A 72,089-nucleotide genomic window follows, 5' to 3' on the forward strand; every position below is an offset into this window, starting at 1 on the left:
ACTACAACCGGCATATAGACTTGAAGTAGGAATTACTTGACTACTTGTGCATTTATACTCGAATGCTTCTACTCATATCTACTCTTAGTTCATCTTAATCTCACGTTGTTTAATTTGATTGACACGCCACCTTGACTTTATAGAATAATGTCGAATGCACATATGAATCAGGGTAATATAATTTCCGGGATTTTATTACGGTGACTCATATGAACGTTCCGACATTATGGCATAAAGAATTCAAGGCGAGTCGAGGAAAAACTTCTCTTTATCTTTATTCTATATCACGGTTAGTATTATTGAGAATACTAATCAATGATATTCTTGTGTCTTGAAGGAACAATGGCTCCTCGTCGTGTACGCCGCAATGAAACTCCCGAACAAGCTCTCGAACGGATGATAGCCACCGCCGTAGATGCGGCCATGGCCGGTCACTCATCCAACAACAATAATAATAACAACCACAACAACAACAACAACAACAACAACAACAACAACAATGGAGCCGGAAACTCAAACGAGGGATGCTCCTATAAAGCTTTCATGGGGTGCAAACCTCACACTTTTGATGGAACCGGGGGACCGGTCGTGCTCACCCGATGGTTTGAGCAAACGGAAGCCGTCTTTAGCATAAGCGGTTGTCGGGACCAAGACAAGGTCAAATACTCCACTCACACTTTCTCCGGAATTGCTCTAACATGGTGGAACACCTATGTTCAATCGGTGGGTACCGATGAAGCTCATGCCCTCTCTTGGGCCGATCTAAAGGAAAAGATGATTGTTGAATATTTTCCGCGCGAAGAAACCCGAAAGCTTGAGGAAGAACTAAGAGCTTTGAAAGCGGTCGGAAACGATCTTAAAGCTTATAATCAACGCTTCGCCGAACTATCCTTGATGTGTCCTAATCTTGTTAACCCCGAATCTCAAAGGATTGAGCTCTACATGCTCGGTCTTCCAAAAAGCATCAAACAAGGGGTGATGTCATCCAAACCCACTACTCATCAAGCCGCTATGAACATGGCTCGCCAACTAATTGAAACGGTTGACGAAATCGTAGTTCCGGCACCTAAGGCTGAGGATAAATCGGGCGGCAACAAAAGAAAGTGGGAACCCTCCCAATCAAGCAACAACAACTTTGCTAAGAAGCCTTACACCTCCGACGGCAAGAGGGGTTATGCCGGGAACCTACCCCTTTGCAACAAATGCAACAAACATCACTTTGGCGAATGTAGTAAGTTAATTTGCCACCGGTGCCAAGGAGTTGGTCATAAGGCCAACGATTGTAAAAGTGCCACTCCCGTCGCTCGAAAGTGGCCCAATGCACCAAAGACGGGCACTTGTTACGAATGTGGCCAAACGGGTCATTATAGAAATGCATGCCCAAAGAAGAAAGATAACCCCAATACGCGCGGCCGAGCTTTCAACATAAACACCGAGGAAGCCCGGGATGACACTGAACTAGTCACGGGTACGTTTCTTCTCAACAATTCTTATGTCTCTTGCTTATTCGATTCAGGTGCCGATAAATGCTTTGTATCCAAGACTTTGACTCATTCTTTTAGCACTCCACCTCTTCCATTAGATACCACTTATACCATTGAAGTGGCTAACGGGAAACTATTAAGTGCCGACACATATTACCGGGGGTGTACGATAAACATTTTGGGTAAGGAATTTGAAATTGACTTGATACCCATGGAACTAGGAAGCTTTGATGTAATAATCGGTATGAATTGGTTAGTCAAAATGAAATCTCACATTCTTTGTGATCTTAACGCAATCCGAATTCCTATCGAGAATAGTGAACCTTTGATCGTCTATGGCGATAAGAGTTGCACCGGACTCAACCTCGTTTTGTGTATTAAAGTTAGAAAACTACTCCGTAAGGGTTGTTTTGCGATCCTTGCTCACGTTAAGAAAGTCGAGTCCGATGAGAAGCACATCGATGATGTGCTAATTGTTAGTGACTATTCCGATGTATTTCCCGACGAATTGCCGGGTCTTCCGCCTCATCGACCGGTTGAATTCCAAATCGATCTTATTCCGGGAGCCGCACCCGTAGCACGTGCACCATATAGACTCGCTCCATCTGAAATGCAAGAATTGCAAAGTCAAATCCAAGAGTTACTTGACCGTGGTTTCATTCAACCTAGCCATTCACCATGGGGCGCTCCGATTTTATTCGTCAAGAAGAAAGACGGATCCCTGCGAATGTGCATTGATTATCGTGAACTAAACAAATTGACGGTTAAGAACCGATATCCCCTTCCTCGCATCGATGATCTCTTTGATCAACTACAAGGTTCTCGTGTATATTCAAAAATCGATCTCCGTTCGGGTTATCATCAATTAAGGGTTAAGGGGGAAGATGTCTCCAAAACCGCTTTCCGGACTCGTTACGGTAGTTATGAATTCCTTGTCATGCCATTTGGTCTCACTAACGCACCGGCGGTGTTCATGGATCTTATGAACCGCGTGTGCAAACCGTATCTCGATAAATTCGTTATTGTGTTCATCGGTGATATATTGATCTATTCTAAAAATGAAGAAGAGCACGAACAACATCTCCGACTTGTGCTTGAACTCTTGAGACAAGAACGACTTTATGCCAAATTCTCCAAGTGTGAATTTTGGTTAAAGGAAGTTCAATTTCTTGGTCATGTTGTAAGTGACCAAGGTATTAAAGTCGATCCAACGAAAATCGAAGCCATTAGCAAATGGGAGACTCCTACTACTCCTACTCACATTCGTCAATTCTTGGGTCTCGCCGGGTACTATCGTAGATTCATCGAAAATTTCTCTTTGGTTGCACGTCCTCTAACCGCATTGACTCACAAGGGAAAGAAATTCATTTGGGCGACCGAACATGAATCCGCATTCCAAATCTTGAAAACGAAGCTAACCACCGCTCCTATATTGTCACTTCCCGAAGGCAATGATGACTTTGTTGTATATTGCGATGCCTCAAAACATGGTTTTGGGTGTGTATTGATGCAACGAACGAAAGTCATTGCTTATGCTTCTCGACAACTCAAAATTCATGAACGAAACTATACGACACATGATCTCGAACTCGGAGCCGTTGTCTTTGCACTTAAAATGTGGAGACACTATCTTTATGGAACCAAGAGTACTATCTTCACCGATCACAAAAGCCTTCAACACATTTTCGATCAAAAGCAACTAAACATGAGACAACGAAGGTGGATTGAAACCTTAAACGATTACGATTGCGAGCTTCGTTACCATCCCGGGAAGGCAAATGTAGTAGCCGATGCCTTAAGTCGAAAAGAAAGAGCGGTGCCTCTTCGTGTCCGAGCCTTAAACATCACCATCCACACAAACCTTAATAGCCAAATTCGGGTAGCCCAAGATGAGGCTCTCAAGGATGAAAACCTTTCACACGAGCTCTTGAACATTCTCGTCTCTCGATTCGAAATTAGGGAGACCGGACTCCGATATTACGCCGGAAGGATTTGGGTGCCTAGTTATGGGGACCTACGAAGCCTTATTTTAGATGAAGCCCATAAGTCACGATACTCGATTCACCCCGGTGCCAATAAGATGTACCACGACCTTAAACAACTATATTGGTGGCCGAACATCAAAAGGGACGTAGCTACTTATGTTTCCAAGTGTTTGACATGTTCCAAAGTCAAAGCCGAACACCAAAGACCGTCCGGACTACTTCAACAACCCGAGATCCCGCAATGGAAGTGGGAAGGGATAACGATGGATTTTATCACCAAGCTACCAAAAACGACGGGCGGTTATGATACCATTTGGGTTATTGTTGACCGTCTCACCAAATCCGCACACTTCCTTGCCATAAAAGAAACGGACAAAATGGAGAAACTTGCACAACTTTACATTAAGGAGATCGTAGCCCGACACGGTGTACCTTTATCGATTATCTCCGACCGAGATGGCCGTTTCGTTTCTAGATTTTGGCGTACATTGCAAGAAGCGTTGGGAACGCGTTTAGACATGAGCACCGCATATCATCCTCAAACCGATGGACAAAGTGAATGTACAATTCAAACCTTAGAGGACATGTTACGAGCTTGCGTGGTTGATTTCGGAAAAGCTTGGGACAAGCACTTACCTCTCGCCTAGTTCTCTTACAACAATAGTTATCACGCGAGTATTAAAGCCGCACCTTTTAAAGCGCTATATGGCCGCAAATGTCGTTCACCTCTTTGTTGGGCCGAGGTAGGCGACGTGCAAATCACCGGACCCGAACTCATTCACGAAACCACCGAGAAAATCGTTCAAATCCGAGATAGGCTTAGGACGGCCCGAAGTCGTCAAAAGTGCTATACCGACAAAAGACGCAACGATCTTGAATTTCAAGTCGGTGACCGAGTAATGTTAAAAGTCGCACCTTGGAAGGGTGTAATCCGTTTTGGGAAACACGGGAAGCTAAATCCGCGGTATATTGGTCCTTTCGAAATCTTGGAGCGTATTGGAACCGTTGCTTATCGTTTAGATCTTCCGCCTCAATTGAACTCCGTTCATCCTACCTTCCATGTATCTAACTTGAAAAAGTGTCTTGCCGAACCCGATATCGTCATCCCTCTCGAAGAACTTACTATTGATGACAAACTTCATTTTGTGGAGGAACCGGTTGAAATTGTGGACACCTCCGTCAAGACATTGAAACAAAGCCGAATCCCGATTGTCAAGGTTCGTTGGAATGCCAAAAGAGGACCCGAGTTTACTTGGGAAAGACAAGATCAAATGCAAAGGAAGTATCCTCATCTATTCGTGAATTCGGAAACGCAAGATCTCGAGGAAGAAACAACGACTACTACGCCTACTTAAATTTCGGGACGAAATTTCTTTTAAGGAGTAGGTAATGTAACATCCCGCCTTTTTCCATTTACTTTTCCGTTATACTAATATAAAGTCCGTTATATGTTTATAACATCTCCCGTTGATACGCGTTTTAAATTATCTCGTTTAGGTAATTCCCGCACCCGAACGAAAGTTGAGGGACTAAACTTGACAAGGGATCAAACCCTTGACTAGGTCAAAGGGTCAAACCCCTTTCACCCATTCATTATCATCTCCATCTCTCTCTCTTTCTCTCTAGCAAGAACACACACCCATTTACCAAATTCATTCAATCATCATCTAAATTCGATCTAGGAGGCTTACAACAAAATAAACTACATATTTGTGATCCTCTCTTCATCCTCTTCATTTTGGTACCAACTTCATCTCATTTGGGTAACTTTCTAAAATCACTAGATTTTGTGTTCTTGATGTTTTTAACTTATAAAAGTGTTAATTAGTGTCTATGGCTCAAGTCTAACATGAATATATGATTTATATGCTCGATCTCGTTGTTTTAGTGTAACTAGCATGAACTTGAATTTTGGTGTGTTGTTCTTGAATTTTGGATGATCATATGTTGTTAGATCTTGAAAGTTGATGTTTTAATTGTGTTACTAGCATCACTAGCTTCAATTTGATGTGTAGGTTGCCTTAGAAAACTTCATAAACTTGATTATTGATTTTGGTGAATTTGGGTTAGGGTTTGATGAACTTGAAATGGACTTTTGATGCATTGAATGCCATGGATTATTATTGGTAAGTGTTTAGTTGGATTGTATGCTTGATTACCTTCGAAACGGCATATCATTCATGTAAATTGGTTGCCCGAATCATTGAATTGCATTTATGAACTTGTATGCGGTTAATGTTAAGCATTAGATGCGGTTTTGGTTGTTGTAATAGGTAGATTGATTGATGAAATGTGTTTAGTTGTTTTCCTCGTCAAATTACCTTCCCAACGGTATAAGATACTTGTCTTGATTGTTTGCGGATCATAAATGGTGATTGTTTGAAGTTAGGTTCGTGCATAAAACTTAAAAACTGCCAGAATTCTCTGCACAGGTAATGGCGCGGCGCGCCATATACCCGCGCGGCGCGCCATTTTGGTCTGTCCAACTTGGTCAATTTTTGAATAATGTTTGCTATGCTACGCACCTCCGATTCACATGTAACTTGTCCTAACATGCTCATACATGATTAAAAACCTCAGAAAAATAGTTCGGGACACGACCCGAACGTGTTGACTTTTTCGTTGACTTTGACCGACCAAGGTTTGACTTTTTGTCAAACTTAACCAAATGATTATGCCACCTTCCTAACTTGTTTATATACTTGTATCTTGCATGAAACTTGACAATTTGATTTCACATGCTAAATAATCGAGTCGTAACGAGCCATAGGACTAATTGAACATCTTTGACCTATCGTGTTTACCGTTATTGATACAAACCTATTGTTTAGGTCAAGACTAGCATTGTTCTTTGCACACGTTTACTTGTCGAAGTACTTTACTACTCGTGCACTCAAGGTGAGATCATAGTCCCACTTTTACTCTTTTTGAACTTACATTTGGGATGAGAAAACATAAACATTTCTTTACTAAGTGAACACAAGTACAGGAAAACAAACATTCTACATACGAGTTTAGAACAAAATCCTCAATTCGATTATCATTAGTTACACTTGCCGGGTGTAAGCGAGAACTTATGTTGTATGGATCCATATGGGTTTGACAAACCCTCATTCAAACGGTTCGCTACCGTTTACGAATGAAATATATTTTCGAGAAACAGTGTATGTTCTAGCACTAAGTGATGGGGTTCAATGGAAGGAAATGTTAAGCATTGATAATTGGGTGCTCGTGAAACAAACTTTTGGAATGTATTACTATTATTTCATTGATGCAAATCTTGTGGTTCACTTGTACTTACTTACTTAAACCTATGATTTCACCAACGTTTTCGTTGACAGATTTCTATGTTTTTCTCAGGTCCTTGAACGATACATGATACATGCTTCCGCTCATTATTTTGATACTTGCATTGGATATCGAGTATATATGCATACATGGAGCTTCTTTTGGATACTTTAAATTGTGTCGCATAAGTCTCATTTGTACTTAAAACTTTGTATCGTAACTTGTGGTGGAACTATTCTTGTAAACGTGAACAACCTTTACATTTGAAATGAATGCGACATATCTTTTGGTCAAACGTTGTTTTAAAGACTTATGACCACGTAACGGGACCTAAGTAGACGGCTCCGTCAATGACGATTTGGTCGGGTCGCTACACAGGTCGTATGGGTCAGACACAGAAACAGTAGAACAGTAGGGTCAGTAGGTTCCGGTGGTTCTTGGTGCTCGATGCTTATCATGGTTCTCATCCTTGATGCATATAGCTTTAAGTGTACAACTCGTTGATGTGTTTGCATCATTTTCACCAAGGTTTGACCATCATAACCCATGTGTAAGTCTAAGACATGAAGCACAACTCACTTAAGTGTTGCAAGTGTTTTGATGAACTAAAGTTACATCAAAGTCTTAGGTCTAACACATACATGAACTTTAAAACTAATAATAAGTTATAAACTTGAAAGTGAACTTATGAAATCAAGATCTTAAGTTGTAGAACATAGTTCTTAGTTTGATCTTGATGATCTAAGACTCAAAAGTCTAGATCTAACATAAGTGTACAAAGTTATAATTAAAGAAAACTTACTTACATGTTCTTGAACTTTTAAAGTTAACTTTTAGTTCAAGATTAATGAGATCAATGTTAACTAGTAACACTTGACCAACAAGAACATAAATCATGAAATTAAAGTGCAAGTAAATAAGCTAGGTAAACAAGTTAATAAGTTCATGGGTTGCATACTTTAAAGATCCAAACCAAAGTTTGATCTTTAAGAAAGTAAACTTTAAAGTTTACTAACATGAATTACAAGTATGATTTACAACACATGAACCTTAAATCTTTTGAAACAATAAAAGTAGAATCATAAACTAGTAAGTTTATGTTCTTGAGTGTTCTTGTAATTACAAGATAAAATGAAGAATCAAACTAGAAAGTTTGGTTCTTGAAAACTAGGAAGTAACAAACAACAACTACAAGTAAGTAACAATTAATCAAATGCAAGTAACATTAAACAAAAGAATGATGATGATGAAGGTTTTGGTTCGGTTTTAGAAGGAAAGAAAAGATAGAATTATTTGTTCAAGTTACTTACAAAAATGAGAGAAAAAGAGAGAAAGGTTGCAAGTAATTTAGGTGTGTGTAAATGAGAGAGTAAATGAGAATGAAGTAATGAAAAATTGAAACAAAAACTCCCTCTACAAAGGGGATGGCCGACTGTTTGAATGGGGGAGGGAGGAAGGAGATTACTCACAAGGTCTTTGCATGTATGTGTCATAAAAGTTGGTTAATAAGTTGCCTAGCATGGGGAAGATGTGTAACTAGATTCCATGTATCCTAAACTAACTAGTTATAACATAAGGTGATACTTACATGTCTTAGAGGGCTAATTAATCCATAAAAGAGGTAGGGTGGGCTTGTAAGGTCCAATAATACTAAAGAAAGCCCAAGTTCAAGTGATTAACAAATTAAGTCCAACAAAAGCCCAAGTAACTAACTAGAAACCTTAGTTAATTAAAATGATTAATAAAACTTAATCATGAATGTAAATAATATTCTAAAATATTATTCGTGAAAGTTTCGTGTGTCACAAAGACGTTTCGGGCATTTAAAAATCAAGTACGGTTAATCATGGTAACAAGTAAATGTAATAACATACATTCGTATAATCACACGTATTAATAATAACAATTATTAATAAATAACGTTGGAAAAACCAGGGTCGTTACAGGGTGAAACAAACAATATTAGCTCGTGAAATTATTGAAGTAGCATGATCAGAAATAAAAGTAAGCTCTGAAATACGATCATTCATACCGCAACTCATTAAATGATCTCTTAGGTTGCCCAAAAACCATGACCAAACCTCTTTGGTCTTGCCTTCACTAATTCCATAAGCCAATGGCAAAATTTCATTATTGCCATCCATCGCAACGACAACTAAATTTATCCTCGAGTACCCTGCCTTCAAATGCGCACCATCGACGATAATTACCGGGCGACAATGTTGAACAAATGATCAAACCTGCATGTTAAAAAAGGTAATAAGTGTTAAATTATAATAAGTTAAATTATAAGTTAATAAGTTAAATTGATTATCGATACTTACAACTACGCCAAGGGAATAGTAACACATCAAAAATATATCTTCTTTGTCGGTGACCAAATTACTTACGCTTCCCGGGTTGTGGATCCTAATGTTATATAGGTAAAGGGGAAGCATTCGGAACGAGTCTTCACCACTGCCACGAAGCATCTGTAATGTATGAAATTTGGCCCTCCATGCTTGATTGTAAGATATGTTGACACCGAACCGGTTGCCTATATCCGCACGTATATCGTTTGCTTTATATTCCCGGTTTGCATACTTGAACGAATCCACAAGCAAACTACCCAACAACTTTTTGGTTGCATGTTTATTGTTTCCCATAATTAGTGTGCGTGAGCATGTGTGTACGCCATGCAATTTTTTTACCATAAAGTTTTCAGGAAAGGACCCTTCATGTTTCTCCTTTCGGTTTTAGCTATAGTTGCACACAAAATCAACACTACCAAACTCGATATCATTTCGAATTCACAATTCTTGACAAAAGGAGACACATTGGTCTCAGAAACTAGAGTCTTTGAACTTGGGTTTTTTCGGCCAGATAACTCAGAGAATAGATATATCGGTATTTGGTACAAATAATTCTCAGTTAGAACACCGGTTTGGGTTGCCAACAGAAACCACCCACTCCCCAGAGTATCGCCGGTTGTATTAAAAAGTGTGGATCCAGGAATTCTCGGCATTTTTAACAATAACACCATGATTTGGTCATCCAACGCAACGATGACATCACCAAATGCAACATCAAAGCTTCATGACACAGGAAATCTAATGTTGATGGATCAACAGGGGAAGATGATGTGGCAGAGTTTTGATTTTCTGACCGATACTCTTCTATATAACATAAAGATAGGGAAAGACTACGCGAGGGGGATCGATTGGCATCTAACCTCATGGAGAAATAGTCAAGATCCATCTGTAGGTGAATTCACCTGGGAGGCTGACACCGACGGTTATCTAGAAAACAAACTAAAACAAGGTTCAATGGTCAACTATCGGAGTGGGCCATGGAGAAACTACCGTGTTACTGGGTCAAAATTTAGCCCAAACTTGACTCTGGTATACAGTGTAATTATAACTGATAACGAGATGTCTTTTAGGTTTTACATTGAAAACAGTCCCATCATATTCAGGCTCACCTTGAATTCTTCTGGAGAGCTACAAGATTGGGTATGGTTAGAAGCTTTTAAAAATTGGACGCTCAACATAGCATTACCGACAGACATATGTGACACGTATAACATTTGTAGAGCGTATGGAACCTGCAGCTTAGATACGAGTCCGAGCCCGAGGCGACAGTTGTGTGATTGCTTGGATAAGAAAAGATTTGTGCCCAGAAACCAAAAGGGTTGGGAAACAACAGATTTTTTAGCTGGTTGTGTTAGACGAACACCGTTAGATTGCATAAACGGAACATATGGCTTTATTAAGTACTCTAATTTTAATTTTCCAGACACAGAAGGTACCTGGTTTAACATGAGCATGACTTTAGAGGAATGTAAAGCAAAATGCTTAAAGAATTGTACTTGTATGGCTTTTGCATTACCCGACGACACTTTAGGAGAAAAAGGGTGCGTGCATTGGTTTAAAGAACTTATAGACATGCGTGAGTCTCCTACAAATGGTCAAGATAATTTTATAAGAATGGCTTCATCTGAGTTAGGTAAAATTACAAATCAACATATTACATTAATATTACATGATTTTAAACTAACATCATTTCTATGCTATGCTAACATCTTACAGTTGCTTTATCGACTTCCAAAAAGAAAGATGGAGTAGACATGAAAGTCATCTTAAGTGTAATCTTTACCGGGGTCCTTTTCATAGGTTTGATCTCTATATGCTTGTGGTATGCACGGAAAAAAAGGAATAATGAGCAATCAATGGACGGAGGAAATGAAGAAATACCATTGTTTAGCTTTACTACAATATCTACTGCAACTGCCAGTTTTTCAACCGATAATATTCTTGGAGAGGGTGGATTTGGAGTTGTTTATAAGATAACAAATAGTAACATTGTAATAACAAGAAAATGAATATACAAACTTGTTTATGTTATGATACTAAAAGTTAAAAAATATGTGGCTGACAATTTAATAATTCATAAGAATGCATATGAATAGAACTTTGCATAGTAAAATTTGTAATATAAATATATCATCTGTGTTAGCCTTGTAAGATACACTGATATAGAAAATTTTATTCTTCTCTCTTTTATCTCTGCTCATATATATTTATAAGAAGGCAGCTATAAAGGTAGTTATAAGCCTACTGAATTATAACACGTTATCAGCACGAAGTGCTCCGTATAATCAAGGTTTATCTAAGCAAGCACAAGTCACTAATCAAGATAAGAAATTCTTTAACGATATCTTCTATTATTTATTAGTAAGGTAAATATTATTATCATCATAACTGACATTTATATTTATGTTATATATGGTCGGTTATACAGCCTGAATTATATTTCTGTAATCTAACTATTATTAACTTCACTAACATTTATATTTATGTTATATATGGTCGGTTATACCGCCTGAATTATATTTCTATAATCTAACTATTATTAACTTCACTAACATTTATATCTATGTTATATATGGTCGGTTATACCGCCTGAATTATATTTCTGTAATCTAACTCTTATTAACTTCACTAACATTTATATTTATGTTATCTAACATTTATGATTACTTATGCAATTAATCATTATTTATTTCATGCATACTAACGTTTATTCTTAAATTTATTATTTATGCATAATATGTTTATTCTCTTAATCTTCGTATTTATACTAAACATATTTATACTAAATGTATTTTATAGTAATCAAATTTATACTAATAAAATTCTTTTATTAAAATTATTATTAATATAACGAGTACATAACAGTCGTTAACGTCAACTAACGACGTTACAACGACTATATTTTTCAAATATAAAATAAACATCTCCGTTTTTCACATTTTTACAAATCAATCTTCATTTTCTCAGATTACCACTCACAAAAAATTTTTGTAAAGATGATTCACACAAGAATGATTTTTTCTATTGTATTGGTCATATTAACTATCATCATTGTTGCTAATATACCACCCGGTGAACCTGTATTCTATCCTGCCCTTGTAGTTTTATTATTTGTAATCATACCATTATTCTGTTGTTTGCTACTTATGAATTTAAAATGATTCTAATTTCATGTTGTTAAAAATTGATTATGATTATAATTTATGTTGTTCATCTTTCTGAAAATAGAAAATGTCAAACTTATCAAAGCTTGAGTTTGATGCCCTAGATGTATCGGGAACAAACTACACATCATGGGTCATGGATGTAGAAATAAATCTTGAATCACTGGGTATTCTGGAAACTTTAAAAGAAAACAATACTTGTTCTGATCAAGATAAATTAAAATCAATTGTCGCAAACATATTGATATCACCTTAAAACATATGTATCTCACTATCAAAGATCCACATGTTTTATGGGAAAGTATCAAGAGTAGATTTGATAATCAAAAGGAAATATTACTCCCAGCTGCGAGGGAAGAATGGAGAAATCTAAGGTTCCAAGATTTTAAAAAGGTAAGTGAATACAGCTCGGCCATATTCAAGATCCGTTCAAAGCTTCAATTCTGTGGTCAAGAAATAAGTGATGCTGATATGATGGAGAAAACTTTCTCCACAATGCATTCTGCAAACCTAACTATACAAGAAAATTTAAGATTGAAGAATTACAAAACTTTTTCCAAACTTCAAACTTATCTCTTAGTTGCAGAAGTGAATAAAGAATTACTGATGAAGAATCAAGAATCTCGTCCTACGAGTGCGCTAGAATTCCCTAAAGCTAATGCTATTAACAATAATAATAGAAAAAGAAATGCACCTGGACGAAGACGTGGGCGAGGTCGTGGTCATATTAGCCAAAACCATCATCATGGAAATTACCATAACAATAATAAAAATCATAACTATGTTCGAAATCACCCTTATGGTAATGGTCGTGGTGGTGGTCGTGGTCGTAATGGTTACGGTGGTCATGGTCGTGGACAAAGGAATAATAATCCACAAAATTATAAATTTCAACTACCGTACAATCTCACAAATCATAATGTTGAAGGAAGCTCTTCAAAGAATATTGAAGATTCTTGTTATCGATGTGGTAAAATTGGACACTGGTCTAAGAACTGTCGAACAAATCAATATTATGTTAATCAATATCAAGAATCCCTAAAGGAAAAAGGAAAAGAGGCAAACCTTGTCGATGATCTTGATACAAAAATCACTGAGCCAACAAGTGACTACTTTAATGAATAAATTTTCTATTATATGTCCATATCAAATAAATGGATGTAGATTTACGATCTATACCATATCTACTTTACTATATGTTTCCTTATTATGTACTTTCGTTTATAACATATTTTGAATGTAATATATTGATGAATTATGTACTCATTATTTGTTTCTCATATTTTGAAGTTCATGATGTACACTACTGGAGTGCAAAATCAGTCAAATGGTGGGGATCTTTGTATTGCAGACAGTGGTACCACACACACTATACTCAAATCTAAAAAATATTTCACTAATTTTAAAGTAACAGAAGGAACGGTACATACTATATCAGGTCCTGCGGATTTAATAAAATGAATGGGAAAGGCAAAATTCATGTTACCAAATGGTACAAATTTTCTGATAAAAAATGCCTTATTTTCTCCCATGTCAAAGAGAAATTTGTTAAGCTTCTCTGACATATACCAAAATGGATATGATTATCAGTCAGTGACTACAGAAAATGATAAATACTTAAGTATCACTGACAAGAAGCATGTGATTGAAAAACTACCAAGACTTAGTTCTGGTTTACATTATACATATATAAATGTACCAGAGGCACACATGGTAGTTAATGAAAAGGCATGTGATCCTGTAATGATCAATCTGTGGCATGAAAGATTAGGCCACCCAGGATCAACAATGATGAAAAGAATAATTCAAAATACACATGGACATCCATTGATGGATCAAAAGATCCCTCATGATGCACTTATCCCATGTACATCATGCTCACTTGGAAAATTGATAATAAGACCATTACCTCTTAAGGTTGAAAAAGAATCACCATTGTTTCTTGAAAGAATTTAAGGTGATATATGTGGACCAATTCATCCACCATGTGGACCATTTAGATATTTCATGGTCCTAATAGACGCATCTAGTAGATGGTCTCATGTGTGTCTATTATCAAGTCGAAACATGGCATTTGCAAAATTTCTTGCTCAAATTATTAAATTGAGAGCACATTTCCCTGATTATACTATTAAAAGGGTGAGATTGGATAATGCTGGTGAGTTTACATCTCAAGCATTTAATGATTTTTGCATGTCTATTGAGATTGTTGTTGAACATCATGTTGCCCATGTGCATACACAAAATGGTTTAGCCGAATCAGTAATCAAACGATTGCAATTAATAGCTAGACCATTGATAATGAGAACAAAACTTCCAGTATCTGTATGGGGTCATACAATTTTACATGCTGCATCATTAATTCGCATTAGACCAAGTGCAAGTCATACATATTCTCCCTTGCAACTTGCTTTTGGCCATCAGCAAAATATTTCCCACCTTAGAACATTTGGTTGTGCGGTATATGTTCCTATCGCACCACCACAATGCACTAAAGTAGGTCCTCAAAGAAGGATGGGAATATATGTTGGATATGAAACATCTTCAATCATAAGATATATTGAACCCATGACGGGTGATGTTTTTACAGCACGTTTTGCTGATTGTCACTTTAATGAAACATTGTTCCCTAGATTAGGGGGAGAAATAAAAAATAAAGAAAATGATGTTTCATGGTGTGAACCTCAATTAATGTATCTTGATTCTCGCACAAAAGAATGCGAGATCGAAGTTCAAAAAATAATGCATATGCAAGAATTTGCGAATAAATTGCCTGATGCATTTACAGATACAAAAAGAGTGACTAAATCATATATACCAGCAGCAAATGTTCCAGCTCAAATTGAAAATCAAAAGCTGGCAATAGTGTCACTCTTGAGTCTTTGCCACACCAGAAACGTGGGAGACCAATTGGTTCCAAAGATAAAAATCCTCGGAAAAGAAAATCAGCTGATAATGAGGTAAAAGAAAGTGTTCAAGAAGAACTACAAATCAATACTCCTTCTGCAAAAGAGATTGATGATGTCAATACGGAATTTTCAATTAATTATGCACATTCAAAAATATTATGGAACCGAAATGAAATGAAAAATCTTGATGAGATATTTTCATATAATGTTGCATATGACATCATGAATGAAGATGATGATCCAGAACCAAAATCTGTCATGGAATATCAAAATAGACATGATTGGGATCATTGGAAAGGAGCAATACGAGCTGAATTTGAATCGGTCAATAAAAGAAAAGTTTTCGGATCTATCGTTCTCACACCTAAAGATGTGAAACTTGTGGGATATAGATGGGTTTTTGTGCGAAAAAGAAATGAGAATAATGAAGTTACAAGGTATAAAGCTAGACTTGTAGCTCAAGGTTTTTCTCAAAGACCGGGAATTGATTATGATGAAACTTATTCCCCTGTTATGGATGCAATTACTTTTAGATACTTAATCAGCCTGGCTGTTTCTAAAAATTTAGAAATGCATCTCATGGATGTTGTGACTGCTTATCTATATGGATCACTCGATAGTGATATATATATGAAGATACCTAAAGGATTTAAGGTATCAGAAGCAACCAATGCAAAACCCAAAGAAATGTACTCAATCAAGTTACAAAGGTCTTTATATGGGTTGAAACAATCGGGTCGCATGTGGTATAAACGATTAAGTGATTACTTGATAAGCAAAGGGTATACCAATAATCTTATTTGCCCATGTGTATTCATTAAGAAAACAACATCTGGATATGTGATTATAGCCGTTTATGTTGATGATCTTAACATCATAGGTACAAATAAAGAGATCCATGAAGCCATTCAACTTCTAAAGAAAGAATTTGAAATGAAAGATCTCGGAAAAACCAAGTATTGCCTTGGTTTGCAGATTGAGCATATGCCTAATGGTTTACTTGTACATCAAACAACTTATACGAAAAAGATTTTAAAACGTTTCAATATGGACAAGGCAAAACCAGTAAGTACTTCTATGGTTATTAGATCACTTAATGTTGACACTGATCCATTTCGTCCCTGTGAAGATCATGAAGATATCCTGGGACCAGAAGTACCATATCTTAGTGCAATTGGAGCTCTTATGTATCTTACAAATTGTACAAGACCTGACATTTCTTTTTGCAGTTAATTTGTTGGCAAGGTTCAACTCAGCTCCGACCAAAAGACACTGGAATGGGATCAAACACATATTTCGATACCTTCGAGGAACTACTGATTTAGGTTTATTTTATTCTAACGAATCAAAACAAGATTTGGTTGGTTATGCAGATGCAGGTTATTTATCTGATCCACATAAAGCTAAATCTCAAAATGGATATGTATTCCTAAATGGAGATACTGCAATATCATGGCGTTCTCAAAAACAAACACTTGTTGCAACATCATGAAATCATGCCGAAGTGATTGCATTACATGAAGCTACTCGGGAATGTTTTTGGTTAAGATCAATGACACAACTCATTACTGATTCTTGTGGACTAGAATGCGAGATAAGTCCAACAACTATCTATGAAGATAATACAGCTTGCATAGCACAGATGAAAGAAGGGTATATCAAAAGTGACCGAACAAAACACATACCTCCTAAATTCTTCTCATACACTCGAGATCTCATTAAGGACAACCAGATTGAAATGAGATATGTTCAATCCAGCAAAAACTCTGCCGATATTTTCACCAAAGCACCCCCAACTGCTATTTTCAGAACACACGTTCACAATATTGGCATGAGGCATGTTCAAAAGATGTAACAGATCAGTGATGTCTACTTGAGGGGGAGTCAATTCTATGCTGCACACTTTTTCCCTTAGCTAAAGTTTTTTCCCACTGGGTTTTCTTTAGCAAGGTTTTTAACTAGGTAGTACTAGTTGATCTCTAATAAATTACCATCCAAGGGGGAGTGTTATGATGCTAAAAGTTAAAAAAACATGTGGCTGACAATTTAATAATTCATACCCATGCATATGAATAGAACTTTGCATAGTAAAATTTGTAATATAAATATATCACCTGTGTTAGCCTTGTAAGATACACTGATATAGAAAATTTTATTCTTCTCTCTTTTATCTCTGCTCATATATATTTATAAGAAGGCTTGTTGCTAAGATCAGCTATAAAGGTAGTTATAAGCCTACTAAATTATAACAGTTTACTAATTTATTTTCATAGAACATGAAAAATAACAATAGTAACCAATCTACCTATTATAATTAATCAAGTGATTTAAACACAAGGCATATATAAGATTGTGAAATTATTCGAATTAAACTAAAGGGTGGTATTCATCAGGATGTGCTAGAGAATGGGATAGAGATCGCAGTTAAGTGTCTGTGCAGGACTTCCAATCAAGGAGTTGAGGAGTTCAAGAACGAAGCAATTTGCATTTCAAGACTTCAACATCAGAATCTTGTGAAGCTCCTCGGCTGTTGCATAAAAGGAGATGAAAAGTTATTAATCTATGAGTACATGCCCAATAAAAGTTTAGACTCATTCATTTTTGGTAAGAAACATAGTTGGTGAGTCGTGATTCACGAAAACTAAAGATAACTAACCAATCATAGTGGGCAGATGAAAACCAAAGTGTGCTCCTAGACTGGACAAACCGCTTCAACATCATTGATAATTCTAAAAACAAACATATATTTCATAGCATTATCCCTCAAGAAATACAAGCTTTTAGTTGTAATTGTTCTATTTACTAGTGATATTCGTTTAAATATTAAAAGGTGAAGACAAAAGACAGATTCGACGAATTGAAGACGCAAATGACCAAAACGCTAAAAAGTACAAAGTACAATCCAAGAGGTTCAATTTATTGATGAGAAACGTCTCAAAATTACAAGAGTACAAGCCGCAAAACGTAAAGTACAAGATATTAAATAGTACGCAAGGACGTTCGAAAATTCGGAACCGGGACATGAACCAACTATCAACGCGCGACGCAACGGGCCTAAAATTACAAGTCAACGACGCACAAGAATATAATATAATATATATATAATTATATAAAATTATATATATTATGTTATATAATATTTAAATACGAGCAGCCCACGTTTTGGAATCATATGTGACCAGGAAAAGGAGGCCATGCGATCGCATGGCCTGGAGGCTTTAAATCCATGCGATCGCATGGTGCACTGTACATGGCCAAGTCCTATAAATTACAACGTTTGGTCGACGAATTTTTACACCATATATCCATCTACTCTCTATCTCTCAAATATATATTTATATTTATATTCTAATTATAATTTTAATTTAAGTTTAATAATAATAAGGTTATGTTAGCGAATGTTTTAAGTTTGTAAGTCGAAATTATGTTCGTGTAACACTACGCGATTAATACTCATTGTAAGTTATGTTCAACCTTTTTAAATTAATGTCTCGTAGCTAAGTTATTATTATGCTTATTTAAGCTAAAGTAATCGTGATGTTGTGCTAAATATTAAAGACGGGGTTATTGGGCTTTGTACCATAATTGGGGTTTGAACAAAAGATCGACACTTGTGGAAATTAGACTATGAGCTATTAATGGGCTTTATATTAACTAAACGATACCTTGTTAATTTAATATAAAGGTTACAATTTGACGTATCTCTATATAACTACATACGCTTAATCGGGTACGGTGGGTGGGATATTTATAAATACAAATTATTGTTCATTTTACCGGACACGGGAATGGATTAATAGTTAATGGACTCATTAAAACAGGGGTGGATTACATTCTAGGGTAATTGGTGTAATTGTTAACAAAGTAGTAAAACCTTGGATTACACGCAGTCGATAACCTGGTGTATTCATTAAACAAAGTATTAAGACCTTGTTACAGTTCGAATCCCCAATTAGTTGGAATATTTGACTTCGGATATAAGGTTAATTTGACGAAGATCCTCGCACTTTATAATTATGACCGATGGACTATTATGGACAAAACTGTATGGACATATCGAATAATCCAGGACAAAGGACAATTAACCCATGGTAATAAATTAAAATCAACACGTCGAACATCATGATTACGGAAGTTTAAATAAGCATAATTCCTTTATTTTATATCTCATCACACTTTTATTTACTGTTTATTCCTTTATTTTATATCTTATCGCACTTTTAATTATCGTACTTTTTAATTATCGCAATTTTATTTATCGTCATTTTATTTATCGCACTTTTAATTATCGTAATTTTATTATCGTCATTTACTTTACGCTTTAAATTAAGTTATATTTATTTTTAATATTTTACATTAGGTTTTAATTGTGACTAAAATATAAAATCGACAAACCGGTCATTAAACGGTAAAACCCTCTTTTTATAAAAATAATAATATTACTTATATATATATTTTTATACAAATATAGTTTAAAATAAATATAGCGTTAAACTTGGCTAGCTCCCTGCGGAACGAACCGGACTTACTAAAAACTACACTACTGTACGATTAGGTACACTGCCTATAGTGTTGTAGCAAGGTTTAGGTATATCCACTCTATAAATAAATAAATAATTTGTGTAAAATTGTATCGTATTTAATAGTATTTCGCAATAAAAATATAACTATTTCGTATACACCTCGCACAACATCAAGTATTTTTGGCGCCGCTACCGGGGAAGGCCGAAGCGAAACGCTATAAAAAAAATTAGTTTTTAAGATATTTTTTGTAAAAATATAATATTTCTTATTTTGTAAAAAATATTTTGTTAAAAATACAAAAATATAAAAACATAAAAAAGTATATATATATATATATATATATATATATATATATATATATATATATATATATATATATATATATATATATATATATATATAAGTGTGTAAAAATAAAATATATTTTATAAAGTATAAAAGTATTTTTCTTTAGTTTAAAAAAAATTTTATAAATATTATTTATATAAATTTAGTAAAGAAGATAAAGTAAAAAGTAAAAAAGTAAAAAAAAATAAATAAATAAACTGTAAACTGGCCGAGAACTGTAGCAGTCCAAGATCTGAGCTGGATCCAGAAGCCATGCATTCGCATGGCCCAGACACGTAGAACTCATGCGATCGCATGATCCTGTCTGACACGTCTGATACCTCTGCCGACAGGATTAGGGTTACATATTAATTATTATTATTATTATTATTAAACTTAATTAGGGTTTATATTTAATATTAATTAGTTTTAGTTTATTTATTTTTGTATTTTTAAGTTTTATTTAGTTTTATTAATTATAAAAATAATACTTTTATAAAATATAATATAAAAATAATATTTTTATAAAAATTGTATTTTTATAACTTTAAGTTTTATTTTTAACTTTTGTATCTTTTTATTAGTTTAATTTGTAATTTGTATATTTATCGTTCGTACTTGGTTATAAATTTAGTATTTGCCGTAGTTACTTTATTTCTAGATTTTTTAGCTTTGCCGTAAAATCCCTTAAGTGCTTTTTCTTTAAATTAATATTTAGGCGCTTTAGAATTCTACGACGTCGCTTATCGCTTTAGTATTTAATAAATTTTAGTACCTTTTAAGTAATTTCCGTTTTGGATATAGAATTTCTTTTAAGCTTTAATACCTTTAGACGTAAGTTTTAATTCTTAGTTTTTAGGCTTGTAAGTTTCGACGCTTTACTTTCTTATTAATATTTTTCGACCTTTTATTTTTTGACGTTTTACGACGCACTCTTTTTCTTTCTTATTTCTCGACGCTCTAGTTTTTAGGACATAGAATTTTCTTTAAAACTTCGACGAAAAATTATTTTAAGCGGTTAAATTGATAGACATCCAAAATTTTCTGATTTGTAGTAATAGTTGGATTTGTTAGTGGCGAGTTGTGGGCTTCCGATTTAAAGGGTCCTGGCTACCTGTTGCATCTATTGGCTATTTGAAACGTGGGCAAAATCAGAAAAGTCTACTAATTTGATAACTTATATAATTTTTATTTTTATAACTTATAGGATATTCAGTGAATGCACCGAGCAAAACGTTCACTACCTTTTATACGTTCACCACCTGTAACCTGATCAAGACATCTAGCCAATATTGTCGCCATTGATTTTTCTTTAGAATCGTCATCAAGTCGACCAAGTACTCCAATTAAAATTTCCGATAATCCATTTTTTGAACACGACCTCACAATTGAGAACCCGGAGGATATTCAGGGACAATTCAGAGATCCTGAACCACTAATCATTCCTCATGAACCACAAATCACTCAACCAGAAATTGTCGAGGAAGAAACCATTAAGTTAGAATCCTCTAGTGATTCAGATTCAACAATTTCAATCATGGAGAATCTGGAACCTCTAAGTATGGAAGACCGAATGAGGGCTAGACTCACTGGCCAAGGTCATGTCATTACTCAACCAGACATTAATGCACCAGATTATGAAATCAAAGGAGAAATCCTACACATGGTAACAAATCAATGCCAATTTAGTGGTGCGCCGAAGGAAGATCCAAACGAACATCTTCGAACCTTTAATAGGATCTGTACTCTATTCAAAATAAGAGAAGTAGAGGATGAACAGATCTATCTCATGTTATTTCCCTGGACTTTAAAGGGAGATGCCAAGGATTGGTTAGAATCGTTACCTGAAGGGGTGATTGATACATGCGATGTTTTAGTTGAAAAATTTCTTAAACAATTCTTTTCGGCATCTAAAGCTGTGAGACTTCAAGGAGAAATAGTTACGTTCACACAAAAGCCAAATGAAACTCTATATGAGGCATGGACAAGATTTGGAAAGTTGTTAAGAGGATGTTCGCAACATGGTTTAGACACTTATCAAATAGTACAAATATTCTATCAAGGATGCGATATTACTACACGAAAAGACATCGACATAGCAGCTGGTGGTTCCATTATGAAGAAAACCGCAACTGAAGCTTACAAAATTATTGATAACACTACTTCCCACTCACATGAGTAGCACCAAGAAAAAGATATCGTTAGATAATCTAAAGCGGCTAGAGACGATTCTAGCCATGACTTTGATTCCATTTCTGCAAAGATAGATGCTTTCGATAGACGAATGGAAAAGATGACTAAAGATATTCACGCAATACGAATTAGTTGTGAGCACTGTGGAGGACCACATTTGACAAAAGATTGTCTCAGTATTGAACAAACAATGGAATAAAGAGAGAATGTTTCATACATGAACCAAAGGCCTGGAAATAATTATTAGAATAATTATCAACTACCAAGACCAAACTACAATCAAAATATGAATTATAACTGAAATGTTCCATACAGCAACCAACAAGGTCCTAGCAATCAACAAGTATCCAATAATACTTACAACCAGCAAAGACCTATTTTTCCAATTAAACCACCACAAACTGATGATAAAAAGCCAAATTTAGAAGACATGATGTCAAAGCTAGTTGAATCTCAAACGCATTTTTTCACATCTCAGAAACAAATGAATGAACAAAATGTTCAAGCATTTAGAAATCAACAAGCTTCTATTCAAAATCTAGAACAAGAAGTAAGTAACCTAGCAAGGTTGATAGGTGAAAGAAAACCGGGAAGTCTACCTAACAATACAAATGCTAACCCCCGAAATGAAACAGCTAAAGCCATTACCACAAGAAGTGGTATTAAACTTAAACTACCTGAAATACCTGTAATTTCTGATGACTCTATTCCTACTCCACAGGCACCACAGCCTGAGCAAGATAAGGAAACAGAACCGGTAGTTAAGAAGTTTAATGAAGATAACATAGTTAAAGCTAAACCTTATGTTACACCATACTAATCACCGCTTCCTTACCCAAGTAAAATGAGAAAAGAAAGACTTGAAGCTGAGCAATCCAAATTCTTGGATATGTTTAAACAAATAAATGTAAATCTTCCTTTCATTGATGTAATTTCAGGAGTGCCAAGATATGCTAAATTCCTGAAAGATCTAATCACAAATAGAAAGAAAATGGAAGAACTTTCGGCTGTTACTATGAATGCTAATTGTTCTGCAGTGCTGTTAAATAAGATACCAGAAAAATTATCAGATCCAAGAAGTTTCACAATTCCATGTTTTCTGGGTAGTCTTAGTTCAATAGAAGCATTGACAGACTTAGGTGCTAGTATAAATTTAATGCCGTATTCACTATACACTAAACTAGACCTCGGAGAATTGAAACCAACACGAATAACTATACAACTAGCCGATCGATCAGTAAAATATCCTAGAGGGATAATGGAGAACATGCTAGTTAAAGTTGGTACTTTAGTATTTCCAATTGATTTTGTTATTCTGGACATGGAAGAAGATTCTCGAGTTCCTCTCATATTAGGAAGACCATTCTTAAATACGGCTAAAGCAATAATAGACGTGTTCGGTAAGAAACTGACCCTAAGTATAGAGAACGAGAGTGTTACATTTTCTGTTGATAGAGTCATGCAACAACCGCAATCTGCAGATGATACATGTTATTATATTCAAACTATAGATTCACATGCAGAATTGTTAAAAGAATTTTCAGAATTACAAGGAACAGGAGAATGTTCTTTAGGAGAAGGAACTGAACCAATTGTTGAAGCTGAAATGTTAGCCGCACTTATGGCTAATGAATACGAACCAACAACAGAAGAACTTCAAATGCTAAAAGAGGAAGACAGATATCGATACAAATCATCGATAGAAGAACCACCGACATTAGAGTTAAAGCCACTTCCAAACCATTTGGAATATGCTTATTTACATGGTGAATCTGAATTACCTGTAATAATATCGTCTTCTCTTACAGAAAATGAAAAATCTCAACTCATTTCTGTGCTAAAAGCTCATAAACTAGCTATTGCATGGAAGATTCATGATATTAAAGGCATAAGTCCTTCGTATTGCACACATAAAATCCTTATGGAAGAAGGTCATAAAACATATGTGCAACGCCAACGAAGACTAAATCCCAATATGCAAGATGTTGTTAAGAAAGAAATTTTTAAACTGCTAGATGCAGGTTTAATTTATCCAATCTCTGATAGTCCATGGGTAAGCCCAGTTCAATGTGTACCTAAGAAGGGTGGCATGACTGTCATCAAAAATGAAAAAGATGAGCTTATTCCTACTAGGACTGTAACAGGATGGCGTGTTTGTATTGATTATAGAAAATTAAATGTCGCCACCAGAAAAGATCACTTTCCCTTACTTTTCATTGATCAAATGTTGGAAAGATTAGCCGGGAATAGTTACTATTGTTTTTTTGACGGTTTTTCCAGATATTTTCAAATTCCAATAGCACCCGAGGACCAAGAGAAAACCACGTTCACGTGCCCTTATGGTACTTTTGCTTACAAACGCATGCCATTTGGACTTTGCAACGCCCCTGCAACCTTTCAAAGGTGCATGATGGCGATTCTTCACGACATGATAGAAGAATGCATGGAAGTTTTCATGGATGACTTTTCAGTCTTCGGTGATACTTTGGAAACATGTATAGTTAATCTTGAACGAATGCTTATTAGATGCGAGTAATCAAATCTAGTTCTTAATTGGGAGAAATGCCATTTCATGGTTAGAGAAGGCATCGTTCTTGGTCACAAAATTTCAAAGGAAGGAATTGAAGTGGATTGAGCTCAAGTAGATGTAATTGCTAAACTTCCACATCCCACCAATGTTAGAGGAGTTAGGAGTTTTCTAGGGCATGCCGGTTTTTACCGACGTTTCATAAAAGATTTTTCTAAAATTGTCACTCCTATGAATAAACTCCTAGAAAAGGATGCTCCATTCATCTTTTCAGATGAATGCATCAAATCTTTTAATATTCTTAAAGAAAAACTCACTAATGCACCGATCATGATAACTTCAAATTGGAATCTACCATTTGAACTCATGTGCGATGCAAGTGATTTTGCAATGGGAGCCGTTTTAGGACAAAGGATTGAAAAACAATTTCAACCTATTTATTACGCTAGTAACACGTTACAAGGAGCACAAACGAATTACACAACTACTGAAAAAGAACTCTTTGCTATTTTCTTTGCTTTTGGCAAATTTCGTTCATATCTCGTTCTAGCAAAAACGGTGGTCTATACTGACCATTCTGCTCTTAGATACCTATTTTCGAAACAAGATGCCAAACCACGATTAATCCGTTGGATCTTACTCTTACAAGAATTCGATATTGAAATTCGAGACAAAAAGGGAGCAGAAAATCTCGCCGCTGATCATCTTTCTCGTCTTGAAAATCCTGAATTAGAAGTTCTAAATGAATCGACTATACAAGATAACTTTCCTGATGAATATCTTTTAAAGATCGATTATAATGAAATTCCATGGTTCGCAGACTATGCAAACTACTTAGTATGTGGATTCCTTGAAAAAGGGTTGTCGTACCAAAAACGAAAGAAATTCTTTAGTAATATAAAACACTATTTCTGGGAAGATCCGCATTTGTTTAAAAGTTGTCCCGATGGAATAATCCGCCGATGTGTATTCGGGGATGAAGCTAGTCAAATCTTAAACCATTGTCACACAGGACCAACAGGAGGGCATTATGGGCCTCAACTTACAGCAAGAAAAGTTTACGACGCTGGATTCTATTGGCCTACAATTTTCAAAGTCGCACACCTTCTTTGTAAATCCTGTGATGCTGGTCAAAGGGCCGGAAAAATAAGTCAACGTGATGAAATGCCACAAAATATCATTCAAGTATGTGAAGTATTTGACGTTTGGGGTATTGAATTTATGGGTCCATTTCCAAAATCTCATAATAATCTCTACATTCTCGTTGCCATTGATTATGTATCTAAATGGGCGGAAGCATAAGCTCTCCTAACTAACGATGCACGAGTTGTAGTCAACTTCTTAAAACGTCTTTTTGCTAGGTTCGGAACACCGAAAGCTTTAATAAGTGATCGGGGTACTCATTTTTGTAATAATCAACTTGAGAAAGTTCTCAAAAGATATGGAGTAACTCATAAAATCTCAACTGCTTATCATCCACAAATAAGTGGACAAGTTGAAAATACCAACCGAGCATTAAAACGTATTCTAGAGAAAACCGTAGGATCAAATCCAAAGGAATGGTCCATGAAATTGGAGGATGCACTTTGGGCTTTTAGAACACCCTACAAAACTCCAATTGGAACCATACCTTTTAAACTCGTTTACGGAAAAGCATGTCATCTTCCAGTAGAAATTGAGCACAAAGCATTTTGGGCTTTGAAGACATGTAATCTTGATTTGCATGAAGCTGGGCGACTACGGTTAAGTCAACTAAACGAATTAGAAGAATTAAGACATGATGCATATGAAAATTCCCTAATCTATAAGGAAAGAACAAAGAGATGGCATGATAAAAGAATCAGAAGTTCAAAAGAATTTAAGGAAGGAGACAGAGTTCTTCTTTTCAATTCACGATTCAAGCTATTTCCTGAAAAATTGAAATCAAGATGGTCTGGACCATTCATAGTCAAAAGAGTTTTCCCGTACGGAACAGTAGAATTAATAAATTCAAATGGGATTGAATTTAAAGTTAATGGTCACAGAGTTAAACATTACATAGATAATCCAATGGAAGTTGAAGATGAAGTTAATCACAATTTCGACACCACAGCTAACTAAGTGTGGGAAGATTCGAATCTTTTTAGGGTAATATGTATTTCTGTTAGAGTTAGATATTCTGTTTTCGTGTAGTTTCCAAGAATAGAATCCGAATGGTCTTTCCCTAGCAGACCCTAAAGAACTAGTCTTCTCCCTCCATTCTGAATTTTTATTTTTGTTAGGTTTTACGAGATGAAGAATTCCTTTGATCTGAACCATGGTCTACTACTACACGCTTTGATTACTAAACGTAATAATAACACTTTCTCGAGTGAACTGGTATCCTTCATAAGAGGCAAAATGGACGAAGTAAGGAGAGAACTCAGAAACAATCATCATAAGACACATTTTGGTAAAGGAAAATCAAAATCCGCAACAAAAAGAAGAGCATGACACCTTGAAAGATGTCATAAATGCGGAAAATGGTCACACGAAGGTAAATGTTCGAACAATCAAACATATTCAAATACCGAATTTGTTACTCTATGCAGAGAAGGACCGTTCATATGTTTAGAAGAAAAGTTATTGAAGAATCGAGGTTACGCTTATGTAGCTATGGAAAACCAAATCACACGACTCTCCTATGAGTCGGCTAAAGCAGGTCTCTGAGAATTCTATCTCAAATATAGGTATGTACAATTTTTATTTTATTTTTATTGCTTTTAACCTTTTGATAATAAACGCTGAATCGTTCGCTATAAAGTATTAAATTGATATTCAATAAAATTAGGTATGTGAAATCGAAATTATTGATATCATACATAAATTTATTACATCACTGCGAAATTTACCATTTATTCTTAAGGTATAAATATCTTTAATCAATCAATCCAAAATATTTCAAAAATTCGTCAGGAGTAAAACTAAGTAAAATAGCCGAAATTACTTTACCCAAAAGAGGGGCGTATATTTTTGATAATATTTGATTGATTAAAGTGGGATAAAAGATCAAAAAGATTTTTAATTTTAATTTTTACCTTGTTTTTAAATTAATATTAAATTATTATTGTAAATTTTTTAAAAACCAATATATTTAAGTTTTTAAATATTTTAACAATTAATATTTTCAATATAAGTTTGTAAAATTAATGTATAAAAATATTAATGATATGAATCTTTAATTTTATTTATTTTAAATTTAAGTTTGGTGTGAATTTAAAAACAAAAATGTACTTTATTTCATTAAGTTAAAAATGTGATTTCTAAAGATTCGTCGTGAGTTGAAGACTAGGTCGTTGAACCGAAATTTCTTTACCCGAGGGCGGGACGAGAAATTTTATTATCATTATTTTTAATCTTATTGAATTAAAGTATGCCAAAAACATTTAAAAAACCCAAAAAAAATCTTTGCTTTTAAAACAATCGCTTTAAAATGACAAATTTTAAATTTTGTCGAGGGACGGACTAGGTAAACGTACCGAAACGACCTCTTCCTAAATAAAAAGGAAAACAAAATTTTAAATAAATCACTTATTTGTTTTAAGAAATTAAAGTTAAAAAAAGGGATCAGACCCCATGCGATCGCATGGGGTTTCTTCTTCAAAGTCATCCGATCTCATGACCCTATAAAACTGGACAGATAACAAACCCCACGAGCTGCTCTCTGTCTTCACAAAAACACACACACAAACATACGCAAATACTCCCAAACACCCTCAAATTTCACCAATTTTTCACCAAAATCAACGAAATTCGTCACAATAATCCGCTATAATCATGTCTTTTCTCAGATGGGGAAGCAGAAAGGTAAAAATTTCACCCCTAAACCCATAAATTTCCTACTTTTTGTCATAATTTTAATTAATTGTAATAATTTGATTTTGTTAATTTCTAGTGTAATTAAAGTTAAATTGTTAGTATATTATGTATGTATAACCAAGATTGATGCTATTTAACATGATTTGAAGCCAAAAACTTCAAAATTTTTAGAAATATAGGGTTTGTGTTCTTGAGCAATTTGGGGCTTTTTGATATAAACAGGTTATGGCCGATTTTTGTCATGAATTATTGCTAAATTAAGTAGTGTAACATGTTTAGGTTGCTAAATGATCCAAACATTGATCCTAAACATGATTTTTGAGAATTAAAGTAGACTTTTTAAGTCTAAAATTCATGAACTTGATTAATTTGATATAAATGCCATTTAAAACTTGTTTAATTGCTAGTAATGATTATTTTGACATGTTATTTGAGTTGAATGCTTATGAACTTTGTAAACATTTTCATATATGCTTATTTGAAAAAGTGTAGAATTGATAAAAATATGAAAATGAGTATAAGTTTAATATGGATTTTAGACTTAAAAAGTCTACTTTAATTCTCAAAAATCATGTTTGAAGCCCCAAATTGTTAGTATATTATGTATGTATAACCTAGATTGATGCTATTTAACATGATTTGAAGCCAAAAACTTCAAAATTTTTAGAAATATAGGGTTTGTGTTCTTGAGCAATTTGGGGCTTTTTGATATAAACAGGTTATGGCCGATTTTTGTCATGAATTATTGCTAAATTAAGTAGTGTAACATGTTTAGGTTGCTAAATGATCCAAACATTGATCCTAAACATGATTTTTGAGAATTAAAGTAGACTTTTTAAGTCTAAAATTCATGAACTTGATTAATTTGATATAAATGCCATTTAAAACTTGTTTAATTGCTAGTAATGATTATTTTGACATGTTATTTGAGTTGAATGCTTATGAACTTTGTAAACATTTTCATATATGCTTATTTGAAAAAGTGTAGAATTGATAAAAATATGAAAATGAGTATAAGTTTAATATGGATTTTAGACTTAAAAAGTCTACTTTAATTCTCAAAAATCATGTTTGAAGCCCCAAATTGTTAGTATATTATGTATGTATAACCTAGATTGATGCTATTTAACATGATTTGAAGCCAAAAACTTCAAAATTTTTAGAAATATAGGGTTTGTGTTCTTGAGCAATTTGGGGCTTTTTGATATAAACAGGTTATGGCCGATTTTTGTCATGAATTATTGCTAAATTAAGTAGTGTAACATGTTTAGGTTGCTAAATGATCCAAACATTGATCCTAAACATGATTTTTGAGAATTAAAGTAGACTTTTTAAGTCTAAAATTCATGAACTTGATTAATTTGATATAAATGCCATTTAAAACTTGTTTAATTGCTAGTAATGATTATTTTGACATGTTATTTGAGTTGAATGCTTATGAACTTTGTAAACATTTTCATATATGCTTATTTGAAAAAGTGTAGAATTGATAAAAATATGAAAATGAGTATAAGTTTAATATGGATTTTAGACTTAAAAAGTCTACTTTAATTCTCAAAAATCATGTTTGAAGCCCCAAATTGTTAGTATATTATGTATGTATAACCTAGATTGATGCTATTTAACATGATTTGAAGCCAAAAACTTCAAAATTTTTAGAAATATAGGGTTTGTGTTCTTGAGCAATTTGGGGCTTTTTGATATAAACAGGTTATGGCCGATTTTTGTCATGAATTATTGCTAAATTAAGTAGTGTAACATGTTTAGGTTGCTAAATGATCCAAACATTGATCCTAAACATGATTTTTGAGAATTAAAGTAGACTTTTTAAGTCTAAAATTCATGAACTTGATTAATTTGATATAAATGCCATTTAAAACTTGTTTAATTGCTAGTAATGATTATTTTGACATGTTATTTGAGTTGAATGCTTATGAACTTTGTAAACATTTTCATATATGCTTATTTGAAAAAGTGTAGAATTGATAAAAATATGAAAATGAGTATAAGTTTAATATGGATTAAACATGTTATTGTAATTGTTTTAATTTGTTATTTTGCTAACACTAATGCATATTTGAATGCACAAATTTTGTGTTTAATGTGTTTTACAGAGAAATACAGATACGGACGGTGCATCATCGTCTAGCCAACCTGATCCGGAACCACAGCCAGAGATGCAATATCACGAACCGGAACAACAACCAGAACAACAACCTGAACAACAACAACAACATTATGATCAACATGTGCCATACTATGAGCCGGAGCCACAATTTTTTTATTGCCTACGTAGTATTTCCCATTCACCATATAATAGAACACCCAACAATTCATGAAGAACAGTTGCATCCCAATTTAAGGATTGATAGAAGTTGGAGAGATTACCCGACGTACCAAAGTAACAAATTTAAGCTTTGGACTAAAAATGTAGAAGTTCCAAGGGTAATAGATTGGGAGCCTTTGGAAAGGGTCCACCTAGCTAACCCAGTTAGGCAGCATCTAATCCAAAGGTATGACAGCTCTTTTTTTTTCGATTGAGAACGTTTATTTACCACTCGTAGGCCTGTATATAAAGAGTGGTGTGTTGAGCTAATGAGTACTATAGCTTTTAATAAAGATGTAGATAGGTTAGATGATAAGAGTTTTCTTAGATTTTTACTTGGCCGTAGGATGTACAGGATGTCCATGCTGGACATGGCCAGGGCTTTACAGATTTACACTCCCGCTGAATTACTATCACCTGATTGTACAAATTTGATTTATCATGGTGAGCGGGTAGATAGAAATTTTGACGCTAACGCCATCTGGAGGCGTATGTCAAATTTTAATGTGTTTACGCGGGGAGGAAGACACTCCTATTTAGATATTAATAAAGCCGAGCTTCGTATAATACATAGATTCTTAGCAAACTCGATTACACAAAGAGGTAACAACAAGGAGAAAATGACCTTACACGATTTATTTTACCTTAAGTGCATTCAAAATACTAGAAGCTTTGTTAATATCCCCTACTGTGTTGGTTTTTATCTGTCCAAAATGGTGGAAGGAATACAGGAAGGGAGAATAATAGGAGGAGGTATTTTTGTTACTCTAATTGGAGAGTATTTAGGTGTAGATAGGGATCAAGGGGGTCCGATGATGGTATGTAGGGAATAGGACGAGACTTTAGGTGTGCAAGTCTATCAAGGTGCAAAGGTATTGACTAGGAGACGCAATCAGGCAATACCATATCAGGGCTGCCATCCACAGGTAGAGAGGGGTTCGGATGAGGAGATGGAGGAAGCGGATGACATTAGGGATGTCATTAGGGATAGTGCTACTGACGTTTTCTAGCATATAGATGAGGTAGAAATGACTAATGAGGATAGGCATCGTCGATATGAGCAGTGGCAAGCCGCGAATGAGTATGCGACTTCCAGGTGACGCCAACACGATAGCTGGCAAGTTTATCAGCACCAAATCATGAGCCAACTATCATATCATGTACCAAATAACTACATCCCAACTCGACCTACTTACTATCCACCACATCAACCCAATATGCGACCACCCTATGACCTGTACGACCCCAATCAAGCCTACCAGAGCACCTATCACCAACCATGGAACCCGAACGATGATATGAATTGGAATCCCTATCCAAATCAATAGTGTTCCATTGGTGATGTCTTCTCTTTTATTATTTTATCTATTTATGTTAAACATTTAACATTTTGATACTTTAATGTAATGTTTAATATTTTTATTATTTTGTACTAATATTTCATTTTTGTAATTTGAAAGTGGGATATTAAGTCCCATTTCAAATTACCATGCATGTTTATATTTGTATTGTATGTATTTTATCTCATGTACACAACAGGGTAAAACAGCGCATTTTCAAAGACTGACATTAAGTTCAGCAAAAGTGTGATGACCCGGAAATTTCTGACCAAATTTAAACTTAATCTTTAACGTTTTTGACACGATAAGCAAAGTCTATGAAGTTGAATCCTAAAATTCTTGAACTATTCAAATACCCTTCGATTGTTCTCAACGATTCGCTAACAAATATATGTAAATAGATACATATATATACTATAACTTGAAAACGTAACAAAGTGTTATGAAAACGATACTGTGCATTAACCTTATTGGTTTGATTATCTGATTGATATATTTAACTACGGAGTTAAAAGATTATGCCAAACGATTGAATTAAAAGATATTTATTGAGTCCCTTAAAGATTATGATATTATTACGAGTCTCTGTTGTGAGGTTCACGTTGATTTGGGAAATCGTTCATTTTTAACGATATTCGAAATAAATGGTAAAGTGTTAGTTTAAATAACGTAATTTGGATACATGCAATAATAAGGAATATTAACTGTTGGAATTAGATATATGAATAACTTGCGACGTATATTTAAAACGTGTTTTTAAATATTAACTTGGTTACAAAACGTTTTGATTTAAAACAATATTATTAAATATAATTTGTTAGATAACGAGCCATTGATTTATAGAAGTAAATGAACAAAACACTCAATTGTATAAGTTATATCTCAAGCGGTATACTTTTTGAATAATTTAAATCTATATTTTGACAAAGGTACGAGTCACGAAAGGTAAAGTGCCAGTTTTCTTAGTGTACGAAAGGACGTTCGAAAAACGGGAACCGGGACATAAGTCGAGTGACAACGTACGACTTATCGGAACAAAAATTACAAGTCAACTATGCACGTGAATTTAATATAATATATAATTAATTATTTAAATTAAATATATTATATATATTATATAAAAATATGTCGACAAGCTAAAAGTTAAACAAATGTGAGCTGAATCAGAGGGCCATGCGATCGCATGGCCTTGTTGCCCAAAAACCATGCGATCGCATGGTGGGCTGGGACAAGTCAGGTACTATAAAATGCGAAGCCTGATGATCGAATTCAATATATATTTCATCAATCTATCTCTTGCTCCGTATTATATTTTTATATATTATTATTATTATTATTATTATTATTATTATTATTATTATTATTATTATTATTATTATTATTATTATTATTATTATTTTTATTAATCTTATTATTATTATTATTATTATTATTATTATTAGTATTATTTTTAGTAATATTATTACATAAAATATTACGACGAGGTTATGAGCGTGTCACTTTCAAAATGGGTTTTCAAGCGGGATAGAGCTAAGGAAATTATGGGTTATTACTAAGGAGGTTATGGGTATTGTTCGAGGGTTTTGCTCGTGAGTCAAACTAGTGTTTATCATCTCCGTTGCGTCTACGTACTTTCCTGCAATATTGAATCACAATATTGATACGTGAGCATTCATATCTTATCTTTTATATATTAATTATGTATCCATGTCTAGTGCTCGAGTATATATATTTATGCATGCTTGTATGCTAAATTTTTCGCTAAACAGTTTATGATGAATCATGAATTAAATACATATTTTACTGATAAAAGGTATATGATATGCATATTTTTGGAAAGCTGGCGAAAAATCAATAACTTTTCATTTAGATATCGAATAGTTTCGATGACCGGATTAAAAGATATGATCAACTGAATTATGATTGACGTTAATTGAAATTGCTTTTGAATCTGCAATTAAGATTTAAACAACTTGTTTACGAGATTGATAAAATGGATTTTTTAAATATTACCAGCCGAGTAAATGAATTCTTATATAAAGCACGTCTAGTTTTGTTAAACTATTATCAAAATTGACTTTTTGAAACGACTTTGGATAACTTTTGTATGTCGATCTCGAGCATTAGGATTGTGATACACTATGACCTGACCTAGCATGACAGACATTTATTGACCAACATATGTTCTCTAGGTTGAGATCTACGGTTATTTGATATTCCGAGTTTCGGTCACATTTCGGTGAACGACTTTATATGCTGCTAAGGTGAGTTTCATTGATCCCTTTTTAATTACTTTTGCAATATATTTTTGGGCTGAGAATACATGCACTTTATTTTAAACGCAATGGATACAAGTACATACTAAATTCTACACCGAGTTTGAACCGAAAATTCCTTAGCTTTGGTAACTAGTAACTGCCAGTTATAAGAACTGGTGGGCGCGAGTAGTAGTATATGGATCCATAGGGCTTGACATCCCCGTCTGTTCCAGGTATATAAACCCTAGCCTGACCTATAAAACAGACGTATGCTATTTGAGTGTATTGTACATGTTGGTTGCATGTTAAACACAGGGGTACTTATTATAGAGACGTTAAAGCTTAGTTACCAGGGTGCTCAATCTTATAGAATATTTTGATAAACGTTTCTGGATGAAACAACTGAAATCTTGTGGTCCACCTTTATATACAGATTATACGAAACAATAAAAACTATGAACTCACCAACCTTTGTGTTGACACTTGTTAGCATGTTTATTCTCAGGTTTCCTAGAAGTCTTTCGACGTTTGCTTATATGTTAGACAAGCTATGTGCATGGAGTAATACATGACATACTTTTCAAGGAAACGTTGCATTCACCAAATCATCACCATGTATCTTATTTTGACTGCATTGTCAACGGAAGTACTATTATAAACTATTATATTACGGTGATTGTCTAAATGTAGAAATCATCAGATGTCGAAAACCTTTGATTTAAATATTCATTTATGGTAAGCCTTTTCAAAAGAATGCAATGTTTACAAAACGTATCATATAGAGGTCAAATACCTCGCAATGAAATCGATGAATGACGTGTTCGTCCATATGGATTTGGAGCGACCGTCACAAAAAGCTATTAATTTTGACGACAAAACGAAAAACAAGTGTGATGTAACAACAGACGGAATGAACAAATGATGTGCACCATTTATCATTCAACACAAACAACAATATGTTTGGAAACTTTGGTAAAATTTAATCATTTTTCTACGCTAATCACCTTCAATAATTTAAATTGTTACTGATTTCTTGCAAATGAAGGCATTGCATTATCTTAAGTGTGGGAAGGGGTTAAATTCTTTCGGGTTTTAAAATTTTAATTTAAACACTTGGTTACCATTAAAAATACTAGTAATGCAGTAGTTGTATTAGAATCTAGTGCTCTCTGATAATAAAGAACAGCCCTAGTCTTATATACTGACTACCCACTTCTAGTAAAAAAAATTTAAATTTTCAAATAAATGAATTCAAAATCATGTTTATACATATTTATGAACGATAAAACTAGGTGTTAACACCGAAATTATTGTTACCTCGGAAAGGACATAAATTGAGAAACAACCCAAAACGCTTGAATTAATTTAAAATGGAATAGATGAGAATAAAAAGGCAAAGAAAGAAAAATAAAAACCAAGCGTGGAAAAAATTTACCAAGTTATTTAGAACATATATCACATATTTTTGTACAAATAATTGAAGATACTTTTGTTTTAGACGATTTTAATCAAGTTTTACCTAGTTTATTGTAATAGAATTTAAAAGGAAGTAAAGTCTTCCGAGAAAAAGACACGCGCTTCTTGATTTAGGTCAGGAAGTTGTCGTCCAGACCAGTTGTAGAGTCTACGAAAAACCTTGAAAAGTTTTCTCAAAAATCAGCTGGAAATACACGGACCTCAGCATCAAACAGGGTCGCCAAGTGGTCAGACTTATCCTAACCATGAGAGGATCTGTCTCGTACAATGGGGGGCACCGTGCAAATTAGCTTATAAGACTAATGAATCAGATCCCCAGAAATGATAATCTCCTTAAAGATCAAAAATCAGCTTTTAAGACTGATATTAATCAATCCTTGAGATTGACCTTAAAGATTGAGAATTCAAACTCATGGAATTCGATGATATCTAAACTCGAGCTTGAACGAGAAAATATTTTGATCAAAATTACAAACCGATTTGTTTTCTGAAAACCCATTTGCAATGCGTTCATTACCATTGAACGTAAAATCCTAGGAATTCACCTGGAATTCATTAGGTCACCTGAACCAAATCGGGTGTCAACCGTAAGAACGGTGGTTGCATAGCATGATCGAAGACAGGACCTTGTGCCAGACCGAAAAACTATAGGGTGATCTTTACTATTGCTCCTACAAATGATAGTAATTGCATCCGACATGATATAGACCATAATTAAAAGCATGTCACGGGACATTGCCTTAACAGTTACTTGTTCAACGCTTTCCTTTACAACCGGACGGTAGTTTACCGAAAGGTAATATACGGAGCAAGTAAACTGGACGTGTTGCTTTCCCAATACAAGGTTAGCAAGTGGGTGACACAAAACCATAAGTTTTGAGCTAAAATTTTCAAATCTAAAACCCACAAAACCCACAAAAACAATTTGCAAACACCGGTGAAGGGTTATTCCGGAAAACTTATCTAGGGTAAAAGCTAGATTGAATTTTCAAAAGATCAAAAATTTTCATAAAGATCCAATTTCCTAAAGGATCTAAATTTTTATAGTCGTGTGGGACTGTAAACCACAACATTACTATCATTGTTCATACCGTCGTATAGAAATCAATGATATACAAAGTGTGAAGAATAAAGAAGTGATTCAAGTATGTTTTTATTTCAATTTCTATATTGCTTGAGGACAAGCAACGCTCAAGTGTGGGAATATTTTATAATGCTAAAAACGAACATATATTTCATAGCATTATCCCTCAAGAAAGACAAGCTTTTAGTTGCAATTGTTCTATTTACAAGTGATATTCGTTTAAATATTAAAAGGTGAAGACAAAAGACAGATTCAACGAATTGAAGACGCAAATGACCAAAACGCTAAAAAGTACAAAGTACAATCCAAGAGGTTCAATTTATTGATGAGAAACGTCTCAAAATTACAAGAGTACAAGCCGCAAAATGTAAAGTACAAGATATTAAATAGTACGCAAGGACGTTCGAAAATCCGGAACCGGGAAATGAACCAACTATCAACGCGCGACCCAACGGGCCTAAAATTACAAGTCAACGATGCACAAGAATATAATATAATATATATATAATTATATAAAATTATATATATTATATTATATAATATTTAAATACGAGCAGCTCACGTTTTGGAATCATATGTGACCAGGAAAAGGAGGCCATGCGATCTCATGGCCTGGAGGCTTTAAATCCATGCGATCGCATGGTGCACTGTACATGGCCAAGTCCTATGAATTGCAACGTTTGGTCGACGAATTTTTACACCATATATCCATCTACTCTCTATCTCTCAAATATATATTTATATTTATATAAATAATGCTAAAAACGAACATATATTTCATAGCATTATCCCTCAAGAAAGACAAGCTTTTAGTTGCAATTGTTCTATTTACAAGTGATATTCGTTTAAATATTAAAATGTGAAGACAAAAGACAGATTCAACGAATTGAAGACGCAAATGACCAAAACGCTAAAAAGTACAAAGTACAATCCAAGAGGTTCAATTTATTGATGAGAAACGTCTCAAAATTACAAGAGTACAAGCCGTAAAACGTAAAGTACAAGATATTAAATAGTACGCAAGGACGTTCGAAAATTCGGAACCGGGACATGAACCAACTATCAACGCGCGACGCAACGGGCCTAAAATTACAAGTCAACGATGCACAAGAATATAATATAATATATATATAATTATATAAAATTATATATATTATATTATATAATATTTAAATACGAGCTGCCCACGTTTTGGAATCATATATGACCAGGAAAAGGAGGCCATGCGATCGCATGGCCTGGAGGCTTTAAATCCATGCGACCGCATGGTGCACTGTACATGGCCAAGTCCTATAAATTGCAACGTTTGGTCGACGAATTTTTACACCATACATCCATCTACTCTCTATCTCTCAAATATATATTTATATTTATATTTTAATTATAATTTTAATTTAAGTTTAATAATAATAAGGTTATGTTAGCGAATGTTTTAAGTTTGTAAGTCGAAATTATGTCCGTGTAACACTACGCGATTAATACTCATTGTAAGTTATGTTCAACCTTTTTAAATTAATGTCTCGTAGCTAAGTTATTATTATGCTTATTTAAGCTAAAGTAATCGTGATGTTGGGCTAAATATTAAAGACGGGGTTATTGGGCTTTGTACCATAATTGAGGTTTGAACAAAAGATCGACACTTGTGGAAATTAGACTATGGGCTATTAATGGGCTTTATATTAACTAAACGATACCTCGTTAATTTAATATAAAGGTTACAATTTGACGTATCTCTATATAACCACATACGCTTAATCGGGTACGGTGGGCGGGATATTTATAAATACAAATTATTGTTCATCTTACCGGACACGGAAATGGATTAATAGTTAATGGTCTCATTAAAACAGGGGTGGATTATATTCAAGGGTAATTGGTGTAATTGTTAATAAAGTAGTAGAACCTTGGATTACACGCAGTCGATAACCTGGTGTATTCATTAAACAAAGTATTAAGACCTTGTTACAGTTCGAATCCCCAATTAGTTGGAATATTTGACTTCGGATATAAGGTTAATTTGACGAATATCCTCGCACTTTATAATTATGACCGATGGACTATTATGGACAAACCTGTATGGACATATCGAATAATCCAGGACAAAGGACAATTAACCCATGGTAATAAATTAAAATCAACACATCGAACATCATGATTACGGAAATTTAAATAAGCATAATTCCTTTATTTTATATCTCATCGCACTTTTATTTACTGTCATTTTATTTATCGCACTTTTAATTATCGTACTTTTTAATTATCGCAATTTTATTTATCGTCATTTTATTTATCGTACTTTTAATTATCGCAATTTTATTATCGTCATTTACTTTATGCTTTAAATTAAGTTGTATTTATTCTTAATATTTTACATTAGGTTTTAATTGTGACTTAAGACATAAAATCGACAAATCGGTCATTAAACGGTAAAACCCCCTTTTTATAACAATAATAATATTACTTATATATATATTTTTCTACAAATATAGTTTAAAATAAATATAGCGTTAAACTTGACTAGCTCCCTGCGGAACGAACCGGACTTACTAAAAACTACACTACTGTACGATTAGGTACACTGCCTATAGTGTTGTAGCAAGGTTTAGGTATATCCACTCTATAAATAAATAAATAACTTGTGTAAAATTGTATCGTATTTAATAGTATTTCGCAATAAAAATATAACTATTTCGTATACACCTCGCACAACATCAACATCATCAAAGGAATTGCTCGAGGACTTATGTACCTGCATTATGATTCACGATTAAGAATCATTAATAGAGATCTTAAAGCTGGCAACATTAATGACTTGATCATGATATGAACCCTAAGATATCAGACTTTGGCCTAGCTCGAAGTTTTGGAGGGAACGAGACCCAAGGAAATACAGAAAGAGTTGTTGGCACATAGCATGTCTTTCCGAATAACTTATCCCTCCACTTTAGTTCAACTCGTCAGTATTGCTTTTATTGACATTTTGATGCGTGCAGTGGTTACATGCCGCCGAAGTATGTAATTGATGGTCTTTTCTCAATAAAGTCAGATGTGTTTAGCTTTGGCGTTTTGGTGCTGGAGATAGTTAGTGGGAAGAAAAACAGAGGATTTAACCATCCCGAGCATGGAAATAATCTAGCCGGGCACGTAAGTTTACTAATAACAAACTATTCGTTTAACTGGCACAATGTCATAACACTAAGGGCAGATTGACAAGAAAGGGTAACATAAAATCCAAGTTTGTCAATACGGGTTATATACTACAGTAATATTCAAGTGTTGGCAAAACATGATTGTAAGATCCTTTTTCTACATATCTTGACTCGAATAAAGTTCATCTTTGGACCAGAGTTGCCTACATATTCTACAACTTATTTAGACTCAATTCTTGGCACAAATCGGATTTTATGTTACATTTTCAATAGAGATAAGCTATTATATACCACACATTGACAAACTGTGGATTTTACATTAGCATTCTTAACAATTTGGCTTTACCTAATAAACCTTATTATATACAATATTCAGGCATGGAGTGTATACAATGAAGGCAGGTCAATAGAATTGATGAATCCAAGTTTAGCAGAATCGTGCCATCCACACGAAGTTATAAGATCAGTCACAATCGGGTTGTTATGTGTTCAAGAAAATGCAGGAGACAGACCAAATATGTCATCTGTGGTTCGGATGTTGGACAATGAGGGTGCACTACCGACGCCTAAAGAACCAGCATTTTTCATAGGAAGGGATTTATTAGTAGCTGACTTCTCTTCTTCAAGTACTAATCCAGAAGGTTCAATCAATGGTCTAACAATTACCCAATTAGATGCTCGATAGGTTCCATTTGGTTTACAGAATATTATATTATATTACAATATAATTAAAGAGCCAACAACTACTGTAGCATAGTTAAGTGGATTCATCACTTTCACACATATATTGTCTTTGTATAATTGCTGAGAACATAAATTTGTACATTTAGATATTAAGTTATCAAGTATATAAGCATAATTAACTACGCTATTACATTTAAAAAATATAACTGTTGTCACAAATACTAAGGAAATCGAAATTCAAACTCATAAGGCCTTATAACACTCAAATTAGGCATATAAGTCCCAATTTAGCATAAAGTTGACCTAAAAGCCCATTAGTAAATACGAACAACCGTATATTTATTATGCAATATCTGCGAATAATAATCCCTAATTAGCATACCATTAAGATAAATTTCTAGAGAGAAACTCATAACCCTAATAGGGGGAAACCTAATGCAATTGAATGTATTCCAGAAGAAAAAATTCTTCATCCAAAACTGACAAAGAAATAAATTTATTAAAATGGTTAATAACAATATAAACTAGGGTTTGTACCTGATTGATCATTGTCCCTTGTGAATTTAGCTTTGACTTTCAAGCGGCAAAGTAACAAGAATTGCAGTCGCTAAAACTATTCTCAGTATTTTGGGTTCTTTATTAATGTAACTAGCTTAAGACCCGCGGATTCGCGAGTTTTGGCAATGAAATTAGAAATATAATATATTATTCATGAGCACATCAATGTAATCAATGAAAATTATGTATAAAAAATAAATCAAGGCAAAACACGAAATTGAACAAAATTGTAGATATAAATCTCTCATCTATCATATATCATATATCATATATCATATATCATATATTTACATTAAAATAAAACCAAAATAAAACCACCATTAAGATATCAAAAAAATATTAAATTGCTAACCATTAGATTAGAATAATCAACATTGGTACTCGATAGATTCGCATCCCATTATGTAAAATCATCATCAAAACATCACATTACATGATCATCTGAAATTTTGTACATTCAAAACATCACCTTTCCATGTTTATTTTATGTTCACACAATTATATCATTTTGAAAGACATTTAGACCTAAACATGAACCGTATGAAAAAATTGTAGATGAGTTACCCGGGTGGTAGTACACTTTACATGGACCTAAATCAAGTCATTTTCTTACATCTCAAGACCGGTAGAAGTAGCTGTGGGGTCAATTCGATTCCCATCGAAACTGTTAACTAAATTTTTGATAGCTTACTATCTACATAGTTAGAACTATACGTAGAAAGTCTTCTCAAATTTATCATCCTACACAAAGGTGGAAAACATGAGTTGATACCGAAGGCAAAAACATGATTAAATAGTTAATACGATAACACATTATAAAATACCAATCAAACATGCAAGTAATAAAACTAAGATGCAATTTGTACGATTAATCTGTTCATAGTCAACTACTTTTTCAAAAACTTTGTTGACTAATTAGGTACGGTTAAAGCACAGTTTAAATGCATCACATAATTGTTAGAAATTTAGCTGAGATATTGAAGCATCAGTTTGAATTGCTAACTATGTTATAAAGTTCAATTGAAGTACTTGAGAAATACTCCCTAACATTAGAAATTACTTGAGAAATAGATCACATAATGTAATAATATCAATTCAAAGGAGGAAATGTATGATTTGGTAAACACTATGCTCACCTTCATGTGGTTACATGTACTTGTAGCATCTGTTGGATGTTCGACTATACCTTCTCTACCACGGATGATATTATATTTGATCCACACAATTAGAAACACTCACACTAGCATCTTCCTATCGATATAATCCGTAAATTAACTTAACGGATTTATACATAATCCCCTCTTCCAAATCTCAAACTTACCAAGACCACCAAATCACAAACCCTAGGCCGAAATCGTAAGGAATTGCTTTGAGAGTTTAAGTTTATTCAAATATTATGACTACAAAATACCCACCTGTGCGTGCAGGTTGAAACCACCAATATGATCCGACATGTTCAACCCATTTAAAAGCTGACCCATTTTTTCCCATGACCCATTTCGACCCAAACCCATTTTAATTTTTCATTTCTGCTAATTTAAAAAAATAAAAGGAGAAAATGGGTCTTGACCCAAACCGACTATGAAAAATAAGAAAACAAAATGGGTCTCTACCCAATATGATCCGAAGCGTTCAACGCATTTAAAAGCTGACCCATTTTGACCCATGACCCCTTTAGAACCAAAGCCATTTGATACTTGAGCCGACCTGACCCGCATTCCAGGAATAATTGTTACCATATTGAAGTATAGGTATATACCTCATCATCTTGTATAACTGATTCGAGGAGCGGGTTTAATTTATCGTATTGATCTAGAATAATGAGTGTATATTCAGAAGGTACTCCTCTTTGAATGCTCATTTTGGCAACCTACATTCACAAAATCAACATTACATAGTTGCTAAGTTATGGCTTTACAATTTCACAAAAAAAAAAAAAAGGAGTTCATGTACCTTCTTCTCCAGATATGTGTTTTCGTCTAACCATGCCTATGCAGTGAGGATATCGATCTCACTTCTAGCACATATGTGTAAACAGAAACTAATTGTAATAAGTGAAATAAATAAATCATACAACTTTAAGATTTTAATTATGTAACCGCAATAAAAAAGTTCAAATATTTTACCATATCTAATTTACATTCCCTTTCTTTCTTACTTTTACATCAATCACATAACTACTTCGATCCGCCAATAAACCTCTAATTTTCACGGCGTCTGGGAACGTCCCTTGGTAACGACCTGATACAATTAACGGGCGTCCGGAAAGCAAATATGGGATCTGAGATGGGTACAACTGCAACAATCAAACATAGACGTTAAATTAGAAAAATGTATTTAACGACAAAACTTTGTAAAAAGAAACTTAAACGCACCTCAAATGATTTTAGATTTTCCAAAGCATGAAGGGTTATATTTGTTAGCATAGGCAACAAAGCATTATCAAACAATTGTTGCATACTAATGGTGTATTTAAGGGGTTAGTTATTGTAGCTTTTTTGATCTAACAGTGAAGATTCGAAGATAGGTTTAAGGATATCTCAATAGTGCTTTCTTTTAATACATAGAAGTGAAGGGATATTATATTACTTCGTATATTATATTAGACCAAAATTGTCACCTCAGAGTGAATAGACCAAAATTTTTGCCTCCAAATTGTGACTCTATTGGAAAAGTTGCCATGTGATCCTTTTGCAGTTCACCAAGCTTAACTTCTTTCTCTGTCAACCATTTTGTATAATCATCTTTTAAATCAAAGAACATGTTGAGAGTCCTATAGTGCAGTTAATAGTCAATAAAATAAAAACTAATTTTGCTCAGGTTGAGGAATACCTGATTCTTGGAGAAGCCTGGCGTAAATTTTCAAAGATAACTTATAGAACCCACTGTGGATACTTCAAACAATTCAACTTCGAAAAAGGTTTACAAATGTGTATCCATCTGGACTGGTTTATACTTTAAACCACAGCTTGAAATCAAATCAGGATGAACGACCTGTAGGGTCATGCTTCCAAAGTGAATTTATGACTTGCTTAGATCCTTTTGCAAGATCTAAGCAAGTCACACAGAGGCACACGTATTAAGATTGTATATACACTCAACATGAAATTAAACTTAAATACAAACTAAGCCATAAAAATAAAAAAAAAACTTAAGATATACAATAATGTATTATCAAATTGTAGAAGAATGGTAGAAGAAACAATTAGATGACAACACCATTCAATAATCTAAACATGTAAAACAGTTGGCTAAAAGGGGAACAGGTCAAATGGACAACTCTGGTCAGCAGTTCCCCAAAGTTCAATTAACGAACACAATCTTTGATCAACAAATTTCAAAGATGAACCAAACAATGTTTAGCAATTCAAACTCACAAGGTTCGTTTGAACCCTTTTCTAAAAATAGTGTCTTGTTTCAAAAATGTTGAAACATGAAAAGATAATGTTCTTACAACTTTCCAGCTTCTGTTGTTGTCATTAAAAGAAAATGCATGAGAACTTTAACCGAGTAAACTCATAACAATTACAAATTTCGTTTTCTTCATACGAAAGATGAATAACTTGATTCTAGGTTAACGTACCTTGTCAGATGAAGAACTTATTGCAGTTTGATGCCAAATCTGTTTCTTTTTCATTAACACCCAGCTTCATGCTCATACACAAATTCTCTTTTACATTTACCTTTTCGTAAGTCAGGGCTGCCATACTCCTTAATGATGTTTTCCACTGGTGATCAATGTTCTTAAGTTCAGACTCTATGTTTTCATCTTGACAAATTAACTTGCAAATTATTAACTTTGTAAGCTGTGGTGTTGACCAATTCACTTTCAAAAAGATAAGTTTCCAGCTAACAAATTTTTTTAACTCATATAAACAACAAACACATTCATACCAAGGATTACTTACCAATTAACAAATCTAACATATAAATTAATAAACAAATCCGTACCTGGCCGCTCAGGTTGGATAGTTTATTCTGTATATCGTAACAAAATGTGACCTTAACTTACGAATAAGAAAAGAACTTACCTTTCAAGTAATCAGCACTTAGTTTTGTTGTGTTATAATATACCAATGATCACGATTTAATTCAAATTTGGTACTGCACCAAAAAAACCAAAAATAAAATTAATATACAGGAAGTTATATATTAAACAAAAAAATAATCACTCTAAAAAGTAAAAAGTAGTCTCTAATATGATCAATTGTTTGATCAGAATGATAATAGTGATAAACTAATTTGTGAGTGAAAGATAAACTAATTATTTACCTTCGTTATGTAAGAAATAACTATTATCACTGCACATTGTTGAAGTGTGTCTCCTGACTACAATCCTAGTGCAAGAAATAACTAAACTGAATCAATAGCACAATACCTACATCACAATCAAGAACTAAACTGCAAACATCGTTATTTCAATACTTAAACTGTAGAAGTGTTTCTGACATGATGATATAGAGTATTAAGTTTGTTTAAGTAAAAAATGCCAAGACGTTTTATTTCATAATGATCAGTTAAACAGGAAAACATCATCCAGTTACATATATGAACATGGAATACTTGTAACATGTTAATTGTTCTTCAATTTAAACATTCAGTTGGTTCGTGCATGGAATTTTAAACTAACTTTTTATAGTTAAGGAAACATACCTGATGGAGAAGAATCAACAATGAGGCTTATGATAGTGAAAGTGGTTCGAGTTTTCTAGTCCTTCTTGCTTTGACCACCTCATTGGTTACGGATGCTATTATATGACATCAGAAAAAAAAATCATTATTGTTTGTTTATATTGATAATTCAACAAACACAACAGTCATAGGACAGTTGTAAAAAACATTATGTAAAAGATAAACAAATTAAACATTAAAGGGTAAGCAAGAAATTTCTTTTATTCAAAAGCACAAGTCTAAATTTCAAACTTATGAGATACTACACTTTTCAGTGTATAGTCGCTTACATTATTTTCTCAAACACTGGTAATTTCAAAGTGCAAGTATCTGATGTTACATGTTGATCAACCAAGACCAACTCCAGTGAAGCGGGAGAAGAAGGGTTAAAGTTAACTTTCACTTTGATCTTGAAGTCATCTCTGCCTTCTTGATTTCGTTGAGGGGAGTGAAAACTTCAATTGCAGACATTGTTTAGAGCCAGTGATCGTTCTTGGTTAAAGGTATGAATGAAAATGCTTCATCTCTGCACTATATATATTGAAAGAGTATGAGTAAATATAGAAATTCCCTGGCTAATTTATTTGTCATTATCTATATTACGCGTTTTAATTATGTTGATTAATTTGATTGACAAAATTTTAGGAAGTTGTTTAGAGTTTATTTTAGATAATATATTGGTGTTTTAAATTTAAAATAAATTTAAATGAGATGTAACTAATAGTATTCATTCCATAATTAAAAGGATTATTTTTATGGAATCAAATACTGAATACATCTCGATAGTGTCTTTTGACATTGTAATTGACTGCCAAACGGATCCAAATCAGTAGCAAGCCATTATTAATTATGAATACACTGAATAATAAAAATTTTAGGTTAAAATATAATAATGTTGTTGATTTTGTATGAACGGATATGCAAATTAAGATGGTATACCTTGATTTGGACATGTGATTAACAATTGAATATTTTTCATAACCTGTTTTAATTTATGAACACAAATAATATAAAGATGTTATTGTAACCTGAATTTGAGGTGGTGAATCCTTATTATCTTTCGATGATGGGTAGCGAACCATTGTTAATCCTTCTTTTCTTTTACGGATCAACTGAAAAAGAAAGAAAAAATAAATTATCAAGAATGTGGACAAATGACAAAAAACAAAGATGAATGACAATAATAATAAACAAAATCGACTACTGCTATATCATATAAGCATGTAACATAACCCAGATCGTCAGAAACTTGAATCCGTTTACCTTTTATTATGCGTTTGAGAAGTTTTATGTACATCGCAACGTAAATCGATTGAATCAGTAGATGTATTCAGGAAACCTAATATAATCATACAACAATCATAATCGAATTGACGAAATTGAGAGTATTAACCTGAATGCGTAAATCTCTTCACTATATCAGATTTGGACTGATTTCATATTTCTGCTATCAAAATTTTGACAACATGCTGATGAAATCAAAGAACCCTAATTAATTTTGTGAGTCGCTGATGAAATCAGCGAACCCTGATGAAATACACACCCTATAGTCGAAGTATTATTTCAAGAGAACTCACCCGCGATTATGCAGACTTGATTTTGGGATTTGATTTCCTCATTTTCGTATAAAGGTGATGGTATTTTGGTTGTATCGATGGTGTAGAGAAGAAAAGAATAAACAGTATGTTCTTGAAGAGAGAAACCATTTAGATTCAGGAAACGATTAGGGTTCTGAAATAAGTTATTGAGAATAGCGTGACCCCTGTTTTGATGTTTTACTCCCGTATTTTTTACTCTTTAAAGGGTATTATGGGCAGTTTAGTGATATAACAAATAATTATAAGGTTATAGGTTGATTCAATGGTTATCAAGCAAGGGCAATGGAGGCCATTTTTTTGATCTAAGGGTCCAAATTCAATACTGCTAAAAAAGTATACCTCAATTTTTCTTTTCTTTTAATGTATAGTATAGATAGATATAGAAGTATAGATAGATAGATATAGATAGATAGATAGATTTTCTTTTCACGGAGAATTAGGAGAATAGGTTGTCTTAATGTAAATTTCTTTTCATAGTGCCTAAGCTAGAGTTTATTTTTTAAATTAGAAGCTCAAGGTCATGTTTTATAAGTGTTTGGTTAAGTAGCTAGAACTTATATATATAAAAAATGATATAAAAAGATAAAAAAAATAAATGATAAATAATAATTTAAAGATAGTAATATAATTTTATTTTCACAAGCTTTCTAACTTATTTTCATAGGGGGATGATACTCACACACTCAATATTGATCCATACACACAGAATTGAATATTATGTCCTTACTTACAATAATAGAGGTTCAAGTTCCAAGATAAATTTAAGGTTATAATTGTAAGTTTTATGGTAAAAAGTGTGTATGGATCAAAAAACTGGTGTGTGAGTATCACTTCCCATTTTCATAAGCTACTTCAACTAGCTTATTTTTTTAAAGCTTATTTTTTTATAAACTCTGGAATATTTGTATAACAAACAAGGCTAAAAGATAGAGCTTATGAAAAAATAAGATGTGCGTTTGACGATGAGTTTATGGGAGCTTATAAGAGCTTATAGGAGCTTGAACTAGTATGCTTTTAATAAGCTAAGTCATAAGTTATGTTTGGCATGCAATCAAAAGTAGAATTTATGTAAAAAAAAGAAGGGAGGTGATATATCCAACAAACATTTTACTTGTTCCACCACTTTTTAAGCAATTTCCTAAAATACACCTGTTAAATAAATATAAATATTACGGAGTAAATATTTATTATTTTAATACTCCTTCACTGCTACTGCGTATTTCTCATATCCCTTCTCTCTGTCTATCTCTCTCCTTTACCTCACATCATCTTTCTCACATTTATCTTCTTTTTTTTATTACCCCAAATCAAGAACACTAACCGTTAATTTTCTTATATACATTTTACTAAACTATATCCAAATTTAAAATAATTTGATCAACTAACATTAGTGGTGATATCAGTAACTCCGACAACTACTTCCACCATCTTGTTCAATTGATAACGAGTTTAGCGACCTTTTAATTTTCCAGCAACCTTTGAATGAAACTTTTTTCACTTCAGGCTGCCGATACAAATTCGGAGTATTTATACTAACTATGACCTGTTAAAATATTAGTGCACAACTCAAGTGGCTCAACATGCTCAACTTGATTTTGGAATTTATTACTCAAGTTGCTCAAGTTGCTCAATTTGTCCAAATGGGTTTAGGTCATTATTGACCAAATTAATAGTTAAGGTGTTTAGTGGACAACTTGACATTATCTTTTGTGGCATACTTGCATAATCAAGTTGTCTTTTATCTTATTTTATTAGGTCTAGTTGTTAGTGTGTTTACATGTATGCTAGTTGTCATATTTGTGTATTCACATGTATGCTAGTTGTCATCTAGCTTTACTAGTGGGTGAGAACAATAATCTCACTAGCGGCTTACAAAGGGTGAAAATTATGGCAACTTGATGTGAAGAATGCTTTTCTATATGGAGAGCTTGATCGCGAGGTGTTCATGGAACAACCTATTAGGTTCACTTGAAATCAATTCCAGAATATGTGTGCTGGTTGAAGAAAGCTCTTTATGGCTTGAAACAAGTTCCGAGAGCTTGGTATGGTAAGGTACACAATACCTTTTCTTTTGTGATTTTAAAATTTCTGATGCGGATTCTAGTTTATTTGTGAAGAAAGAATCGGGTATTTATGTATTGGTATTACTATATGTTGATGACAAGATTATCACCGGAGGAAACGAGTCAGAAATCTCTCGTTTATGTGATGATCTTTCAGTTCATTTTGAAATGAAGAATCTGGGGGAGATTGGATGTTTTCTTGGCTTGGAAGTTGATAAATTAGAAAACGGGTACTTTATCTCTCAAATGGGTTATGTAATAAGTCTCTTGGAACGTTTCAACATGGGAGAGTCAAAGCCTATGTCTACTCCAATGGAACCAAACCTCAAAATGAAGAAGGATCAAGGAAAAAAACTCAAGGATGTGAAGTTGTTCCGACAAATGGTTAAAAGTTTGATTTATCTAACCATCACAAGGCCGGGAATTGCTTACTCGGTTGGCATTGTTTCACAATTTATACAATGTCCAACTAATGTTCATCTTGATGCAGCTAAAAGGATCCTTGGTTATGTGAAAGGATCAATGGGCCACGGCTTGTGGTATAAGAAGTGTGATGATATTTTGTTAAATGGTTTCGTAGATGCAGATTGGATGGGAGACGTAAATGATCGTCATTCAACTTTGGGTTACTGTTTTAACATGGGTTCCGCGGTTATTTCATGGTGTAGCAAGAAGCAAGATGTTGTTGCTTTGTCTAGCACGGAAGCGGAATACATAGCTACAACTATGGCAGCTCAAGAGTGTACTTGGCTAAGAAGAGGTGACATACTTGAAGAAGTAGATTATGTTGTCAAACTGAAATGTGACAACGAAAGTGCAATCAAACTAGTAACAACCTTGTTTTTTCCGTCACTTCCGTTAACCTTCTGTTAGGTTATTTAACGGCGATTACTTGACTTTTATGTAGTTATGTGCATTAAATACGTACTTGATCCTTGGAGGGTTACAATAATAAATATGGGTTGATATTAATTCGAATAAATATTTCAGATAAAGAAATACGATATAAACAATACAGTTTTGATAACTGTTTTTTGAGCAACGAAACGCTCGGGTTTATTTTAATAATTATTAACTTTTTAAAAATATTTAATTTATTGAGTTTTTAATAAATTAAACGATTGGTTGCGTTTTAACGATCGGTTTAGCGTTCCAGGCCTTCGGTACTTTTAAACGGCACTTGAAACGAACCACGATTACACGCTTTGTAAAACGAGAGCCCGAGAATACCCCATTGGGCCTTTTGGCCGATTACCACCCCCACTCCCCCCTTTAATTTCTTTTTTTGTGGCCTTTTTGTTAATTACTAGTGTTTAGGGCTTTAATTGAAAATTGTATGTAATTAAAACACTGCTTTATTTTATCCCTAAACCTAATTAGTATCTAAAAAATGCAGCTTTCTTCCCTCCCTTCTCCTCTTTCACGTCCACACACACACATACCAATCCACCATCAATTTTTTCTTTTTAGCTTAAGTGTTCAACATCAAATTTGCAATTCCCTTCGTGCTCTACGCGTTGATATAATTCTTTTCACGATCAAAGGTATAATCAAATGAACCCTAATCTCTAAAATTTCTGATTTCATAAGGTTTCATAGTTATGTTGGTCAATTGCTCGATTCATCGTGTTTATATGCTTGTTTAATCGTAATTTGATCGTTTGATGCGTTAGGGTTAAAAACCAAAATCTATTCTTGTGTGTACAGAAAAATTTACTTTAATAAATGTTAATTATTATGATATAATTAGATTCCTTGCGAAAAACTATTGATTTTAGGCTTTGGATTCGCTTGATTTCGTTTCCGGATGATCAAGTTATGACCAATTGAAATTAACGTTGTGTTTTTGTGTGTAATCAGAAATCTGGGTTTGTTAGACCATGAATTGTCTTGTGAAACCTATACCACTGGAAAGATAATTTAAAAACACTCAAGTTACACTAGGATATCATGTCGTTTTCTTATGTATAACCCGAGATATGCTTGATTTAGTGTAAAAGTGGAATTATACAGCACTTGCATGAAAACAGCCTTGTATGATAAAATTTGTTGACTTCTGTGTTTAAATCTTTCCATATTTGAAATTTACACAAAAAGTACTTCACCTTTCATGTAGATATTATAGTCTAATTGTATCTAGATCTTCGGATAATTGCGTGCGAATGTGGCTAGCTAAACTAGAATCTAATCTGCAATTTGCTCTCTGTGTTATACTCTGTGGTTTGTGTTTATTGAGATAGAATGTATGCTTATGTAATATGAATCTTTATATGTTATGTGGTATATGGTTAGTTTATTTCAACCTCCGAAACCTTATGCATTGGGCACAATAGAGCCATACTTTGTGTAACTTTTGAATTGAGCTGAAAAACTGAACATTCAACTTGCACGAATAAACTGTACAAATTGGCTAAAAAAAAATTTCTAAACTTTTGATATGTGTTAGTTTGATTGTCCTTGAACTATGTCCATTGACCTTGTGTCAATTTCATGTCCCTAGCTCCGGTTATAGGCAAAACGAAATCAGTGCGCGGTCAGAAACTGACTTGATAAACTACAAATGTACCTCTTCTGATTCCTGACTTTTAATTATCGTATGAGACCCTGGTCAGACTTTTTGGAATCAATTTTGAGTATAATTATGATCTGGAGTTTGCCATGTTTACTTGAATTTTGTTTCTATGAGATAATATGCTAAGTTTGCTACATGTACATGAACTTTGTGCACAACGATAAACTGAAATTGTGAAATTGACCTGTTATGATCTAAAACGTGTTGTTTGACTTAGGTTTGACATGTTGACCAACATTTGACATGAACCTACTGATGTTGACTTTAGTTGACTACTTTGACCAAGTTTGACTTTCGGTTTGACTTCGGTTGACTTTGTTTGACTTGCATGAACTAGTTGATTGTATGTTGACTTTTACTTTGAAACGTGTCCAGTCGAGCAATAAGTGAAAGGACCCATCCTAATCCATCTGGACGAAGTCCATATTGATTATAAACGATTCACAACAGTTGATTACATCGCGAGGTATTTGACCTCTATATAATACATTTTACAAACATTGCATTCGTTTTTGAAAAGACAATCTTTCATTACAACAAAAGTTGACAGCATGCATACCATTTTATAATATATCTAACTATAACTGATTTAATAATAATCTTGATGATCTCAACGACTCGAATGCAACGTCTTTTGAAATATGTCATGAATGACTCCAAGTAATATCTTTAAAATGAGTAATTACACAGCGGAAGATTTCTTTCGTACCTGAGAATAAACATGCTTTAAAGTGTCAACCAAAAGGTTGGTGAGTTCATTGGTTTAGCATAAATAATCATTCCATAATTTTAATAGATCACAAGATTTCATATTTCCATTTCTCATAAACATACGTCCCATGCATAGAGACAAAAATATCATTCATATGGATTGAACACCTGGTAACCGACATTAACTAGATGCATATAAGAATATCCCCATCATTCCGGGATCCTCCTTCGGACATGATATAAATTTCGAAGTACTAAAGCATCCGGTACTTTGGATGGGGCTTGTTGGGCCCGATAGATCTATCTTTAGGATTCGCATTAATTAGGGTGTCTGTTCCCTAATTCTTAGATTACCAGACTAAAAAGGGGCATATTCGATTTAATAATTCAACCATAGAATGTAGTTTCGATTACTTGTGTCTATTTCGTAAAACAGTTATAAAAGCAGCGCATGTATTCTCAGCCCAAAAATATAAAGGGTAAAAAGGTAAATGAAACTCACCTAATGTATTTTGTAGTAAAAATACATATGACGATATTAAACAACTGAACAACAGGGTTGGCCTCGGATTCACGAACTTATATCATTAGTATATAAAATTAAAATGTATAAACAAAATCGAACAAGTTTATATATATCTTAAATTATATCTTATACTTATTTAGTTTGTGTATATCTTTAAAATGTTTAATATTTATATATTTAGTTATATTAATATATATATATATATATATATATATATATATATATATATATATATATATATATATATATATATATATATATATATATATATATATATATATATATATGTAAGACCCAAATATTTATCGTACATAATGTATTTATGGTGTACGATGCGTGTATGAAGTTTACGTGTTACTTGCTCGAACGCCGAAGGAAACTAGACGTTGTCTGAAGTGACAAGGTGTGTACGTATCCTTTCAACCCCAAATAAAATTTGTGTTGATGTTCCAAAGCCTTACCATTGGAAAGTAAATCTTATCACGTTTCCAACGATATTTGATTCATCGAAAACAGAGCTACGGTCAAAAAGTTATGGCCAAAACAAGAAACTGAAAACTGACCTGAAGGTTGGAGCGGCGCTCCACCTTTCGGCGCGGCGCGCCGAACCCGTCTGATGCAATTTTCAGCCTTTTTAAAAGGTCTAAATGAGGGGTACTATGGTCTTTTCACTTGGGGTCGGTTTGGGGTTATCAAAACTGATCCATTGATCAGTTTGGATCACATCTCACTCATCAAACACTCCCATCCTCAAACTTTAGAGAGAGATTGAGTTCTAGTGAGAGAGAACTCCATTTGAAGAAGAAGGAGGTTGTTTCGGGTCAAACCTCAAGCATTAAAGTTGTTCTACTTGTCAACGGCATCATTTTGGCGGTATTGGTAAGTTCTAACTCCGAATTTCATTGTTGATTTTGCTATTCAAAGTTAGGGTTTGAACTTGATTTGTTGATAAACCCATTTAGACTCATGAAGTGGGTTTAGTGATGCTAGTAATTGAAAGGACCTGTCCTAATCCATCCGGACAAAGTCCATATCGATTATAAACGATTCACAACAGTTGATTACATCGCGAGGTACTTGACCTCTATATGGTACATTTTACAAACATTGCATTCGTTTTTGAAAAGACAATCTTTCATTACATCGAAAGTTGACGGCAGGCATACCATTTCATAATATATCTAACTATAATTGACTTAGTAATAATCTTGATAAACTCGACGACTCGAATGCAACGTCTTTTGAAATATGTCATGAATGACTCCAAGTAATATCTCTAATATGAGCAAATGCACAGCGGAAGATTTCTTTCGTACCTGAGAATAAACATGCTTTAAAGTGTCAACCAAAAGGTTGGTGAGTTCATTAGTTTATCATAAAGAATCATTTCATAATTTTAATAGACCACAAGATTTCATACTTCCATTTCTCATAATCATACGTCCCATGCATAGAGACAAAAATATCATTCATATGGATTGAACACCTGGTAACCGACATTCACAATATACATATAAGAATATCCCCATCATTCCGGGATCCTCCTTCGAACATGATATAAATTTCGAAGTACTAAAGCATCCGGTACTTTGGATGGGGCTCGTTGGGCCCGATAGATCTATCTTTAGAGTTCGCGTCAATTAGGGTGTCTGTTCCCTAATTCTTAGATTACCAGACTTAATAAAAGGGGCATATTCGATTTCGATCATTCAACCATATAATGTAGTTTCGATTACTTGTGTCTATTTCGTAAAACATTTATAAAAGCGCAAGCATTCTCAGTCCCAAAAATATATATTGCAAAAGCATTTAAAAAATGAGTAATGAAACTCACGCATATAAATATTTTAAAACAGTTAATAAAGCGTTTGCATGTATTCTCAGCCCAAAAATGTAAAGAGTAAAAAGGGCAAATGAAACTCACGCATATAAATATTGTAAAATAGTTAATAAAGCATTTGCATGTATTCTCAGCCCAAAAATGTATATAAAAAGGGAATAATGAAACTCACCTACTGTATTTTGTAGTAAAAATACATATGACGTCATTTAACAAGAGTAGGGTTGACCTCGGATTCACGAACCTATATCAAGTGTATATATTAACACCTATACTCACATCATTCCTTCTTCATAATATTTACATACATTTAGTGTTGTAGTTATAAAAATATATATTTATATTTATATCTTTAGTTATATTTTATGTATAGTTATTTTGTAAAATAATCAATATTCATACATATAGTTATATTACAATATATATATATATATATATATATATATATATATATATATATATATATATATATATATATATATATATATATATATATATATATATATATATATATATATATATATATATTTGTAGTTGGTATTATATCAAAAATTATTAATTTGTTATAAAAATAATATTAATAATAATAATAATAATAATAATAATAATAATAATAATAATAATAATAATAAATAATAATAATAATAATAATATTACAAAGTTACTACCTTACACAAGTTAGGCTTCAAAAAGAATGGAACGCCATTGACAAGGCTCGAACCCGCAACCTCTCGATAACCCAACATAACCTCAACCACCTGATCTAGTCTGCTTTTCTTGATTCAATACCCAAAATAATTATATCAACCCATTTTCTGTTTCGAGCCTGAACAGCCCAGCCACACTTGGCCCAACAGCCTAATCACCCTTAACCCAAACAGGGCAGCTATTTATTGAGAAAAATATATATATAAACTGCAACAGCCTAGGTTCGAACCCACGACCTCCTGCTTCAACTCAAACACCCTTAACCATCCTGCTATCAGTTTCTTTCTATTTTAATTACGATTTAAAAAACTATTTAGTTCATGTTTTCTGTTTTCTCCTACTTCCACAATAAAACCCCCTTACATCTTTGTTATAATTCTAATTAAATCATCAACATTCATCTCTTACACCATCATCCACATCTAAATCACGATATTCGTTATCATAATTTCATCATCATCATTCACCATCGCTAAATCAACATCTTCCCATCATCAAATATCATCATCATGGTCCACGACATCTTTTGAGTTTAAAGAACCCAATATGGATTAATTACTTTGTGTCTAATCCCACTTGTAATTTGTCCCACTAAAAGATACCTACTAACATGCACCCTTCACAAGTTGGTAATCTTTTTAAATTGTGATATATACAAATGTCGACATAATCTCCTTCTTTTGGTCACTGTCGTGACCCACAAGACATTCCCACTAAATTGAAATAAAATTACTTGTGGTTTCTATTATATAATCTCCTATTGTGTCGACTAAATCAAGAACCAAAGAGGTTCTAAGTCTTGATGTACAGCCGCGTTACAACAAGAAGAAGAACAAAAATTTCGCAGGTAATCATCATTTTATATCCATATCTCCATCTTCATTGTGATCATCACAGCTCAATCATTAAAACCGTGTATACGTCCCAAAAAAAAAGAATAGAGCATGGTGGTTTGTGTCGAACTAGAAAGTGATGATGGTGATTTAGTGATCAAGTAATAGGGTAGCAAATGATCATCGTGTAGCCGAAAGAAAAGAAAAGTAGCTTGTGTGCGTGGTTAGAAGGTAGTTGATGACCGGAGATGGTGGTTGTGGTGGGTCTGCAGCGGTAGTAGGAACCGTTTAGCAGTAGCATACAACAAGAGGAATAGCCGCATTTTGCACCCATTAAGCTTTATTCTATAGTTGTTATTGAGTTTGGTGGAATCAGAAAAACAAGAGGACGGATTGGTAGGGTTTACAGCGAAAACAGTAGCAGTTATATGGGAGTGGTGGTGTTCAAGTGATGATCTCCGGTGGTTGTGTGAGGGTCTGAGATCAGACAACAGCAACACAACAAGATCATAATGCGAAACAAATTAACAGATAGTTTAACAACTGTACTCGGCTGAAACTGAAAATCGACTAGATGATAATGAAACTTACCTTATATTCTCGAGTTATAGCATATCCGATGGTTTGTGAAAACGTAACCAGGATAGCAGTAATTTAGTCGTGGTAAGGTGATGAAGTGATAGTTGATATTATCAGTGAATTATCTTTGTTTAACAACTGAAATGGGGTAGATAAGAATGTGGTGTCGACAGATTTAAGGACCCATTACAAAAAAAAAATAAACAATTCAAAGGAGAAAACAAAGACTTCTAACTGAATTTGTTAGTTTGTGAATAACTTATAATCAATTGGTACGGTTTAGGTGACATAAAGTAATTCTCCTACAGTAATGAAAATGATAGAGAACTGAATATGTAATTTATTTGTATCTAACTTTGTATATCACATTTCTCATATATATAATGGATCGTATTTATGTTTATATATATATATATATATATATATATATATATATATATATATATATATATATATATATTCTGTATATATATAACTGCTTTATATATATATATATGTCTGTTTGTATATATGATTATATATATATATATATATATATATATATATATATATATATATATATATATATATATTTTATAATTCATAAATTCTAATATCTATAATGTTATTATTAATAAATACTAATACTAATGAATATTTCGAAATACTAATAATAATAATAATAATAATAATAATAATAATAATAATAATAATAATAATAATAACAATAATAATAATAATAATAATAATATCAATAATAATAATAATAATAATAATAATAATAATAATAATAATAATAATAATAATAATAATAATAATTGTATTAATAATTATTATAAATAGTAGTGATATTAAGAGTCGTAAATTGATAATTCTAATAGGTTTAGTAATAACAAGCAACATAAAATGATAACAAGTATTAATATCATTATTAATGTTGATAATAATTTTAATGAAAGTAATGATCATAATTTTAGTATAACATTATACTTTAACTTATAAATACATATAATACACTAACCTTATACTTCATATTTATTTATATGGTAATCTATTTGAATATTTTATACGTGTTACAATATACATATAATATTACTTATACATAGTAATCATATATATTTATATATAATTGTTTTAGATTACATCTAATTATTTTGTATCTCATTTTATATATTTAGTTCTATTATTTATTTTATTATTTCAAATTATTATAAATACAAACATTCATATGTACACATATTTATTTTCAACAATTGTTCGTGAATCGTCAGGCATGGTCAAAGGGTATTTGATTACATGAATATAGTTTCAAAATTTTCGAGACTCAATATTACAGACTTTGCTTATCGTGTCGAAATCATATAAAGATTAAAGTTTAAATTTGGTCGGAAATTTCCGGGTCATCACAGTACCTACCCGTTAAAGAAATTTCGTCCCGAAATTTGAGTGAGGTGGTTATGGCTAACAATAAAAATGTTTTCATGACACATACGAGCTGATAATTGGAGTTTTATCATCATTGAGTAATAATGATAAAATAATTCGATTATTCTAAGGATACGAATGAAGCTATCGCAAAAGAGTGATTTGAAGAAAAATAAGATTTTCCTTAGCTTTTGACGTAACCAGAGTTGAATTTAGAAAATAAGGTGCGTCTTAACTTTTGACAGAGTCAGGGTTGATTTCCGGAATTCAAGGGATTTAGAGAAAATCCACGAAATCTAAAAAATTTGATTCTTCGGCGAGTAAGAGAATTAAGATCTCTTAAATACGGTGATCTTCCTTGATTACTCTATCTGATATTTTCATTATAAATTAAACTCTTTCGCTCCATTATTCTCACCATTACTATACTTTCTTTCTCAGTTCATACATCCATAAGATTGTGAAAATGCTTAATCCATTTCTAATCTTGATATCTTTCTAATATCATTTCTGTCATCATTCTTTTCAATCTTTCACCACCAAATCTGTTTACTTCTATTATTACCTTGGGGTGATACTATTTTTAATTCCACCGTGTCTTTATATTATTATTCCTATTAATATTCACGGTTTGTAGTTTATACGTTGTTATCGGGCTTTGTATCTCCCCTTATTTTTATTTTTAATTTTTTTTTTCAATTTCCCTATTTCTGTTTCCTATCATCATTGTCATCCACAGTTAATACTCCCTCCTATTTGCTGCGATTTATACTCCAATTTCTATTTCGGAGCTTTGTCCCTTCGTTTCTTCTTCTTGCAGTGAGGCATCTCTTGTAATGGTCCAGAATTCACAGATATAAATTTCAAAATGAATATTGTTAATGTTCTCAGAATGAAATGGTAATGGCACGATATTGATTCGTCAAATTACCAGAATATCCGAGAAAGATAGAACTATTAAGAAAATATGTTCTTGATATGTTTATATATTAGATAAAATGTAAAAGTCGTGTAACATGGCACTTGATGACGTTATGATCTGTGAATCATCACGTTCCATTTAGAAACTCAGCATGACTTACTGTAATATAATAACATTGATCAAGTGTCATTATATTATACTAACTCATGCATCAGTTCCCAACATTACTTCAATAACATTCATATTTTAAGTTCGAAAGTTTACAGAATATAGAAACTAACAGTTTCTATATGATGTAACACTGATAGCACGAAGAGATTAATGATTTCAGATAAGATTAGTTATGAAAATATCTTCAGAAATATGGAGGATATTTATAATGAAAGATACTATGATATCTTAAAATTTCTAATATCGGAGGATGGTGAACAAAATTTATCCGCAAGAGTTTGGAGTAAGGAGTAAGACATTTGCTAAAGGCTTCAGCAGGTATTGAATCATTTGAATTCTTTGAAGTCAAACTTAATTTTTTTTTTTTTTGTGATTTGTCCACGGTTTCCTTCATATTTTGCATAATCCGCTTTTCGGTACTAAATTTTCTATTGAATGTTTCCAATATAATGATACACAGAAAGCACTAAGAGGTATATAATTTCGGACGAGAATATTTATGAAAATATCCTCAGAAATATCGAAGATATTTATGATGATATTTTGGAATTTCTTAGTTCGATGGTTGATGGAGAAAGATTTTCCGCAAGATTCTAACATGACTTCGGAGCAAGGTATTCTCTAAAGATTTCATCAGAAACAGAATCATCTGGATTCTTTATTTACAAGTTTAGTCCTTGTAATTTGTTCAGAGTCTCCTTCATTTTTTGCTCAATTATGTATCATCAACTTTCGACTGTTAAGGTCGTTCACAGCTTTTGCTACTTCATTCAGTTTTTTTTTTTTAGAATTCAGAGTATTGATTCGTAGACTGGGTGCTTTTCAGAATTTCAGAATGGATGATCATAGTTCTAAAAGATATATTATATATATACATATAACTATTGATGTAGAAACGCTGCGAGATTCATAATACTGATTGCTAACTCCTGGTGATTGGTATGGCAGTTCTCGTTATAAGATATGGATGAGTATATGGCAAGGTTTTAATGAACAACCATAATGGTTCTTCGAAGAGGCTTAAGTCAATGAGTAATGAAGTTGTTGATAAGTTTACTGCTAATGTGGTGGAATATAAACGGTTCCCCGGTAACGATGACGAAAGATAACTTATATATCAAGGTTATAATAAGGCTAATCCGACTGAACACTTGAAGTTGACTTGCTGAAGCTGTGACAAAATCGGCTAATTTGAAAAGAAATTGCATTGTTATTTTCGGAAATAACAATGCCAAAGGAACTAACACAGATACATGTTAAACATTTATACAGGTTCCGAGAATTTTTCAGATGCATAACTATATGCGTAAATCTTTTCTTCCGTAGATAAAGTGCGGTTGATTCATCCTCCCGATTGAGGTGTTTTCAAGAATTATGAAAGGTTTGAACGCAAATTGGAATCGTCAAGATACAAATGAGGTTTAAGATGAAAATCAAGTGGCAAACTTGAGGAAATATTTAACTGTAGTAGATGAAATTTATTTTACAATCTTTTAAGTCAAAAAGTGTTGTAATTAATATTTCCTACTCTTTTAATACTTTTTAATTGTCCAGTGATAGTAGTCCAATAGTCCAATAGTTCAACCAAAACTAGTATATTATAAGGAAATAGTCATACAGGAACAGTTAGCTTGGAACAGTTAGCTAAGATTTGGTTAATATAGTTTTAAAGTGTTACGCAGTTAATTAATTGGTTACTAATAAATTTTATTTTGTTCATTATTTTCTTCATTATGCAACTTGTCAAATCTTGATTTGGATTCTGATCGGTCAAAATCTGAATATGAAATTGAACTTGGATGGAAATAGTTGTTCTTTGGTGAACGGATACGTATATGTGTGAATGTAAGTAGGATAGTAAATGACTGCTGAATCAGATTTGAAGAATGTACAGTGCAACTTATTAATGTGAAATCTTAAATATTCCTCGAGTATTACCTACCCGTTAAAATATTTTCATCATTAACAGTTTGTACGAAATAATTTTTAATCACAATCTTTATGAAAATATATATACATATATATTTTCTTCAGATGTAATCATGGATTTAATGAGTTATTATGATATTAAACTCATTTGATTTTCGGTTGGAACTAAAATGAATATTCTCTAAAACTTTAGAGATTACATAATCGCTATGTCGAACGAAAATAAAAGAGGTAGAACGATACGTAGAACGAAGATCATACTCGAAGTACAGTTGGTGATATTGAGGCTTATGTTATTGGTGATACTGGTGCCGATGTTGGTGGTACTGTTGGTGCCAGTGATGTTGCTGAAGCTGGTACGTTTTGCACCATATTCTCCAAATTGATTATTCGAGCGCGAAGTTCGTTGACTTATTATTCCAGGATGATTGTCGGTCGGAACGAGCGGATGAATAAGGTTCAGAATTATGGATAGAATATAATCTTGTCGAGTTACCCTGGAAATGATACCGAAAATGGTGTCTCGAACAGATTCGCCGGTAAATGCTTCAGGTTCATTGTCAAGAGGTGAATTCGGTTAGTGGAAGGGATTTCCTTCTGCGCGTTTCCATTAATTAAGTCGACTACGAACCCATCAGATGGATTGATAATGGCTGATTGGTTGATTCATGCCGATGACGCTGTTTTCGAGGCTTAGGTGAACATCTATATCGGAATAGCTGTCGGAATAACTATCAGAATAGCTATCGGAATCTGAGGGACTCGAACTGGTTGAAGGATTCATCTCGTACGATCGGATGAAAGATTTTCGATAAGAAATAGATTATAGGATATAGATTAGTACTCTGCAATACATAATTTACATATGCATATATAATACTAAAATCCCATAAGTTACGGAGGAATCTACGGAATCTGTCAGGCAAAGTCTACAGTAACAGATATGCTAAGATATGTATTAGCAGATACGCTAAGATACGAATTTTGTCTATACACTATTCATGCAATCATTACAGTAAGATGTGTCTAGACTAAGAATGATAAGCAGGTAATTTCCTAAGGATGATAAACAGATGATTTCCGACAAAAATGATAAGCAAAACTTTTGACATGTAAACACGGTCGAAGTCCAGACTCACTAATGCATCCTAACAACTATCAGTTAGACTCACTAATGCAAGACCTGGTTCGCTAAGACCACCGCTCTGATACCAACTGAAAGGACCCGTCCTAATCCATCCGGACAAAGTCCATATCGATTATAAACAATTCACAACAGTTGATTACATTGCGAGGTACTTGACCTCTATATGGTACATTTTACAAACATTGCATTCGTTTTTGAAAAGACAATCTTTCATTACATCGAAAGTTGACGGCAGGCATACCATTTCATAATATATCTAACTATAATTAACTTAGTAATAATCTTGATGAACTCGACGACTCGAATGCAACGTCTTTTGAAATATGTCATGAATGACTCCAAGTAATATCTCTAATATGAGCAAATGCACAGCGGAAGATTTCTTTCGTACCTGAGAATAAACATGCTTTAAAGTGTCAACCAAAAGGTTGGTGAGTTCATTAGTTTATCATAAAGAATCATTTCATAATTTTAATAGACCACAAGATTTCATACTTCCATTTCTCATAATCATACGTCCCATGCATAGAGACAAAAATATCATTCATATGGATTGAACACCTGGTAACCGACATTCACAATATACATATAAGAATATCCCCATCATTCCGGGATCCTCCTTCGGACATGATATAAATTTCGAAGTACTAAAGCATCCGGTACTTTGGATGGGGCTCGTTGGGCCCGATAGATCTATCTTTAGAGTTCGCGTCAATTAGGGTGTCTGTTCCCTAATTCTTAGATTACCAGACTTAATAAAAGGGGCATATTCGATTTCGATCATTCAACCATATAATGTAGTTTCGATTACTTGTGTCTATTTCGTAAAACATTTATAAAAGCGCATGCATTCTCAGTCCCAAAAATATATATTGCAAAAGCATTTAAAAAAGGAGTAATGAAACTCACGCATATAAATATTTTAAAACAGTTAATAAAGCGTTTGCATGTATTCTCAGCCCAAAAATGTAAAGAGTAAAAAGGGCAAATGAAACTCACGCATATAAATATTGTAAAATAGTTAATAAAGCATTTGCATGTATTCTCAGCCCAAAAATGTATATAAAAAGGGAATAATGAAACTCACCTACTGTATTTTGTAGTAAAAATACATATGACGTCATTTAACAAGAGTAGGGTTGACCTCGGATTCACGAACCTATATCAAGTGTATATATTAACACCTATACTCACATCATTCCTTCTTCATAATATTTACATACATTTAGTGTTGTAGTTATAAAAATATATATTTATATTTATATCTTTAGTTATATTTTATGTATAGTTATTTTGTAAAATAATCAATATTCATACATATAGTTATATTACAATATATATATATATATATATATATATATATATATATATATATATATATATATATATATATATATATATATATATATATATATTTGTAGTTGGTATTATATCAAAAATTAGTAATTTATTATAAAAATAATATTAATAATAATAATAATAATAATAATAATAATAATAATAATAATAATAATAATAATAATAATAATAATATCACAAAGTTACTACCTCACACAAGTTAGGCTTCAAAAAGAATGGAACGCCATTGACAAGGCTCGAACCCGCAACCTCTCGATAACCCAACATAACCTCAACCACCTGATCTAGTCTGCTTTTCTTGATTCAATACCCAAAATAATTATATCAACCCATTTTCTGTTTCGAGCCTGAATAGCCCAGCCACACTTGGCCCAACAGCCTAATCACCCTTAACCCAAACATGGCAGCTATTTATTGAGAAAAATATATATATAAACTGCAACAGCCTAGGTTCGAACCCACGACCTCCTGCTTCAACTCAAACACCCTTAACCATCCTGCTATCAGTTTCTTTCTATTTTAATTACGATTTAAAAAACTATTTAGTTCATGTTTTCTGTTTTCTCCTACTTCCACAATAAAACCCCCTTACATCTTTGTTATAATTCTAATTAAATCATCAACATTCATCTCTTACACCATCATCCACATCTAAATCACGATATTCGTTATCATAATTTCATCATCATCATTCACCATCGCTAAATCAACATCTTCCCATCATCAAATATCATCATCATGGTCCACGACATCTTTTGAGTTTAAAGAACCCAATATGGATTAATTACTTTGTGTCTAATCCCACTTGTAATTTGTCCCACTAAAAGATACCTACTAACATGCACCCTTCACAAGTTGGTAATCTTTTTAAATTGTGATATATACAAATGTCGACATAATCTCCTTCTTTTGGTCACTGTCGTGACCCACAAGACATTCCCACTAAATTGAAATAAAATTACTTGTGGTTTCTATTATATAATCTCCTATTGTGTCGACTAAATCAAGAACCAAAGAGGTTCTAAGTCTTGATGTACAGCCGCGTTACAACAAGAAGAAGAACAAAAATTTCGCAGGTAATCATCATTTTATATCCATATCTCCATCTTCATTGTGATCATCACAGCTCAATCATTAAAATCGTGTATACGTCTCAAAAAAAAAAAGAATAGAGCATGGTGGTTTGTGTCGAACTAGAAAGTGATGATGGTGATTTAGTGATCAAGTAATAGGGTAGCAAATGATCATCGTGTTGCCGAAAGAAAAGAAAAGTAGCTTGTGTGCGTGGTTAGAAGGTAGTTGATGACCGGAGATGGTGGTTGTGGTGGGTCTGCAGCGGTAGTAGGAAACATTTAGCAGTAGCATACAACAAGAGGAATAGCCGCAGTTTGCACCCATTAAGCTTTATTCTATAGTTGTTATTGAGTTTGGTGGAATCCGAAAAACAAGAGGACGGATTGGTAGGGTTTACAGCGAAAACAGTAGCAGTTATATGGGAGTGGTGGTGTTCATGTGACGATCTCCGGTGGTTGTGTGAGGGTCTGAGATCAGACAACAGCAACACAACAAGATCATAATGCGAAACAAATTAACAGATAGTTTAACAACTGTACTCGGCTGAAACTGAAAATCGACTAGATGATAATGAAACTTACCTTGTATTCTCGAGTTATAGCATATCCGATGGTTTGTGAAAACGTAACCAGGATAGCAGTAATTTAGTCGTGGTAAGGTGATGAAGTGATAGTTGATATTATCAGTGAATTATCTTTGTTTAACAACTGAAATGGGGTAGATAAGAATGTGGTGTCGACAGATTTAAGGACCCATTACAAAAAAAAATAAACAATTCAAAGGAGAAAACAAAGACTTCTAACTGAATTTGTTAGTTTGTGAATAACTTAGAATCAATTGGTACGGTTTAGGTGACATAAAGTAATTCTCCAACAGTAATGAAAATGATAGAGAACTGAATATGTAATTTATTTGTATCTAACTTTGTATATCACATTTCTCATATATATAATGGATCGTATTTATGTTTTTATATATACATCTATATATATTCTGTATATATATAACTGCTTTATATATATATATATATGTCTGTTTGTATATATGATTATATATATATATATATATATATATTTTTATAATTCATAAATTCTAATATCTATAATGTTATTATTAATAAATACTAATACTAATGAATATTTCGAAATACTAATAATAATAATAATAATAATAATAATAATAATAATAATAATAATAATAACAATAATAATAATAATAATAATAATATCAATAATAATAATAATAATAATAATAATAATAATAATAATAATAATAATAATAATTGTATTAATAATTATTATAAATAGTAGTGATATTAAGAGTCGTAAATTGATAATTCTAATAGGTTTAGTAATAACAAGCAACATAAAATGATAACAAGTATTAATATCATTATTAATGTTGATAATAATTTTAATGAAAGTAATGATCATAATTTTAGTATAACATTATACTTTAACTTATAAATACATATAATACACTAACCTTATACTTCATATTTATTTATATGGTAATCTATTTGAATATTTTATACGTGTTACAATATACATATAATATTACTTATACATAGTAATCATATATATTTATATATAATTGTTTTAGATTACATCTAATTATTTTGTATCTCATTTTATATATTTAGTTCTATTATTTATTTTATTATTTCAAATTATTATAAATACAAACATTCATATGTACACATATTTATTTTCAACAATTGTTCGTGAATCGTCAGGCATGGTCAAAGGGTATTTGATTACATGAATATAGTTTCAAAATTTTCGAGACTTAATATTACAGACTTTGCTTATCGTGTCGAAATCATATAAAGATTAAAGTTTAAATTTGGTCGGAAATTTCCGGGTCATCACAGTAATCGGGTTTATTGTTAGTGTTGGTGGATTTTGGGTTGGTGAACAAATTGGCCTTGATTAGGACTTGTAATTAGGTTTAATCACTAGGTTTAGTGATTATGGAAGCGTTGGAACACTCTTAGGTGTGTTGGTTGACTAATTTTGACTTTGGTCAAAATTAGGGTTTGGTGATGATTATGACCCAATTGTCGAATTAATAAGGTTTATAAACTTAAAATGGATTAGGTTGAAGCATAGAACCGAGTTAAATATGTTTTGGTGTCAAAACTTGCTAATGGCGTGATATTGACTTCTTATGGGTCAAATTAGGGTTTAAGTGTCATTTTGGGCAAAATAGGTATTTAACACTTCTGATGGGGTTTAATTGCCGTATTAAGACCATTCTCACTTGTGTTAGTGATTATTGGTTAATTTTGGGTGCGGTTTGTACTTGGAAGTGCATTTGGGTCAAAATGGCACTAGTTGTCAATTCGGGTTGATTTGTAAATCCACCCTAATTGTGTTATTGTATTTATGATAAATGGAATAGGTACATTCCATCGGCGATTACGGATTTTGGTTTGGCATCCATCAATAGTTCAAGGTGAGTGTTAATATCCTATGTGCATATGTATGTGTAGGATGGGTGCGGGTCGGGTGAAGTGATTCTCGGCTATAGAGCTCACTTCACATATAGGTGGATTTGATGGACTTGCGTATCGGTCCAATTGGCACGGTTGTGCATTTTGGTTGACCACCTTTGATGAGGTGCACACTTTGTGTGTACGTTATCACATGGGCGTGTGATGTGGATTATATAACCCCAATGGCGAAGGGTTGATATTGTGAGTGGGATAAATATGGGTTCATGTTTATGGCGTATTTGTTTGTGGATGTTATGGTATGAACCACGTGCCGGTAGTACCATAACATGTATGTGACGGAAGTAATTGATGTGAACCACGTGCCGGTAGCATCGAGTGTGAACCACGTGCCGGTAGCACTATAAAATAATTGATGTGAACCACGTGCCGGTAGCATTGAGTGTGAACCACGTGCCGGTAGCACTATAAAATAATTGATGTGAACCACGTGCCGGTAGCATCGAGTGTGAACCACGTGCCGGTAGCACTATAAACGAGTGAGACTCAAATGCGTATGGTGTGAACCACGTGCCGGTAGCACCATAGCGTTATGGTTAACCTTGGGTGTTTTTACGCATTGTTATATATGTATATGGTATACATATAATGTTGTATTGTCGTAATGTAGCTAATCTTATGAGTGTAGCTTATTGGCATTGTTCACATCGTTGCTTGTGAACTTACTATATTGTTGATGTTGTTAGATTGTGCTTAGTGAACGTGCGGTATGCTAGGTTTAGCTTGCCTTATATTTGGACACTCCGGTATGCGTTAATTGATTATTATTGTGGTGTGTCCATTTTATGCATATATATGTATGTAGTATATTATCACTCACTAAGCTTTAGCTTACCCTCTCGTTGTTGACTTTTCTTTTATAGATTTGCATGGATGCGGTGGCTCGGGTAAGCGCGGGGACTAGTGGACTTGCGTAGTTGCTTTAAAGGCATGCTTTTGGATTCGATTAGGATTGAGTAGCATATCCCCAATTGCCATGCTCGGCCTTTATTTTGTATTACAAATCGTGTGGTTGAAAACTTGTATTTTCGTACGAAAGTCGTAAAACGGCCGATGCGGGCCAGGTCTCGTAAAACTTATTTTATGAATGGAACTAGTTAGTTTTTCATATATGAATATGATGTGAAAAGCGTTTTGTCTAAATACGTCGGGAAGTGGTCAATCTTTTTCGCGTTTAAAGACTTTTTGGACAGACACGTTCGGCGCGCCGCGCGAGGTTCTGGCGCGCCGCGCCAGTAGCTGAACAATCAAATTTTTTTGTGTGTGATACTTTAAGCGGGTTCGAATGTGGTTTGGTTTGGGTTGTTACAAGTGGTATCAGAGCATGGTCTAAGGGATTTAGGTGACTTGAGATAGGTGCCTAGACTTAGACTTTTGTGTGTGCTTAATTGTTGCGGGACTTGTAGGATTACGGGTCGGAATGGGTTTAGTTAGTGCCTTGTTTATAGATTGACTAACGTGTATATTAGTAATGCGGATATTATTAATATATTATTGTGATGTGATAATAATTCTTGAGTGTGTTTATATCGTGTAGGATTTTGTTTGTGCTTTGTTTATGTTGCGGTTGCATATATCATCGAGCGAGGCGGTCGTTGTACTAACGAGCCGATACGGCGTGTATGCGTAATAAGGACTTGCAAACCTTATTACGGGTGCAAATCGTGTCTAGCAAGTGATGTACGACGAGTGTTTAGCAAGATGGGACGGTGTTGTGCGTGTGGTTTATACGTTCGTGATCTAATCGTTTGCATTCCTTAGAATGAAAACGGAAGATGGATGTGGAACGAGTGAGCCTATTCACGAAGGGAAGGATGAGTTAACGTTAAAGATTGAGGCCGTGTTTGAACAATATGTCTCGGTTTTCACCGGCAAAGTTAGAGAGGTAACCAAGGAGTTGGTCGAAGGACAAATGAGAAATGGTCCGAGACCAAGTGACTAATGTAGTAAAGGAAGAGTTTGAAAAGAGGTTTCCCAAACCTCGAGGTAGTGATGATGAAGATGTACTTGCAAGGTTAGGATTACATGGTGCTCATGGTAAGAGGGTACCAAGTACGCCTGAAGGCGTCGGGAATGTGAAAAAGAAGAGTAAGAAGGGTTACAAGCTTACGTGCTTTAAGTGTGGGGAACGGGGTCATTTGCCACAAGATTGTACGGTGGTGCCTTTAGGCTCAATCAGGTGTTTCATTTGCCGAATGGAGGGACACCGGAAGTCAGAGTGTTTCGAATCGCATGACGATCGAGTTAGGAGGTTAGAGCGCTAATACATGATGGGAAGTGGAGCACGGAAGCCCAACAGTTCTACATCAGGTACTTTTAGTACGAAATTATATGTTGTTAGTTTGTAATAACATGCGGTATATGCGTAAGTCTTAGCTAAACTTTATTCTCCGTTGGAGATAATTCATAGCAAGCGGGCGGTTTACGTTTATGGTTTGGGTTTGCTCTCAGTAGAGTGTATAAGTGGTGTTGATGATGTAGCGTGAGGGTACGAAATAGTATTATTTTTACTAGGAAATACTACAAAATATGACACAAGTTTTATTAATTTACGGATGGGATATACCTAAACCTTGCTACAACACTTATAGGCAGTGTACCTAATCGTACAGTAGTGTAGTTTTTAGTAAGTCCGGTTCGTTCCACAGGGAATCTTTTTTTTTAAACAAAGCTCAACGATATATTAGTTTACTTTTATAAAAATACAAACATATATATAAGTAATATTATTATTATAAAGGGGGGTATTACCGTTTAATGACCGGTTTGTCGATTTTAAAACTTTAGTCGCAGTTAAAACCAAATGTAAAATAATAAATAAATACAAGACTTAATTTTAAGCGTAAAGTTAATAACGATAATGAAATTGCGAATAATAAAAGTGCGATAAAATAAACTTGCGCTAATTAAAAAGGACGATAATTAAAAGTGCAATTAAATAACAATAAATAAAAGTGCGATAATTAGAAGTGCAATTAAATATAAAATAAAGGAAATTAAATATGAAATAAAAGGATTATGCTTATTTAAACTTCCGTAATCATGATGTTTGACATGTTGATTTTAGTTTTATGCCCATGGGTTAATTGTCCTTTGTCCTGGATTATTTAATATGTCCGTCTGGTTTTTGTCCATAACAGTCCATCAGTCATAAATATAAAGTGCGAGTGTCCTCGTCAAATTATTCTTATACCCGAAGTTAAATATTTCAACTAATTGGGGATTTAAACTGTAACAAGATTTTAATACTTTGTTTAATAATTACACCAGGTTGTCGACTGAGTGTAACCCAAGGTTTTAATATTTTGTTATCAATTATACCAAGTGTCCTTTGTACATAATTTCACCCCTGTTTTAATTATTCTAGTGGCTATTAATCCATTCCCGTGTCCGGTTAAATTAACGATTATTCGTACATATAAATACCCCGCCCATCGTGTCCGATTGAGTGTATATGGTAATTTATAGGGGCGCCCAATTGTAAATCTTTATATTAACATTAACAAACTATCATTTAGTTAAACAAATATAAAACCCATTAATAGCTCATAGTCTAATTTCCACAAGTGTCGTTCTTTTGTCCAAACCCCAATTATGGTACAAAGCCCAATTACCCAATTTTAGTAATTAGCCCAACATCATGATTACTTCGTTTTAAATAAGCATAATAATAACTTAGCTACGAGACATTAATGTAAAAAGGTTGAACATAACTTACAATGATTAAAAATAGCGTAGCGTTACACGGACAGAATTTCTACTTACACCCTTACAACATTCACTAACATACCCTTATTATTAGAATTATAATTAAAATTAAAATTAAAATTAAAATATAAATATAAATTTTTACGTAGTATTATAAGAGAAGAAGAAAAAGATGATGATTTGCGATCAGAATTCGGTTGCTTTTATAGGGATTTTTGACTTTTGGGGCTCCGCGACTCGCGGCATTTTTGCCTTCAAACTCCGCGAGTCACGGAGAATGAAATTACAGCTCAGT

The 72,089-nt window shown here is 33.3% G+C and overlaps 2 long non-coding RNA genes and 1 pseudogene across 3 annotated transcripts; 1 reads left to right on the forward strand and 2 right to left on the reverse strand.

Annotated features, from left to right (window-relative positions):
* Positions 1-9,474: 9,474 nt before the first annotated feature.
* LOC139886014 (G-type lectin S-receptor-like serine/threonine-protein kinase At4g27290) lies at positions 9,475-40,907 on the forward strand (annotated as a pseudogene).
* Positions 40,908-42,631: 1,724 nt separating this feature from the next.
* On the reverse strand, positions 42,632-43,966 carry LOC139886015 (uncharacterized). Of its 2 annotated transcripts, XR_011772231.1 has the most exons (4): positions 43,591-43,966; positions 43,418-43,481; positions 43,224-43,334; positions 42,632-42,715 (listed from the first exon to the last, which is right to left on the reverse strand). It is a non-coding gene; the product is annotated as an uncharacterized lncRNA (long non-coding RNA). The 2 variants fall into 2 exon arrangements; XR_011772230.1 differs by lacking the exon at positions 42,632-42,715 and having other exon boundaries at positions 43,040-43,334.
* Positions 43,967-45,414: 1,448 nt separating this feature from the next.
* LOC139886016 (uncharacterized) lies at positions 45,415-46,212 on the reverse strand. Its single transcript, XR_011772232.1, has 3 exons — positions 46,118-46,212; positions 45,737-45,801; positions 45,415-45,568 (listed from the first exon to the last, which is right to left on the reverse strand). It is a non-coding gene; the product is annotated as an uncharacterized lncRNA (long non-coding RNA).
* Between the last annotated feature and the right edge of the window lie 25,877 nt (positions 46,213-72,089).

The sequence above is a fragment of the Rutidosis leptorrhynchoides genome, chromosome 1 (genome assembly GCF_046630445.1).
Source record: "Rutidosis leptorrhynchoides isolate AG116_Rl617_1_P2 chromosome 1, CSIRO_AGI_Rlap_v1, whole genome shotgun sequence".
NCBI lineage: Eukaryota > Viridiplantae > Streptophyta > Magnoliopsida > Asterales > Asteraceae > Rutidosis > Rutidosis leptorrhynchoides.